General features: G+C 40.2%; 2 protein-coding genes, 1 non-coding gene and 1 pseudogene across 3 annotated transcripts; 2 read left to right on the top strand and 2 right to left on the bottom strand.

The window, feature by feature from the left end:
• Positions 1 to 14,777: 14,777 nt before the first annotated feature.
• LGALS3 (galectin 3) lies at positions 14,778 to 24,195 on the top strand. The gene is made up of 5 exons (XM_065871911.1): positions 14,778 to 14,800; positions 16,232 to 16,573; positions 18,048 to 18,136; positions 21,972 to 22,137; positions 23,896 to 24,195. Exons 1-5 carry the CDS (start codon positions 14,783 to 14,785, stop codon positions 24,049 to 24,051), a joined length of 771 nt encoding a protein of 256 aa, XP_065727983.1. The 5' UTR covers positions 14,778 to 14,782; the 3' UTR covers positions 24,052 to 24,195.
• LOC136119750 (U6 spliceosomal RNA) lies at positions 20,696 to 20,802 on the bottom strand. Its single transcript, XR_010655709.1, has one exon. It is a non-coding gene; the product is annotated as a U6 spliceosomal RNA (small nuclear RNA).
• Positions 24,196 to 27,495: 3,300 nt separating the features above from the next.
• DLGAP5 (DLG associated protein 5) lies at positions 27,496 to 66,474 on the bottom strand. The gene is made up of 19 exons (XM_065871441.1): positions 66,346 to 66,474; positions 63,480 to 63,718; positions 60,935 to 61,128; positions 57,293 to 57,355; positions 55,765 to 55,849; positions 55,572 to 55,691; positions 54,138 to 54,208; positions 52,012 to 52,286; positions 51,140 to 51,264; positions 50,619 to 50,748; positions 48,059 to 48,144; positions 47,131 to 47,291; positions 41,186 to 41,278; positions 37,652 to 37,871; positions 34,422 to 34,605; positions 32,609 to 32,669; positions 31,540 to 31,783; positions 30,654 to 30,703; positions 27,496 to 28,013 (listed from the first exon to the last, which is right to left on the bottom strand). Exons 2-19 carry the CDS (start codon positions 63,715 to 63,717, stop codon positions 27,873 to 27,875), a joined length of 2,541 nt encoding a protein of 846 aa, XP_065727513.1. The 5' UTR covers position 63,718; positions 66,346 to 66,474; the 3' UTR covers positions 27,496 to 27,872.
• On the top strand, positions 63,870 to 64,130 carry LOC136119088 (large ribosomal subunit protein eL43-like; annotated as a pseudogene).
• Positions 66,475 to 72,089: the final 5,615 nt, after the last annotated feature.

Raw genomic sequence — 72,089 nt, 5'->3', positions numbered from 1 at the left:
TTTCCATCTGCTTTGGTGCCAGGGAGACCTTTTTACTGGTGCTACTGTCTTCCCCATCAAAGAAGGGGCAGGGGGAGGGAGCGTCTCCCTGCTAAGCAGGCTATGGCCTCCGCTGTACTCCTGAGGGGCTCTAGTTAGAGTATGGCAGGGGCCTTACAAACCAGCACTGAGCTTGTCACTGCCACTGACCCCATTTCACTTGTTGACCAGGCTTTGATGAACCCATCATCCGGTGACCTAGTGGGGGTAGATTTTGCAAAATGGTTGAGGCACATATTAGGCCCCCATTAAATACCTCAAAAATGAAGGGAGTACGTGCAAACAACCAGGAATAGAAATGGCACACAGGCACAATCACTTTGTCCTGGATTTGGAAATTTCTCTGCTTCACAGGATATATTGTGTCCTCATAACACCCTGTATCTCCTTCAGTCATGCCAGCCACATGTCCCACATGTTTCCAAGCTCAGAATCCAGTTGTTGGCATCAGATAGACCAAACGTCCCAGTGCCTGACACAACTTCTCACTTGTCACCTGGATGTGTTGATACTCTGTGGACACAGACAGAATTGCCAAACTTGCCAGGGGTTCTCCAGGGTCCAAGATCTGTTTGTTTTCCCTTATCTGGCTGTTCCTGTATTCTGTTTTCTATAAGACTTACTATCAACATATATTTGTTTATATTTCACACCGTATATCTCATAAGGGCTTCATCTTTCGTCAGACATTCTTTCCTTATTTGGCCCAGTGTCACGCTAGTTTCTGGGTAGTTTTTCATCATCTCTTTTCTGGCTTGTTCCAGCTCACTCAGACTTTTTATATGTCCATAATTCTCCTATTGTCCTCTCTATATTCTTCCTCTCCAATTCTATTTTCCTATTAAAAATTTGGCTGTGCTTTCTCCCCCACTTTATTTTTTCTCTCTTTTCTTTCTTTTCTTTTTTTTTTATAAGAAAGCATAGTTACTCTACCTACTCTTTTCTTTTTCTTTTTTTAAAATAAATTTATTTATTTATTTTTGGCTGTGTTGGGTCTTCGTTTCTGTGCGAGGGCTTTCTCTAGTTGCGGCGAGCGGGGGGCCACTCTTCATCGCTGTGCGCGGGCCTCTCGCTGTCGCGGCCTCTCTTGTTGCAGAGCACAGGCTCCAGACGCGCAGGCTCAGTTGCTGTGGCGCACGGGCTTAGTTGCTCCGCGGCATGTGGGATCTTCCCAGACCAGGGCTCGAACCCGTGTCCCCTAGCATTGGCAGGCAGATTCTCAACCACTGTGCCACAGGGAAGCCCTCTCTCTTTTCTTTACTCACCCTCTTTGCTCCCCTCTTTGTCTACTCTCCCCTGGCTCTCTCTAACAAAAGTTCCCCTCATCCAGGCACCCTCAGGATCTTCTGGCATGCCACCAGCTTCCTCAAAGTTCCTCCTCCCCATCCTGGTGAGAGGCTTCTCCCAGGGTCCTTGCTTTCATGGCAGGGTCCTAAAAATCTCTTTATCAGTAGACATCAGCTATTGCTCGAGGGCTAATACCGGCCTTGTCCCTTATTTCAAATAGCATAGTGATTTGTATACAGTAGTCACTCAATGATATTTTTATTGATGTTATTAGATTGCTTTTTACACTTATCTTGGAAGAGTTTTATAGGCTTTGGGTAGGGTACTGTTGACTCATTTACTGCATGTATACAAATTGTAAATTCCCAGGCACACCCGATCGTAGCAAAACCCTTTTGTTAGCTCTAAGGGGCATGGATTTGACACCAAAAAGCGGTGCTTGGGGATGTGCAATTAAGGAAGTGAAGCGAAAAAGATGTTTGAGCACATGACGAGCCACTAAGAAGCAAGGGCATGAGCTTTATCTATCCCTGAAATGACCGAGGATTACTGGAAAGAAAGGCAAGAGGGTGACTCATCTCTTGTCTCCATAACAACTGCTTTGGCCATCCCTTTTTCTTATTACCAGAGGCTAGCCCTCTAAGGACAGCGATGCCACTCCTCGCCCTGTGGCCTCATGACTCAAAGTCTTAAGATTTACAGCATTTTCTGAAGAGGCAAAGGCCCTTCCTGTCAGTAACTCCTTTTTAACACTCATAGGTTAGTCACTTACTATGGATGATTCTTTCAAGTCAATTGGTTGCCAGGCACCCTCTTCAGAGAAGGGGTTATATTTTCATAAACAATCCCCATCATACAGTGACTTCTATGTATAAGCCTAGAGGGGACAGCAATGAAAAAACAGTACCAGCCACTAAGGCACTTTCAAATGCATCCTAAAGGATGCAAGACACCTTCCCAATTCCATCAAGTGAGTCCTTCATGTGCACACTTCCCTCCTATGGTAGAAAACTGGAGGAAAGAATTCATCTTTACACAATGAATTATTTGGTTATTTTAGAGGACAGGAAATTATTTAGGAACCAGATCATACCTGGTTTCCTCCCTAGTTTACATAAGCCAGTCCCTGCAAGGATTCACTGCTCCGTGTTTGTCTAGATAAGTTGTAAAAGTCAGGACTTCTGTTCTGTTCCTAGACATGGATGAGCTTGGATAACTGTCACTTTCCCTGACAGTAAAAATGAGATGATAATACTTATGTATGTCTTCCAACAAAAGGATAAGACAAAGTTAAAAGGAGAGTATACATAATTTGACTTTCCTGTGCAAAATGTACTAAGGAGGGGCTTCCCTGGTGGCGCAGTGGTTGAGAGTCCGCCTGCCGACGCAGAGGACATGGGTTCGTGCCCCGGTCCGGGAAGATCCCACGTGCTGCGGAGCGGCTGGGCCCGTGAGCCATGGCCGCTGAGCCTGCGTGTCTGGAGCCTGTGCTCCGCAACGGGAGAAGCCACAGCAATGAGAAGCCTGCATACCGCAAAAAAATTTAAAAAGTTTTTTTTTGCTTTTTATTGTTTTGTTTGTATTTTACAAACATAGCAACCTATTAATTGAATTCTTCATTATTAAAATTTTAATCATTTTAAGAGGCATTAAATAGTTAACTAAGAGGGAAAAGCACTGAAAGTGATAAAATCAAACAGCCACAGGGTTTTTCTCCAGTGCTCACACTATGAATTTATTTACTTAGCAAATGTTGAGTGCCTACTATGTGCCTCTTTGATTCATCAGTGAATAATACAGCAAAGAACTCCGCGGTCAGGGAGGGGAGTAGAAGAAAGTCAGGGGGAATCAACAATAGACAGTAGATATAAGAAATAAATCAATTCTGTAGCATGCTGGAAATTGATAAATACCATGAAGAAAAGAAAAATTAGAGCAGGGTAAAGGGGGACCAGCAGCACGAGGAACTGGGGAACTTTTGAGCTGCAATTTTGAATAAGGTGCTAAAATATTGAATAGTAGACTCCTGAGGGCCATCCGAGCAAAGACTTGAAGGAGGTGACAGAGTCGGTAATGGGAGGAGAGAGTTTCACATATGGGGACAGCCGGGCAAGGATGCTAAGCTCAGAGTGTGCAGGGATGGAACAGGTGGGGCCCTTGTGGCACCAGTGGGTAAGCAAGGGGAGGAGAATAGGAGGGAAGTCAGAGTTAAACTCCAAATAGAAATGTTTGCTTCCTTCAACTTTCTTAGGGGCAATACAGCTTTATACATTACATATCCTTCATTCTCTGACATCATAAGGCCCACGCAAGCAACATTGTCAGGCTACCTGGGTCACCTTAATGTAATGTCGGAGTTCATAGGGACATTGCAGTCCATCATGAATCATACATTTAAAAAACATTAATGTATCTTAGTTTTCAGAGTTATTTACGGATACATGGAGTGATAAATATTTATATATCTAAATATATTTTGCGGGCATAAAATGTAATTTGGACTTTTCATAAATTTCTACCCTTCGATCCTATTGTATCAGAGATTACACCACGAGGCCACATTTCCATTTTCCACTTTGGTTTACTGAGTGAACTCATTGCCCAAAACACAGAACACATGTAACTATCACCAAGTTACATCACAACTCCCAGTTGGCCTGTTCTAGCGAGGCCTCCTTTGTCCCACTGTGGGACTATGCCTCCCATAGTCTGTTCTGGCATAGAGCAGAGCCCTCCGCAGCCCCTCCCCTGCTCAGTGCACCTCAAAGAAGTAACCTGTGTGGACCCTACTCATGCTAACAAACCAGTGCGCCGGCCACCTCACCTCACTCCCCTACCCCCCACCCCAGCCCCTGGCAGATGCAGCCTCTGCCCGCCCCTTGGGAAATGTCCATTACCTACATGAGGGAACTCCCAGCGCCAGTGGTTCTTCCTGGTGAGAACGCCGTCGGTCCCGGGAGTCTGCTCTGGAAATCTGCAAAGAGCCAGCAAGTCCTGGGGTATGTGCAGAAGGGGAAAGGATAGATGCCGTATACCCCAGAGCTGTATTTTGTCACTTGGGCCTTGATGCCACTTCTCAAAAAGCTTTCACAAAGACAGCCCCATCAGCTTCTGGCCCCATTCCTCTCTCCCTGGGGCTCCAGCCCAGCAAAAGAGGCTGGACTGGAATTGGTTTCGACATCCCCTCCCTAGTTCTCTGTCCTTACTCCATTGTCTAGCACCAAGTCCCTTCCTCCTCTAGCCAAAAACCCAAAAGCTCCCAGACACAGGTCAAGCAAATACAGAGGCTTTCTCACATATGCTATCAGCCAGACACAGAATCCCACTATAAGATAGAAAACTGTCCCTCAGAATTGAAACACTGGAATCAAAAGAGCAAGTCTGCTCCTCTGTTCTTTCAGAGATCATTTCACGGTGAGGTCAATTCTTCTTTCCCTTTCTGAATGATCCCCTCCAACTTCTAAATCTACCAATTTTTGGTGGTCTGCTGGCAGTGGCGTTTTCCCTCCCTCCCTCCCTTCCTTCCATCGTTCATTGGTGTATTCTTTGCTTCAGTCTGTGGAATAGCAAATCCCATTTCCAAAGGCTTATTTCTTAGACCCTGACATACTTTCAACTTGATCTGTGTTGTGATCTTGGTCATATCTAATTCTCTATGCCTCAGTTTTTTCATCTTTAAAATAGGGATAAAAATACCTACCTCCCCCCCATATATGCATGTAAAGCACTAGGTATAATACAAAACACATAAGAAGTGCTTGATGAATAGTAGCCGTTAATATTATCTAAACTTCATTTACATATACATATAAAATGAGATATATTTATATATAATGGATATATATACATATATATATATGAAATGATTACCACAATAGTTACCACATCCATCACTTCACATAGTTACCTTTCTGTGTGTGTGTGATGAGAATATTTAAGATCTACTCTCTTAGCAACTTTCAAGTATTGTTAACTATAGTCACCTTGCTGTACATGAGATCCCAGAACGTATTCATCCTGTAACTGGAAGTTTGTGCCCTTTGACCAATATCTCCCCATTTCTCTCATCCCCCAGCCTCTGGCAACCACCAAACTATGTTTCTGTTTCTATGAGTTCGACTTTTTTAGATTCCACATGTGAGTGAGATCATTTCGGTATTTGTCTTTCTCTGACTTACTTCACTGAGCATAATGCCCTCAAGTTTCATCCATGTTGTCACAAATGGCAGGATTTCCTTCCTGCCATTTTTTATGACTGAATAATGTTTCACTGTGTGTGTGTGTGTGTGTGTATGAATGTGTATAGATATAGATACAGTATATAGCTATAGATATATATCTCACATTTTCTTTCTCCCATTCATTCATCCACGGACACTTAGGTTGTTTTCAGGTCTTGGCTATTATAAATAATTTTGCAATGAACATGGGGGAGCAGATATCTCTTCAAGATAGTGATCTGATTTCCTTTGGATATGTACCTAGAAGTGGAATTGCTGGATCATATGGTAGTTCTAGTTTTAAGTTTTTGAGGAACTTCCATACTGTTTCAATTTACATTCCCACTAAAAGTACACAAAGGTTCTCTTTTCTCCATCCACATCGTCTCCAACATTTATCTCTTGTCTTTTTGGTTAATAGCCATTCTAACAGGCATGAGGTGATACTTCATTGTGGGTTTGATTGGCATTTCCCTGATGATTAGTGACGCTGAGCACCTTTTCATGTACCTGTTGGCCATTTGTATATCTTCCCTGGAAAAGTGTCTGTTTGGTTCCTCTGCCCATTTTTTAATCAGATTTTTTTTTTTGTAATTGAGTTGTATGAATGAATTCCTTACATATTTTGGATATTAACCTCTTCTTTGGATATATGATTTGCAAATATTTTCTCCAATTCTGTAGGTTGCCTTTTCACTTTGTTGATAGTTTCCTTTGCTGTGCAGAAGCTTTTTATTTATATATTGGCTGCATTTGGTCTTTGTTTCTGCACGCGGACTTTCTCTAGTTGTGGAGAGCAGGAGCTACCCTTAGTCGCGGTGCACGGGTTTCTCATTGTGGTGGCTTCTCTTGTTGCGGAACACGGGCCCTAGAGTGCATGGGCTTCTGTAGTTGTGGCTCGCTGGCTTAGTTGCTCCACGGCAGGTGGGATCTTCCCAGACCAGGGATCGAAACTGTGTCCCCTGCATTGGCAGGCAGATGTTTAACCACTGCGCCACCAGTGAAGTCCCTGTGCAGAAGCTTTTTAGTTTGATGTCCTCCCACTTGTTTACTCTGAGCTTTTATTGCTTGTGCTTTTGGTGTCATATCCAAAAGAATCATGGCTAAAATCAATGTCAAGGAGTTTTCCCCTGTTTTCCTCTAGGAGCTTTATAGTTTCAGGTCTTACATTTAGGTCTTTAATCCATTTTGAGTTAATCTTTTTTTTTTTTGAAGTATAGTTGATTTACAATGTTTCAGTGTACAGCAAAGTGATTCAGTCATATATATATTATTTTTCAGATTCTTTTCCATTATAGGTATTACAAGATATTGAATATAGTTCCCTGTGCTATACAGTAGTTCCTTGTTTTTTATTTTATATATAGTAGTATGTATCTGTTAATCCCAAATTCCTATTTATCCCCCCCTCACTTTCCCCATTGGTAACCATAAATTTGTTTTCGATGTCTGTGAGTCGAGTTAATTTTTGTGAGTCTAAACTTAAAAAGAAATTCATCTTTGACATCCTTAGCCATTTCACTCAGCTATTACCCAGCTAAATGCTACCAAACAAATACCATTTCCCTTGGAAGCATCACTACTTGTTGTAACAACCTTTTTGGAGCCATAGCTTTATTTTATTTAATTCTTCCCTCCTTTATCAGGACTCTTCCCAATAGGAAGTGATTCACCATTTCAATCATTCATTCATTAAACAAATATTTACCAAACACAGGGTAGATGCTAAGGATGCAGTGGGGAGCAAACAGCAAAACAATTTAGGGCTCCTAGTCTGAGGTGTGGACCCACGTCACAGTTCATAAAGGGACTGAAAGCAAGGCCAAGAACACGGAGCATCTCACCTAGCATCTCAGAAAACTGTGACCCAAGTCACTGTGCGAAGGCTTTGATGCTGAGAAGGGATTTAGGTAAAGTAAATGCAGAAGGGCTGAGAGTGCCTGAGATTCAGGCAGAAAAAGAGTAAACACGGTTAAAGCAAGTAAGCAAGCAAAACTCCCCAAAGAAGCACACACAAAAAGCTTCGCAGACTCTCCCTATCTTGGCCTGAGGAGTTAGCAGGTGAATCTGGTGAGAGGGCGGTGAACCCCGATCTCCAGCGGCTGCGGAGGGGACCGACTGGACGCTGCGGGGATGGAGGCCTCGGGTCAGGGTCCCACCCGCCGCTGTTCCGAGTCAGGCGTCTCCTCTGCGCCCTGGAACCGCGGCGCCTGGCCGCCCGGGTGTCCAGCGAGGCCGGGGACTCGCCCCGCCTGGTCCGCAGAGCGAGGCCGTGGGTGGCAGGGGTGGCAGCCCCGCCCCGGGAAAGGCGGGCCTGGTCCGGCGTATTTGAGGCGCAGAGCCGGCCGCCGCCCAGCCAGGACGACAGCACCTCTGCCGAAGCCACCCCCGCAGCGCGCGAGCTAGTGCCGAGGCGTCGGGTGAGTGGCGCGGGGTGCCGGGACTGGGGCGCGCACGGGCTTGCTGGCGGCTGAGCCTGTCAGGGTGAGGGCGCCCGGGCGCTGCTCGGTGCGCGGCCGGGGCTTGACTTCCCGGAGGCCCGCGGGAGGGGGTCGCCGAGAAGGGAGAGTGAAGTCTGAGACTCGGGGAAAGTTAGCAACGCCTTACAAGGACTCACCTGCATTCACTCGAGGCGGACGGGTGTGTTACCCTCTGAGGCGAGGCGACTGGGAGGCTCAGCCCCGGCGTCGCGCCTTCCAGTCGTCGGCCGCCCAGGGCCGCCGGCGGTGAGCGGCGGGCGCGCGCGCATCACCCCAGCCCCGCGCTCCAGCTGGGCGGGAGGAAGCAGGCCTTCCTGCCCCCAGTCCACAGAGGGTACTGCTCCCGGACTCTGTCGGGCGGCTCCACGACCCCTGACTTGGCTGTCGACCACTTGATCTTGCTGTGGGATGGGAATGCGCCCTGCTACCTGGCCAACAGGGTCAAGGGCTGCAGCCTCTCTCAGGATGCTGATCCCGTAGAAAATGGTGCTGCCCCAAGGCTGAGTGGACATGTGCCCGGCTTGACAAAGATCGTACACCCTCAGTTTTTGCAAACCAGTGACTCATCCCTGTCCAGATTTGGGCATTAACGATCTCACATCTGTGCCAGGGATATGTGGGGTGTGGCAGAATGTTGGTCCCAGGGCGCAGAGGCCTAGCCGAGGCGGGGGTGGGGAGGCTTTTCAAACATGTTTGAGCATTTATTCTGGATTGTGAGTTGCTCAAATCAAAGCACGAAAATGCATGCGCTTTGAGGAGTAAGAGCTCAGGGACACAGGACTTGAGGCCGCGCCTTAGGCTTCATGCCCTCCCCTTAGCGATTCCTATTCCAGATACCGTGGAATATTTGTAAAGTGACTCCTGGGAGTTGGGTTGCTGGACAATGAGGACAGTTGGACCTCAGTGACCCAGTCTGTTTCTAGGATTCAGGAAAGGGAATGGAAGAAAGGCTCATTTAGTTCTGAAGAAAATGATAGCAATGAAAATTGACCTCTTGGCACAGAGCATGAGAGAAAATTTTCACCAGCTTCCAAAATTCTGACTCATTTGCCCCAAGTTAATCTTTCATACTAGGAAATTGTTTCCATAAAAGTTAAAGTTTAATAATAAAAATTTATTGTTCCACAATAGTCTCCTTTTCAGACATTGACTTTGAATCCCTAGAGGAGAGTCTTTCATTCCTTTGATGGCTATGCCTCATCCTTGATCTATGGGAGATTGGAGCTCTTTCCTAAGTTAATAATGTGTGGGTGTTATACTTAGAATCAGCATTTACTTCATATTCTTGGGAGAAGTTTGATGATGGGTCTTGAATGTTTTGAGCTTAGAAATATTACGTGGTGCCTCACCCGGTTACATAAGAAGCAGAAAAGAAGGAGCATTCCTTGATAGATTGACCCCAAAAGCTAGTTTTTTGGGTTTTTTTAAGACATGCTTTTCTTTTGTAAGTCACCAATGCCTTTTTAATTTTTATTTATTTATTTAAATTTATTTATTTTATTTATTTATTTTTGGCTGTGTTGGGTCTTCATTGCTGTGCACGGGCTTTCTCTAGTTGCAGCGAGCGGGGGCTACTCTTTGTTGCGGTGCGCGGGCTTCTCATTGCGGTGGCTTCTTTTGTTGTGGAGCACGGGCTCTAGAGCGCAGGCTCAGTAGTTGTGGCGCATGGGCTTAGTTGCTTCGCGGCATGTGTGATCTTCCCGGACCAGGGCTCGAACCCGTGCCCCCTGCATTGACAGGCGGACTCTTAACCACTGCGCCACCAGGGAAGTCCAAAAGCTAGTTTTAAAAAAAATGGAATAGCAAATCTCACTCTGTTGAGGGGTCCTTAATCAATGACATTTTGCTATGCCACAAATATGCAGAAGTGCTTTATAAAGACTTTTTACTTACTGCTAGTGAGATCAAAAGCCAATATTGGTCTCACCTGTGATTTAGATACTGTTTGCCTAGAACCTTCATCAGTCAGACTCTAAATTTTAACTGTAATAGAGATATTTATTCATATAGTAAAATTTGAGACTCTTATGTTACCTTAAATACCATTTGGCTTGTAAACTTCATATACCTGAGACTCATAGTAACTGATCTAAAACTTAGCCTCTCTTTCCTGTGATAGTTTGGGACACAGGCTTCTCTGAGGACAGCTAGTTAACATTTTGTGTCTGGTGCCTGAACGGGTTCTTCTCATTAAATTCTGAGTGGTAAGCCTGCCAGGGAAGTAATTCCAATTTGCTGCTGACTAAGTATCATGTGTTCTCTCTTGACTGATGTTCAGCTTTTCCATAAGGGAAAAAAAAAATCAGTAACTGAGAGGCACAAAGTAACTTTACCTTCCTTGATGCTGAGGAACAATGATGAAAAAGAAATCCTAGTAAAGGACCAGTTTCCTTTATTCTAACCAGCATCATTGAATTTGGCTTTGGTAAGTGGGCGTTCCTCAAGGCCTGTTCTGTGTTTCAGTAAGGCCAGGACGTAGACTGCCTGTCCTGTGTTCTTTGGGGAGGAGTGTGGGCGGTGCTTGGGGTTCTGAAGAAATACGTTTGTGATCTACTTCCCTTACAGCTCGTATAAAAGTTGGGGCCCTTTGTGGGCAGAAATTTCAGAAGTGCTCCTGGGAACCCTGGCACCTGAATTAATTGCTGCATGGGCCTAGAATAGCTTAGTACAGTGGATAGCTACTCTTTATTGAAGGGCAGAGCTGCAATTAACAACCGATTAAAGTGGCCTGCGTTCTGACTCATGTTTAAATTCCTTATTCCAAAGCAATACTGAACTACTTTCTGTAGGTTTTTCCAAATGTGAAGACTCAGGTAGTAGTTTTTAAATGTTTTTGTCTTTGATGTAGTTTTTAAATGTTTTTGTCTTTGACATAGTGTTTCTATCCTGGCTTTCAAAATTCTCTGATTCTGGGAATGCCAGAGTTCGCAAACCTATAGTACCTGTGGAGTGGGAAGATTTTTTTAATTTTACATTTGATTGTCTCTATAAGCTACTCCTCTTAAAAAAAAAAAGAAAGAAAGAAAGAAAGAAAGAAAGAAAGAAAAAAAAAATTTCCACGCAAGTAAGGAAGATATTTACCCAAATAGATGTGTGTGTGTGTTTTTTTTTAATTCTTTTTTTTGGTTCCTTTTTTTGTTTTTAAGTTCTAAGGTTGCTAACCTTGATTTCAAAAGAACATTGGTTAGAACCTGTTTCATCAGAGATCTGATGGTTGGGAGTTGACATAATCAAAACAATGCATACCCAATTTTTGGAAAAGTAAGCTTTATCGGTTTAAATGTGGTTATAATTAGCAAAGTGACTGTGCAAAATGCCATCCTTGTATTCAGTATCACTGCACACTGAGTCACCCAGCTAGTTTTCTGACAAAAACATGATTTCTTTTAACTTATTCATTTTATTTACTTATTTTTGTCTGCATTGGGTCTTCGTTGCTATGGGCGGGGCTTCTCATTGTGGTAGCGCACAGGCTCAGCTGCTCCACGGCATGTGGGATCTTCCTGGACCAGGGCTCGAACCCATGTCCCCTGCATTGGCAGGAGGATTACTCAACCACTGTGCCACCAGGGAAGTCCCCATGATCTCTTTTTAATTTGTTTACAATTTCAGCATGTTTATGCAGTTCTGAATGTTTAAGCCAGAGAATGAATTTCTAAATGAAGTAACTAGCACTTTCGAAGGACTCTACTTTAAAATTTCAAAGTGTGAGGTTTTATACTAGTGTAAAATCAGCCTGAATTAGGAGTCAGGATGCTTGGACCCTGGTCCTTGGCCTGCCAATGACAGAATGACTTTGGGTCACCACATTACCTCTCTGAGACTCAGTTTCCTCACCTTTAAAGTGAGGATATTAATTTTTCCCTGTCAATCTCATAAGATTATTATCAGAATCAAAATAGGTAAGGTATGTGAAAGTGCTTTGTAAACTGAAAAGCACCACATAAATGCAGGGTGTCTTTATTCTAATGGGCTTGTCTAATGTGTCACAACACAATCCAAACTGTCATCCTTGGTGTCATGTGAAACACAGTAGAAATAAAGTGGAATCTGCTTTGTTTCTTAAATTGTTTGGGGCTAGTTGGATAATAAACTGAATATGCTTGAACAGAAACTTTGAAAAGAATAAATGTTACATTTTGGAAATGTAAATGTAAATGTCCTTGTGTGAGTTTCTGGTTATGATCAGCCTTTAAACACATCTAAATTTAATTGGATTTATGTTAATAAGACACTTTATGAGGCCAATGGAACAGAGTTAGCTAGTTTTAACAATTGAAACTACCTTTCTGTTTTTTATTGACCTGCATAGGTACATTTATGTGAGGATACATATGCTAATTAGCCTACACCAGTGGTTCTCAAACCAGGCACAATTTTGCCCTCTTCCCACTTCCCCCAGAGTTATTTGGCAATGTCTTAAGACATTCTGCATTATCACAATGGGGGGGGAGGGGTGCTACTGGCATCTTGTGTGTTGAAGCCAGGGATCCTGCTGTACATACTGCAATGCACGGGGCAGCCCTTCCCTACTAAGTATCCCACCTGAAATGTCAGTGATGTGAGGTTGGGAATAAGCCCGAACACAATGGGGGTATTTAAAAGAAGTCAAAACACTTACCATGTTATTGCTGAGGCTTTGATACATTGCCCAGGAGTGGAAGAAGTTGTGTAATCAAAGGAACTATGTAAGCTTTCTGCCCACTATGAAGTTCAAGATTGTTTCCTACTGGCATCCAAAATGAGAAGCTTTATTTTCTTGACTTAAGAAATGTCCTTTCTTTGTCTTTAACAACTCTTAAGTTCTTTCTGGGGTAGCAGCACAGTTTTCAAGGTAGTGGTAGCCTTTTGGGGAAGGAAGCACAGAAGAGCACCTGACTTTTGCTTTAAAAGGTCAAATACTATATACTAAAGACAGTGAATATAACCCCTGGGAGAGTCACCGTGACTTCCTAATCAAATTGCTAGCAGTTTCCACGTTGGAAGATGGGCACAGTGATAACAGTGATAACCTGAGTGTTTCCAAATATATTTGGGAATGCCCAGATTAAAAGAGATGTGCAAAAAGAAAGACAGAGTATTTTATCCTACAGCAGAGTAGGATAAAATATCTGGTGTATAAATAAAGCACACATTAAGTTCTAGGAGGAGGTCTGCCTGTTTGGTTTTTTTAACAATAAAATCTAATATTTTACATTTTTAGGACCTATCAAGGAGCCACCATTTACTCCATTATTTTAAGACTAATAATTGAGTAACTATCACAAATAGGCGACTTAAGGAAAAAGAGATTCTGATCGTTCAAGTCCAGGTAATTTTGGCCACAGCACCAGTGATCCTGAGCTGAGAAAACTCACCCAGGCCTGAGGAGTCCAAAGCTACTCTCCTCCCCTCACCGCTAGAGAGCGCCAGCAGCGGGAGCAGGTGTAAAACATCCTGTTTGGATGGGGCCTTGGCACAGGGGGAGGAGCCGGAGAAGCAAGAATGATGTCTCGGGGCTACCCTTTGAGGCAGCTGTGGGCAAGGCCAACCCTTTCTGGTAGCATCCTACCCAAAAATATTTTCCTCCACATTGTCTAACTTTTTTTTTTTTTTTGCGGTACGTGGGCCTCTCACTGTTGTGGCCTCTCCCGTTTTGGAGCACAGGCTCCGGACGCGCAGGCTCAGCGGCCATGGCTCACAGGCCCAGCCACTCCGCGGCACGTGGGATCTTCCCGGACTGGGTCACGAACCCGAGTCCCCTGCATTGTCAGGCGGACTCTCAACCACTGCGCCACCAGGGAAACCCTGACTTTTTTTTTTAACCTTAGTTGTTTGTTATACTGCCAGACATTTCATTTGGAATAACAAGTATCTTTAAAAAAAAAAAAAAAAAGGAAATCATCTTGTGCCCGCCTTTCTTCATTATTGCTTCACATCACAAGTCTCACATTTCCTTCAAGGCTTAGCTCAAGCAACACTGTCTCTTCCCCTGTTAGAAGTCATCTTTCGAGTTGTGACTTCCCACAGCATGCAGTCTGGCTCACAGAGTCCATCACTTGTGACCCCCTTCTGGCCTCTGGACCCTTTGGCCATACATCTTGGTCGATTTCATCTTCAAACCCAGACAGGAGCCTCCCGGTGCCTGGCCCAGAGTAGGCATAAATGTGTACAAATGAAGGAATAAATCAACAGCAGCAACTAGGTCTTGGAGGGTGGGGTGGGGAAGGCAAGGATTGTCTTTCAAATCTCAGTAGGAAGAACCAACTGCTTCCTCCCAAAACCCAGAGGAGGGTGTGAGGCTGTTAGAGGGAACCGGAGGGGAGGTGGGTGAGATTAATTCACTGAACACTTTTTATGAGGTGGTAGAAAAAGAACACAGGAAGGAAGGTGAAGGAGGACCAAAAACCCAGGACTGTTTACATTTGTTACCTAGGAAAGGGGCAGAGCATTTTATTCCCCCCTCTCCCACCTGCGTTGGATCGCCTGGTACTCCCAGGATTCAGGCCACAGGCTAGTGTGATTAGAGTTTAAAGGTATGAGTTAAATAGGGCGTGGTGATCCAGGTGGAGTGCATCTCCGCCCTTTGATGAGACATTTTTGTGGTTCCCAGCTAATGATTTCAGCATATTTGAGGAATAGACTGGCTTGTGTTAGAATGCCTGTACACTGCCTAGACCTGCACAATGAGCTGTTTGTGATGTTAAATTCATACGGAAACCAGTGAAATCTTTCCGGATCAATAACCTGTGTGTGTTTGTTTCTCCTTTCAGGAAAATGGCAGACAGTTTTTCGGTAAGTGTTTTATGTCTGTTTTCCTACCCTAATATGTATGCAGTCATGCAGGTTGAAGGTGGTTTTTTTTTTAACCACTCAAGTTTTCCTAACTCTCCCACCACTTGGCTTCCTCTGGCCTCACCCGTCCAATGAGGGCTTGTCAGCTGGAGTCTTGTTTTTCCAGCAACAGATTTGGGAAGAAAGCCAGGAAGAGAGAGGCCTGGGCCTCACTAACAGTAACCCCTTTACCCAAGGCCTAGGACAGAAGTGGGTGGATTCCACTGGCAGGAGCTGAGAAACCAGCTGAACAAAGGGCAGTGTGGTACAGTCTGAGCATCCTGATTTTTTTTTTTTTAATCCTGCAGTGCCCTCTACTCCTCCTTTCCCAAATGCTGGAGTAAAAGGCAGCCAAAATAAATTCCTATTAGCATGCTTATGTATTCTCAAATCCCTTAACAGAATGACTCACACCACCTACAGCCCTGAGCTTGAGTTGTTTTCTAAATCCGGTTTACTTTCCGTCATCATCCAGCCCTCTGTTTATCTCTCCCCCTCCCCCAGACCCCATGGGCTCCCTTCACAGCCTCACTCTGCTGCCCCATACCAGGTCTGGGGTTGGGTTCCTGATGCACCAAAGGGTCAGACAATCCTGGCAGATCATATTCAATCAACATAGAAGTTTTTACTGAGTATCTTCCATGTACCACCTAGCACTCTGCTAAATACTGTAGATGTCAGAGAGGGAGAAGGCAGAGTCTCCTCCTGGAGAGAAAGGACACAAACCAATGCTGGCACAGCATCTTGCGGTCTATAAAGAGCCGTCCCAAATGCTGCCTCATCTGTGCCTCACAACAGTCACATGAGATAAGATCATTATCCCTGTTACACAGACAAAGACACTAAGTCCTGTACAAGTGACATGATGGCTCCAAGAGTTTGGGGCTCTTGAAGGATGGCACTGGATTTCAAACCAAATCTTGTGATTCCACATCCCTGTGTACAGGGCAGCTTCTCTGATACTAGCCTGGATGCCACTAAGTGGTGACTAACCTGGTGCACCTGAAGTGCAGTAGACATCCAGCAAAGGGAAGGCCAAGGCAACCAGCGCCAGCTTGGTGGAGGTTTTCCAGCCCAAATGCATCTTGATTTTCGTGATTGTTTTTCTCATGTCAGAAAGTATGTGCTTTTACACAGAGGATGGCTAGCTCCTGACTTTAGCAAATTACGAAAAGGCAACCCTTAATGATCTGAGAATAGAGTGATAAAGCATGTATAATCCTAAAGTCTAATTTTAGTCTTAGGAACTGAAAACCAATAGGTGGGGAAATTTTTATTGATATGAATTTCATATCTTCACCATATCGCTCTAATTCTTAGGTCACATATTCCTGAAAATTCTGTTGTTGTGAATGTCTTTCATCCTGTAACTGTTCATGTCTTTCTTTCCAGCTTAATGATGCCGTATCTGGGTCTGGAAACCCAAACCCTCAAGGATGGCCTGGTCCATGGGGAAACCAGCCTGCTGGGGCAGGAGGCTACCCGGGAGCATCCTATCCTGGGGCCTACCCTGGCCAGGTACCACCCGGCCCCTACCCTGGCCAGGGACCTCCTGGGGGTTACCCAGGCCAGGCACCTCCAGGGGCCTACCCTGGCCCAACTGCATCTGGTTATCCTGGACCAACTGCACCAGGTGCCTACCCTGGGCCTGGGGTCTACCCACCTCCTGGACAGCCAAGTGCTCCTGGAGCCTACCCTGCTGCTGGCCCTTATGGCATCCCCTCTGGACCCCTGGTAAGATGGTGTTAGTCATTTCATATGCTTGACTGTGATCAGGACAAAGCTAATGAAGCACTAGCAATTGTCTGGAGCGGTGGTGCCATCACTTTGTAGTGCTGTGGCTGGGAGCTGGCTCTGGCTACTGACCTGCAGAGGGCTTCTGGGAGAACTGAAGCTTTAAACTCACTGCTTAGAGCTGCTTTGCAAGGACCAGCCACAGTGTATGTTGGTCCAATAGAAAAAATAGTTGCTCATGTTGAGTTCGGTATGTGTACTGTTAAAGAGAAGCTAATGCATCTTTTGAAGGCATCTGTAAAGCAGCTTTAATATAAATCAAGTTAAGATCATAGCAATGGGGGAAGTTTTGGTTATTATTATTAATAAACACTGAGTATATAACATGTGCCAGCTGTGTGCTTCTACATGGATGATCTCATTCAACCCCATAAGCACCCTCTAAGATACTGTTATTATCCCCACTTCACAAATGAGGAAATGGGGCAATAAAGAGTTATACAACCTTCCCGTGGTCATAGAGGGAACCTTTTGGGGAACCACGGTAATCGGGTTTTTAAAAACCTTCTAAAGATAATTTTGTCATCTAAGGATTAAATTTTCACTTACATTAAAACCCATTTCAATAAATGAATTCTAAGCATAAAACTCTGTGGGGCTCCAGCCACATCTCAGACACAGACCCTTCCCTTCCAAATAGTGTAGTTGGGAGAAAAGATACAGATATGAGGAAAGAGTTCAATAGCACAGGACTATTGAGTTCCGGGAGGAAGCACAGGACTAGTACAGATCAGACAGATCAGTGCTAGAGAGAAAAGACTTGGGTGATGGTCGAACCCAGGGGGAAACAGTTTTACAGGAAAAAGGGAAGAGGCCAAGGACAGAGCATTGGGAATATTTACAGTGCCTTGAACATAGAAGGTCAAGAAATATTTGTAAAATGAACTGGGGAAGGTATTAATTGGAAAGTGTCCATTCTACAAATATCAAGTACCTGCCACATTCGAAGCACTCCTCAGGGCCTTGTGTGGGTGGAACATAGGGTGCCTCAGAAGCCCAGAAGGTACCACAGTGCCTGCCCACAGGGAGCAGAACAACCTGACAGAGAATGTTATATGACAAGGGTCTTTCCAAAAAATAGGTCAAGTGGATGAGTTATAGATTGGGATAGGCCTTGTCCTGAGAGATGCAGTGCTCCGAAAGGGAACATGTTCTACCTTGGCACCAATTAACTGATGGCCTTATTCTCGATTATTAGCTGCAGTTGTGTAGGGAGCCGTCTCTCTTCAGGCCCTGGGCAAGGTGGCCTGAGAGTCTGAAAAGATGGCTAAAGTAGGGTTATGTGTTATTCACACATATTAAAAGTGGTTGAACTTTAGCGATATCTTTTTCTTTCTTGCCAAGAAAACATGACTCTTTATTGATATATATATATATATATATTTTTTTTTTTTTTTTTTTTTTTAATTCCCAGAATGTGCCTTATGACCTGCCTTTTTCCGGAGGAGTCATGCCTCGCATGCTGATAACAATCCTGGGCACAGTAAAGCCCGACGCAAACAGGTAAAGAGCAAAGTCAGCAAGTCTAACATATTTACTGATTGCTTTTGGAATAAAGGGTGATCTGTTTTGAATTTTGATAGAGTTTTTAAAATTGCACATTTAGAATCTTGGCTATACCATAGTTTGGGATTTCCCCATAAATCAATACGCATTCCCACCAAGAAGACAAGGTTTCCCTCACTAAATCTTGTGTTTCTCCCAGAACCAGAATAAAACAGAGTTTTACTTTGTGAGGACAAAGAGGAAGAGCAGGAAAACCCATTCTGTTGGTTCTTCTAGGCAGTGAAAGCCTTAGAATTAAAGGAAAGTAGAGCCTTTGTAATGTAATGTTTGGCCATCCCTCCACCTCTGAGCCATAGATTGTCTAAAACACAAAGCCCATCAAAAATTAGGGTCAGGGACTTCCATGGTGGTTCAGGGGCTAAGACTCCATGCTCCCAATGCAGGGGGCTGGGGTTTGATCCCTGGTCAGGGAACTAGATCCCACATGTGCCTCAACTAAGAGTTCTCAGGTTACAACTAAAAAAGATCCTACATGCCACAGCTGAAAGATCCTGCATGTCGCAACGAAGATCATGCGTGCTGCAACTAAGACCCGATGCAGCTAAATAAATAACTATAAAAAAAAAAAAACTAGGGTCAAAGACAAAAAGATGCCTAGTTGATCTGAGAGCTTAAATATTATACCTCTCGGGGCTTCCCTGGTGGCGCAGTGGTTGAGAGTCTGCCTGCTAATGCAGGGACACGGGTTCGAGCCCTGGCCCCGGAGGATCCCACAGGCCGTGGAGCGGCTGGGCCCGTGAGCCATGGCCGCTGAGCCTGCGCGTCCAGAGCCTGTGCTCCGCAACGGGATAGGCCCGCGTACCGCAAAAAAAAAAAACCAATTATACCTCTCTGTCCTCATAGTGGTACAAATCTCCCTGCAGTTGTGCAGGTCTTGGTGCACTCTCAGATTTGTGAGCTTGGCCGCCATTTCCGTCTTCATACCGGGTGAAACAGCAGAGTCACAGATTCCCACGTGTCGGCCTGGTCTACAGATGATAAGTGACAAGGTGGGGAACCCCAGTCTTCTGAGTAGACACTGTTTACTTAAGAAGTTTGAAAAGACTCTGCAAGTTAAAGACTTTAAAAGTAAATCAGCCTCTGCCATTGGTACTGGTGGGGTGAGCTCGGGGCGGATAAGACTTTGAGCTCACTTGGAAAATCCATGCTGATTTACGGGCTGCCCTGGGATGCTTGGCTCTGGTTATCACCACTGGTTATATTTATATATAATACAAGCAGGCTAGGGCTATCCTGAAGCTGTTCAGTATGTCTGTCCTTGAGGTTAGTAGTACTATTAAAGCTCCTAGATTAATTAATGTTTCTGGGTCTTATAGAGAGGACACAAAAGGTACAAATTCCAGCTGTGTACACAGGTTTATTTAAGAATCTATAAACAGCCCCTGTGAGTGCCTGTCATCTTGATCCTCGTGAATCGGCAGGAGCAACCTCTGTTACCAGGAGGTGGACTCCGATTCTGATCTGATCGTTTTACATTCAGCTAACCAGTTCACTCCACCTCCAGCCAGCCTCCTCTGGTTCTACGTGGTAGTCACTACCCTAAGCCAGCTCTTCCTTCCACACAGCCTATACAGCTTCTCTCAGCACAATACTTCCCTACATAATAAAGCTTGTCTCACAGCAAGTTACACAACATACATATCCTCTGCCTGTGTCCTTATCCATCTTGCCTCCCAAAATAACATAGGACCCAGCGCCCTGGTCCTCTGCAGACAGCACTCACGATTCGGTAATATCTGCTCTCCTCCAGCTGCAGCTGCTGTCACGCAGGACCACACTGGTATCTTTGCCTTATTTATGACTGTTGCACTAAAAATGTTAGTTCCAATAACAATAGAGATGTCGACTGAGACTGGGGCAGGTCAAAACCAATTTTGGTTGAAATGATTAAGGTGGTAGTAAACTGAGAAATGTACTGCTTTGATCTGCAAAATCTATGTGAGCAGTTACATGAAAGAAAAAAATCCTTACGGCGGTAGAGTTGACAATTATCTTCCTTTTCACTACTGAGAAAATACAGGCATTGCACATTTAGTCAAATACAAATTCTATTGCCATTTGACCATATTGGTCCTTTCCCTGTGAATTTAATCATTGGTGGTTGTATGTGTCTGTTACTGGGTGAATTAAATACCCAAGGAATCATTGTTAGTAGGTCTAGAAAGCAGACCTTGCTTTTTTTTTAAAATTTTACTCAATTGAATTTTCTTTTTTAAAAAATTTATTTTTATTTTTGGCTGCGTTGGGTCTTTGTTGCTGCGCACAGGCTTTCTCTAGTTGTGGTGCACGAGCTTCTCATTGCGGTGGCTTCTCTTGTTGTGGAGCACGGGCTCTAGGCACCCATAGTTGTGGCACGTGGGCTCTAGAGCACAGGCTCAGTAGCTGTGGCGCACGGGCTTAGTTGCTCCACGGCACGTAGGATCTTCCCGGACCAGGGCTCGAACCCGTGTCCCCTGCATTGGCAGGCGGATTCTTAACCACTGCACCACCAGGGAAAAAAAAATAGAACGCTTCATGAATTTGCGTGTCATCCTTGCCCAGGGGCCATGCTAATCTTCTCTGTATCGTTCCAATTTTAGTATATGTGCTGCCGAAGCGAGCACACCTTGACTGTTTTATGTGTAGAGAGTAAAAAGAGAATTACAGCTGAATAGAAGGATATGACCAAAGACAACGAGGCCAAAAAACTCAACACATATTGTTTTGTTTACTTTGAGATACTGTGGTAGTACATCGAATACAGTAGTCCCCCCTTATCTGAGGTTTCGCTTTCCACGATTTCAGTTACCCAGGGTCAATCGTGGTCTGAAAATATTAAATGGAAATTCCCAGAAATAAGCAATTCATAAGTTTTAAGTTGCCACCGTTGTGAGCAGCATGGTGAAATCGCACGCTGTCCAGCCCCATCCTGCCCAGTACGTGAAATCATCCCTTTGTGCAGCAATATCTGGCCTGTTAGTCACGTAGTAGCTCTCGGTTATCAGATCCACTGTCATGGTACCCTGGCGCTTGTGTCCAAGTAACCCTTTTTTTACTTAATAATGACCCCAAAAGCAAGAGTAGTGATGCTGGCAATTCATATATGCCAAAGAGAAGCTATAAAAGGCTCCTTTTAAGTGAAAAAGGGAAGGTTCTTGATTTAATGGAAAGAAAAAAATTGTATGCTGAGGTTGCTAAGATCTTTAGTAAGTACAAATCTTCTGTCCATGAAATTGTGAGAAAGGAAAGAAACTCATGCTAGTTTTTTATTTTTTCCTGTCATACCTCAAACTGCAAAAGTTACAGCCCCAGTGCATAAGTGCTTAGTTCAGATGGAAAAGGCATTAAATGTGTACAATATTTTGAAAGACAACATTCACATGACTTTTACAACAGTATATTGCTGTAATTGTTCTATTTTATTATTAACCTCTTACTGTACCTAATTTATAAGTTAAACTTTATCATAGGTATACATGTATAGGAAAAAAGTGTGCGTGGATAGCTAGCCAGCTAGCTAGCTAGCTAAATAGATATTTGGTTCGGTACTATCCATGGTTTCAGGCATCCACTGGGGTCTTAGAACATACCCTCTGCACATAAAGTGGAACTACTGTACTTGGCCCAGTATACTTTCCAGTTTGAACCCATTCTCCGGTTTATTTGCTTTCTGTTTAGAAATTTTTCCTGTATTTTATAAATGATTTGCTCTTTAGAAAATTTTATGTTCTTCACTTGATACAAATGTACAATTTGAATAATTTTACTAACTCTGGTCTTTGGTTTAAAACAGACTTGCTTTAGATTTCAAGACAGGAAATGATGTTGCCTTCCACTTTAACCCACGCTTCAATGAGGACAACAGGAAAGTCATCGTTTGCAATTCGAAGCTGAATAATAACTGGGGGAAGGAAGAAAGACAGACGGTTTTCCCATTTGAAAGTGGTAAACCTTTCAAAGTAAGTTATTGCTACTGTTATATATTGATAATGTATATTTCTCATGGGGAATCACTCTTAAACCACAATGCACTGGAAATAAATTTTCATCAGCTGTCCTGGGACACCTAACCAGTACATCTGCCCTCCGTACCAGGGGACAGGTCTCAGAAATAGTGGCACTCTCCCCAACTCCATTCAGACACCTTACCGTCACCCGTTACCACCCCTCTGAGTTTAAGCTTTTCTGGAAGTGAGAATAATAGCTTCTTTAATAAAAAAAAGTAGAGAGTCTTTATGGTACAGTTGGGCTGAGACTTAATTCCTCAAAACAACATAGTTAGCATGGCAGTCAAAACGAAATATTGGATTTCCCTGGTGGTCCAGTGGTTAAGACTCCATGCTTCCAGTGCAGGGGGCGTGAGTTCAATCCCTGGTTGGGGAACTAAGATCCCACATGCCGTGTGGCGTAGTCAAAAAAAATTTAAAAACCTGAAATTTTTAAATTCTAAAAGTAATACATACTTGTTTTATGAAAAGAAAAATTTATAGATTTTTAAAAATTAACTAAAAAGTCCTCCATCCTTTACCGCTTCCCCCATCCTCACAAAGGTTTCAACTTGAGTAACTTCCCAGTGTTTTCTATGACAAGCAACACACTTTTTATTTTTAAGCACTGCTTCAACAAATATTAGGTCCACAGTATCGGGTAAGGGTTGACTATAGAGTGGATTATAAAACAGCTAGACCGTGCAGGGGGGCACGGGTTTGATCCCTGGCCCAGGAAGATCCCACATCCCGCGGAGCAACTAAGCCCGTGCGCCACAACTACTGAGCCTGTGCTCTAGAGCCCATGAGCCACAACTACTGAAGCCCGTGGGCCTAGAGCCCGTGCTCCGCAGCAAGAGAAGACACCACAGTGAGAAGCCCGTGAACTGCAACAAAGAGTAGCCCCCGCTCGCCGCAACTAGAGAAAGCCTGTGCGTAGCAACGAAGACCCAACACAGCCACATATAAAAATAAATAAACAAATTTAAAAAAACAGCTAGACCGCCAGCTCAAGGGCAGGGTCTAACAGGGACCATATTCTACATTTGGTGGACATCTTTCCTTATGAGAACATTGCCACCTAATAGTACTTCATTGTTCAGATGTGTATTAATTCAGCCTGTACCCTACTGATGAAAATTTGGAGTATGGAAATATTCCAAACAAATAAAACCAGGAAAGTTTTATTTATTTTACTAAAATACTGTGATAGCTATCCTTATAAATCTTTGCTTCCTAGAATAACTTTACTCAAAGAATATACATGTTTAAAATTTAGATAAGGATGTTGCCAAAGTGCTGCTTCCAAAAGGATGTAAGGATTAACACATCCTCTAACCACTGGGAGAGTGTGTTTCCCCTACTCTTGCCAAAACTGGTTATTATCAATCTTCATAACATTTGCCACTCTAAGTAGAGGATTCCTATTTTAGCATTTATTTTTAGTTTTAGGTGTTTGAGGCCATCCAAAAACTTTAGGTTTTTATGTAGATAAATTATTAATCTTTTCCTCTGTGGCTTCAACTATACATCCTTCTAAAAATTTTATCATTTGTTTTGTTTAAATCTTGAATAAGTTGGAGTTTATTTTTGCTGTAAAGTTACTTTTTCTGACTTTAATTAGTTCTACAATTGATCATAAAGGTGAAATGCTAGACATCCTGAGCTCAGGCCACACTGGTTTTGTGATGAATGGGCATTCCTAACAGTTTTGTGTATGTGCCATTTCAGATACAAGTCCTGGTTGAAGCTGACCACTTCAAGGTTGCGGTCAATGATGCTCACTTGTTGCAGTACAATCATCGGGTGAAAAATCTCGGGGAAATCAGCAAGCTGGGAATTTCTGGTGACATAAATCTCACCAGTGCTTCACACACCATGATATAAAGGGGCAGATACTTTTTAAAGAAATGAAATCGAACGTAAACCTTACACATTTAAAAGTTTCATGTTCGCTATGAGTGAAAAATTTTACCTTTATTCATCAATGTCCTTCTTGCAAATCATCCATTTAATAAAGAGTTACCTGTCTTTATATGTCGTTTAATTGGGGCAATTTATTCTTGATAATGCACAATGGACTCAATGGAAAAGGACTCAATGGAAAAAGAAAGCTGTAGCAATGTTAATACTGCATCAGAGTCTCCCAAAGTTTTCAATATTTGCTAAACTATTTTTTAAAAAGGAGGGACTTCGCCTTCCAATGCAGGAAGTGCAGGTTCATCCCTGGTCAGGGAGCTAAGATCCCACATGCCTCATGGCCAAAAAACATAAAACAGAAGCAATATTGTAACAAATTCAATAAAGACCAAAAAAAAAAAAAAAAAAGTAAATAGGAGTAAATACTACCCCCAAATTAACCTTTCCAACAGAGGCTACAAAGAAATCGTTCTATTTTCTTACTTCAGGAAACATAATATATTCAGGAAATGAGAAAAGCAGAAAGAAAAATTTTACATATAGACAATTACTGTTAGCATTCTGGTATATTTCTCTGGACTCCTTTTAACTATTTCATCTCTCTAAACTATACTTCACTGCTTTCAAATCAGTAATGGATACCAATATCAGACAATCTTCCCGTGGGTTCTTTTGGTTTTATGAAATATCCAGATTTGTAGAGGGGAAAAAAAGTAGGTTTTTAATTAGAAATGTAATCAGCTTGAAAAAGTTTATAGTTCCCATTGTTAATACTCTCAACCATGCCTTTCTGCCCTTCCTCATTACCAGCAAGGCCAAAGATTAATATAATTTCAAAACCAGGGTGTGCTCACATCACCTCATTTTATAGGAGATCAAGTATTACTTGATCTATTATTGTTTCTACAATACCATCTTCTCAAGTATTTTGTTGCCACAGGTTGGGTCCCCCAGGAGGCAAAGAGATTAGAATGCAAGAGGTTTATGAAGGAGTGCCCTTTCTCTCAACAGGTGTGGAGACGAGAAGGCACACAATTAGGCAGAGTAAGAAGTTGAGCATCCATGCCTCAGCCTACACTATAGGGGTTATGAGCCGGGATGATGTTTTAGAGCTGTCAAGAGGGGGATGCCTTCATATTTTCACTTCAGTCAGTTAATACAGGCCACAGTCTGATCTTGGGTGAAGTGGCTTTCTTCACCTGACACAGTTCTCACACGGGATGATTCCCAAGGACTGTCTGCTAGCAGCAGTTATAAGAACTAAAAAAATGAGTCCCTCAGTCCTAAAGTGGGATGTGAGCAGCACATCACGTCTCATTTCAAAAAGTATGTTAATTCCTTATTCTAACATTCTGATCTTGACTGTTCTACTCCAGTGATTAAACAGAAGAACACAGTAAGCTATGGAGAAAAAAGGGAATTTGGTTTATACAAAATTACTTAAATCCTCTGAGCCTTGGTTCCTTTGTCTGTAAAACTGTATAATACATTTTATAACACATCTTTTGTCTATAAAATGGGTTACTATGACCACTGAATAAAATATTGTTTGCAAAGATGTTGTCATATAGTAGGTCCTCAATAAATGGAAATTCCATTTTTTTTTTTATTTTTGGAAAGGCTCTTGTTCTACCGTTTTCTTTCATTTTGTCTTTAAAGATTTTCTTAATACCTCATAATTCTAGAGTCCAATAGCCCAAGGACACTCTCTCTAGTTGTAGGACACATTGATGGCTGCCTACCCAACGCATTCCCTGCTTCCTAACAGTCCTGGTTTTACCCAGGTATAATCCCAGATAAAATAGGGAAACCTGATTAGTTTAAGCACACCACAGCTGATCTGCAGATGGAGATGTGGCATTAGCTGGCCTAACCAGACAAAAGGGAAGGATACAGCTCTGATTACCACTAGCAACCATCATGTGACTCCAAAAGGACCCAGCTTTAGAGACACTGACACCAAGGATGCCAGAATGAACTATGAACAGATGTTGGACTTCGATGGCATCATTGAGCTGTTGATTATAAAGTGCCTGAAATCACCCTGACAACTTGTGAAATAATAAATTTCCTTACTGTTAAGCCAATTCGAGTTCAATTCATTATCACTTAATAGCCAAAAGCTTTCTAAATGATTCAATAGTACATCTTATTAAACCTACCAAAAAAAATCATGTTTACTCACATTGTTTTATTCTTATCTACTTTATCCTTGAGGGCAAATATTATTTTATTGTTATGTTGCATTTTAAAAAAAATTTATTTATTTGGTTGCGCCAGGTCTTAGTTGCGACAGGCAGGCTCCTTAGTTGTGGCTCCAGGGATCCCAAGTTGCGGCTCACCAGCTCCTTAGCTGCGGCACACGGGCTCCTTAGTTGTGGTATGCATGTGGGATCTAGTTCCCTGACCAGGGATCAAACCCGGGCCCCCTGCATTGGGAGCTCGGAGTCTTATCCACTGCACCACCAGGGCAGTCCCATTGTTGCATATTGCTTTATATAGATTCTAAGTCTTGGGTTGCTTTGTACCCATGTCTTTTACACGTTCATGGCCCTGGACCCTTAGAAAACCCTAACTTTTACATAAAATGTTTCTTTGTTCTGAATGTCTTGCTTGAATTATTTATTAATGGGCTGTTAAAGCTGCTTTTATATTTTGTTAAGACTAGGCATTCTGAGAATATGCTTCTAAACCAGCACCTCACAGAGTCTCCTAACTGCTCACGTGGGCTTGATAATAAATACTGTCTTTTCCACAAGCCTAACATACCTTCCTCTGACAACAAAAGTAGATGTGCTTTCCCTTCTTGTTTGAAAACTCTTCATCTTAAAGGACTATCCATAAAGTTGCTGCTTGTTTGGTGAATACCTCGAACACTCACCTCATTTGCAAACAGAAATAACTGGATCCAGGTCTGGTGACAAGCTTTAGCTACAATGAGTCATCTTGGTGCTCTGTTATTCTGATCACCCTCTCTTCTACAAATCCTGTAGTTAAGAGTTTTATAAAAGAGAAAATATTTCGAATGCATTAAGTGATTGATATAATTCTCTTTAAGGGAAGGCAGCATTTCCTTCAAAGGCTGTCAGTCACGTCAAGCGGAAAATGAAAAAAAAAATACAAGAATTTAATGGGAACCGCTTATAATTTAACCATTTGAAACTGCAGCATGTAAACTGACTTCAGAATCCAGAAAGCTCATCTAAAGAAACTCAACATACCCTGGAAAATGCACTATGCAAAGCTGTTCAACATCAACAAATTTAAGAGTTCAAATTAAGAGTAAAGTATAAAGGAATGCAAATATTTCTGTCAGAGTTTAACACTGTATTTTGATTAAATGAAAGAATGTTCATAAGCTCTGAGTAGGTATACTTAACATTTAAGCTTATACATTTTAAACAAGAGAGGCAAGGCACAGTACATTTTTATTCTGCATGGTTAATATACAAAATATCCCCACTTCCCTTGAGAAACAGTATCATATCTAAAACATACTTTGATGAACACTGAATATTGAAATAGTATACAGTTGTTCCTCAGAATCCTGGGGTGGGGGGTATTGGTTCCAGGACACCCCCCCCCATACACATGCACAGATATCAAAATTCAAGGATGCTCAAGTCCCCAACAGTAGGCCCTCAGTATACGGAGGGCTGCTGTATGACACTATATAAATGGATTGAATAGAAGTGAACACAAATACATATTCTTCAACTTTTCAATATTCTAAGAATATACCACAGCACTGATAACATGAAGAAAAATGTCTGGATTTATTTTTAAATTCAAAATTCTTCTGGTTGATCTCCACTGAGGGGCTTTAGAGGTGAAAACGTAATCAGGTTACCACCAAAGGGAATGTGTCTGGTACGTTCTTGATGTCTTCTTTCCACCTGAGTGAATGTATTACTGCAGTTTAGGCCTGGCTAGAGAATAAATTTAGAGAAGTCACTATAGTAACCATCAAGAGTTTCACCAATTAAGTTTTCAACATTGCAAATTAGTAATGGATTAATTAATAATATAAATGACGTTTCTTATACACAATAAAAAGTTATTAATGATTATGCTACTTTCCATGGATCTAATTTCAAACATATAGTTTTTTTTAACTGAAAAGCATATTAGGAATATACGCCTTAAAAGGTGATTAGTAATATGTAAATGGACTTCAGCAACATATGCAGGATGAATAAAACTGAGGCCACTTATGCAGATTCCACAAATCCTAGTCCATATAATTGTACTTAATAGGTCTTTTACTAGTGTGATCCTGCTGGGATCCTTTTCTTTGTTCCCTCTCAAACCCTACTTCAAGTTCAAATGATGCACAGAGCTAGTAATAATGTGAGTCTAAAATAGACAGGTGGACCTATTAAAAAAAAAATCCAAAAATATAACTTCTAAAATTTATGGAAGTGGAAAATAATTCACAGGGAGACTAAGTTTTAAGATACTAAGATTTATCAACAAGATAATATATGATAACTGTGAAGCAATCTTAATCATATTACTAATGTATCAAAAATAGAATATTATGATTAACATCCAGATTTACTTATAATACCACATATTATCAGAACCAATCATTCAGAATTCAGCTCTGAGAACAAGATTAAATCAGGTTTATATAAATTGGCCTTATGCTGAAATCCATCTCTCTAGGTCTCAGCCTAGGATTAAAGAAACCCAAGACTGGGACTTCCCTGGTGGCGCAGTGGTTAAGAATCCGCCTGCCAATGCAGGGGACACGGGTTCAAGCCCTGGTCCGGAAAGATCGCACATGCCGCGGCAACTAAAGCCCGTGAGCCACATAAACTGAGCCTGTGCTCTAGAGGCTGTGAGCCACAACTACTGAGCCCGCGCGCCTAGAGCCTGTGCTCTGCAACTTACAATGAAGAGTAGCCCCTGCTCGCCACAACTAGAGAAAGCCTGCATGCAGCAATGAAGACCCAATGCAGCCAAAATTAATTAATTAATTAATTAATTAAAAAAAAAAAAAAAGAAGGCTTGGACTGGGACTTCCCTAGTGGTGCAGTGGTTAAGAACCTGCCTGCCAATGCAGGGCACACGGGTTCCAGCCCTGGTCCAGGAAGATCCCACACGCTGTGGAGCAACTAAGCCCGTGTGCCACAACTACTGAGCCTGCACACCTAGAACCCATGGTCCGCAACAAGAGAAGCCACCACAATGAGAAGCCCGCGCACCGTAACGAAGAGTAGCCCCCGCTCACCACAACTAGAGAAAGCCCATGTGAAGCAACGAAGACCCAAATAAAGCCAAAAATAAAATAAATAAATTTATTTTTTAAATAAATAAATAAAGAAGGCCAAGACTAAGAAGGAACAGTGTGGTCGCAGTAACACACTCCGTTCAGCTCCTGAGATGTAGCCACCCCAGAAGGCTGAATACAAAGAAGGCATCTTCGAAAGATAATAAAAGTCAACATATTCAGAGGTCCTTAAGGAATTAGTGGCTTAAGGAAGCCAAGCATTTGCCAGGCTTCATGAGGTTAACAAAAATTGTTTCTGTTTGATCCTACATTTGCCTTAATGACTTTTTTATATTCTGAGATGGAAGATTAGCAAACCAAAGCCACTCCCTGATTTATTTTAGCAATTGGTCCTGGAAAATTTCAAGGTAAGGTTATAAACCAGAGTTGTTGACCATGGCCACATGTTAGAATCGCCTGACAAACGTCCTAATACAGATCATTGAAATAAAAATATCTGGCAGTAGGGGTGAAAGCCAATGCTGTAAACAGTTAGTAGGCAAGAGAGCACCATTCCATTCATGCCCTACTATTCAGTGCCAGCAGCCATGAATGCGAATCAGACAGCTCTGCCTAAAGAGGAATTTATAGTTAATAAGGGAAATAGATTCCTGAAAGTACAGTATGTTTTAGGAATACAGTATCATTTATTCATATTATACTCTTAATAAGAGATTCAATGTGTGCCTGTATGCATTGTGCACCTGTGCCTATACAGAAATTAACATGCGAGAGATGAGAGCTTTTACAGGAAGGCTTCACAGATGGGCAAATGTTTGAACTAGATTTAAAGGCAAGAGGTCACTAAAAGTAAAGGCTGGGGAGCTTCCAAATAAAATAGCAGGACATAAATATAGTAATCTAAAAGAACTAGAATGAAAATAAGCAATGACTGAAGGTAGGACAGACATTATCTCCCCAACTGTAAGCTTCAAAAGTATAGAAATCTTGCATTATATTTTTCATACATCACTGAGAACTACCCAGCATAATCCAAGCTACATATTAGATGTTCAAGTATTCAACCACTTTGTCACAACAAATTTGATACATAAACCATGTAGAGAATTAAATCTTCAGAGTTTAATACTAAAGCACACTATATTTTAAAGTATTAATATAACTTAATACAATTTTTCCCATTTTGAGAAAAAATGAATAAAAGTGAATTTCAGAGTAAATAAAACAATTACAAGATGTAAACTTTGCACATAAATTGAGAAGTGAGTAATATTCATTTTATAAAACAAATCTGGAATATAAAGAACTTTTCAAATCAAGTTGGAAAACTTACTGAATCAAGAAGATGGCATTCAGTAGTGAGACTTTTATTATCAAATAGTACTGAAAAACAAAAAGGAATAATTTTTAACTTTTAAAGTAATATTCTCGCAGTTAAGTGTTGTTAGAAAGGAACAAAGCCTTGAAAGATATGAAAAATTCCATACATCATATGCTAAGAAAAATATGGATCATCTTATGCTATAATTTATTTTTAAATGTAGTTAAATTTCTTTGTAAAATTCTCATCCTTAATTTCAGTATAAAAAAAGGCTTCTATAAATAAATCTCATGCTTGTAATTTAAAGGTACCCAAAAGATGCTAGAACATAGCTGGAGTGCCTTAAATGTCTGACCAAGGTTATAATGTTTATTTTGCCTTAGACCCCAGCCAGAAGAGCACCATGCAGTAGCAGATGAAAATAGTAGGTAAAACCATCACACATTATATTATAACAAAAATACAAGAGCCATTTCCTACTGAACAATCACAACACAGTAGGTAGGAAAAGGCACTAGGGCAGAAAAAGAGGGTGTTTTGAAGAAAGGCTTGAGGAGTTTGATGGAAAAGAAGAGAACTAAAAAAACTTCAGGGAATTTTTCTGAGTCTTCGCAAACAACAAAGGATGCCACATAGTTAGGTCTAATGTAAAGTGCTGCTGACATCCAATATGGATTAGTATCTGTTGTTGATTTTTAATGGGTCTACTTCAAAAGGTTTGGGTGGATAGTAGGGTACCACAACACAAACTAATTCTCACAAGATATTTATTGCAAGTGTCCAATTTCTCAGCCTTCATTCTTGGCAACTGTATCCCGAAGTGTTTATAATAATCTATACTTTAGTCCAAGTTCATTTATTTAACAAAGCCTCATTTAAATACATTAAAAGACTTTACCTGACTGAGAAATTTTAGTTTCTTCTTCCTGTGAGATGTTATTTTGTGATGGTACATTTTTTTCAGGGCTAATCATCAAAACATCCTGTGCTGTAATTGAATTTAGTTCCATTCCATACACAACATCTGAAATTTCTTCCTTTTTGTTAGTATTAACATCATCTGCCACTTTGCCAGCAAGGAGAGCCAAATTCATTCTTTCACTAGGCAAACAATTTATTTCAAAGTTTATCTTATTTACATCCTGCAAGTAAAAAAGTTTTTACATTTAATTACCCCAAATTGAAATAAACAGAAAAAGTCTCATTGCTATTAAAAATGAGAAATAATAGAAGGATGACATTCTGAGCACAAGCTAAAGAACACTGTAAATCCTACCATCTTGCTTCTTGAACAATTAGATCAGATAATATTACAGCAATAGTACAAATGAAGGAAAGTTTCTCAGCAAGTACCAACAGTACAGCTCAGAGATTGGCAAACATTCCATGTGATAGGCCAGGTAGTACAGTTGACCCTTGAACAACATGGGTTTGAACTGCGAGGGCCCACTTATACGCAGAATCTTTACAATTGTAAATACTACAGGATCTGTGGTTGGTTGAATCCACGGATGCGGACCCACAAATATGGAAGAACCAAGTATAAGGGGTGCACCGACTGTAAGTTATACGTGGATTTTTGACTGTGCAGAGGGATGGCAACCCCTCATGCTGTTCTTCAAGAGCCAACTATAAATATTTTAGGCTTTGTGATCCAAAGAGTCTCTGCACAAACATGAACACTCTACCATTATATTTTGAAAGCGGCCAGATACAATACATAAACAAATGACTGTGGCTGTGATACCATAAAACTTTATTTACAAAAATAATCTTGATGTGAGCTGAAAACCAAATTGGCACTATGATCTCAAACAAGCCAAAGGTCTTTGAAGTAAGAACTGTAATTCTATATGACTGCTTTAGATTTCCAATGGAAATTCCGGAGGTTGTTTATGGAGTTACTATATATAATGATATAAATAGATAACATACTGGGCTATCTAATGCATTGGGATAGGACTTACATGGTTTACTTCAATTAAATCTTGTAATCCAGGACACTTAGCATCTTCTACTATGCTGTTCCTGAAAAAGGAAAAAGGCAGCATTGTACTCAGATAATTAAAACATTTTGCTATGTTTTGAGACTATCCTTTATGGGTCAAAGATGGAGCCTCATCCAAGATCAGGCCTGTTCCAAATAGATTAGTTGTGGATGACAGCTACTTCAGGATGGCCTTACAAACCAAACGCATTTTCCTCAGAAAGCTCACAAGCTGTGACCGTGCTGGTCAGTCTGCTGGCAATCTTTTGAACCTCAGCCAAATCCAGAGCCACATACTAGAAAAAGTCAGGATAAAGCTTACTTCTGGGGGATTAAAGCATCAACTCAATTATTGTATGGCTGGAGTTGCCTACCTTTACTTGTTAGCTAGTTATAGCACAATATATTCTAATCCTGAAGTTCTTAACTTGCATTTTACTAGAAACATTTGTCTCAACCTCTTGGAGTCATTTAAAAATATGTATATATACTCATTTTTCTGGTTTTCAGCTTCACTTTGCCTTCATTGTACGAAGTTGTTTATTTGTAAGATGCTCTTTCAGGACTATTATCAGAAATAAAGTAAAAAATTTTTTTAAAGAGTACTTGTAATATCACTTAAATCCAATTTTGGATCTTCTTAGTACAAGATAATGAACTACAGGGTATACAAAGTAAAGTAACTTGCATTTAAGAAATGACAATAAATTGGTATTTTATAATCTACAGATTTCTAAAACAATTTAATCCCTACAAAGGCTAAATATACTTTAGTTTATACTGAAAACTAGAAATTTGATAACTTGTTCCATGAAATATTTAAAAAGAAAAACTTTCATTTGTTTCCCCATTGAAATAGTCAATGCATAGGGTGTTCTTTATTTTTTGACAACCTTGTTTGGTGTGACGGCAGGATATTCAATGCTGTCCCATCTCCAGATTAATAATAAATCCAACAGTCCTATCTTGGCTCCAGACTACAATTTTATTTCCTACTTAAAGTATCTTTTTCCTATCATATTTCTGGTACATTTATGTTCCACGAACAAGGACTATATAGGTAATTTTGATGCATCTTTGCAGAGGCAGTACTATGTAGCATAAAGAATGTAGGTAACATCCACTTTCACCAACTGTAAGCTGAATTTGGGTAAGTTACTAACTTTTCAAGTTTCCTCATTTTTTAAAAATGGAGATCTAGTACCTCACATGGTTGTTTTGAGGATTAAATGAGATGATATATGATAGGAACCTTGAACAATGTCCAGCCCATAATAATTGTTCAGTATATATTAGCTCCCCCTTCTCTCAGTCTGCCATCTGTCAAGTCAGCAACCTCAAGGTACTTTCTATAATGGCCGGTACAAAAGTGCCTACCTCTCAACGACACTGCAGGGAGGTTATCAGCACTGTTTTGTGGATGATGAATCTGAAGCTTAGTGAGTTAATTAAACTTGTCCTGAAGTTTCATAGCTAGTATGTCACAGAGCTGGTTTTGAGCTCAGATCTGTCAAGCACCAAAACTTCAGGCCGTTTATCAACAAAGAACACTATATTACTTCTTTTCTTCTTGGTTCTGCAGCATTTACTTTGCCCATCTAGATATGACCATTTACCAATCTGAAATGTGAAGCCCTGATTTCCTCATTTATAAAATAGAAGGATTGCCTATACGTTACAGGGTCATTGTGAAATTTAATAAACAATACATATCTTGCATACTTAACCAGGTTAACAATCTGAAATGGTATTTAATGTCTGCATCTGTTAAACTCTTAATATTAAAGAAATACCTGTTTCCAGGAATATTTGAAATCAAAGTCTTATCAACATGTTCACTTTTGGTGCCCTGAGGATCAGGATTCTCTGGTGATGTGGTTTGTCTTAGAACGCCCATCTCAGCCCTGCTCTCAGACGCAGGTTTGCTGGCAGACTTAGGTATTCTAAGTCGTTGAGAAAGACATTCAGAAGAAAGTCCTAGAAGATGAGAGAAATCATCTTAATACCAAAAAGCTCTTTCATTCATTTTTCACTATAACTAGGAAGACAGTGCAAATTCTTCCTATTCCCCTACCTTTCTCCTATAAAATAATGTTTGTTAAAGTCAATGCCTGGGACTTTCAGTTAAAGATAGTACTGAATACACACACTAAACTGCTTCCTCTTGACATCCCACTACTATAAACAGTAACAGATAATCTTGAAAGGTTGAATGCTACGAGGACAAAGCATCCTTTTTTTTAAGGTCAGTGGCTTTTAAAATTCGAAATATAATTTTCAAGGACAAAGGAAACTAAACCAGAAACAACAAAACTCAGAAAAATTTGGAAGCGTAATATAGATAGATGAGTGGGATATTACTTAGTAGACTCAAGAAAATAAATCCTAAGCCACTAGTCAGGAAAGATGTGAATCAACCCAGTTTATACCGCAGCACCTCTCAAAAGTATTGGTGGCCTCAAGAATCTCTGCAAGCAGAGGTAAAAACAGGAAGATTGGTTCAAAGTCAGTTTAAAGAACAATTAGAGTCCAGATTCCTTTCCTCATTATGCACAGCTGGGAAACTGTCAACAACCCCCTCCCACCACCAAGATAAAAAAAACTAGAGGCTTATCTCCCCAAAAAGGTGAAACAGGGCGTCTCTGGTTTAGGGGATAAAGTTGAGAGACTGGTACTATATGGAAAAAGGAGGATTAAATGAGTATTATTTAAATTGTTGATACACTCAGTTTCCCTCCCCCCATGTGGCTCCTGAAAGACTGGAAGCCAGAATTATACCCTCCAGGCAACAGATCAGAAGGATCTTCTCTGGGGAATCTAACTAGCCCATGAGAAAAGACTTAAATACAGTGATGATGTGCAGGTTCCCAGCATAATGGTGCAGCTAAACCACCCCACAGTAAAGACCTTATTACCCACACGCTGCCGTGCAGAGTCCCGCTCTTAACCATGAGCAGGCAGTGAATGATCATCAGACACCCGATGGAAGACTCTGAGAGACAGAAACCAAAACCAAACAGATGAGAGTATCTTGGAACAAATTATCCAAGGGAAGAATATGTAAAAGCTATCGTTAACGTCTGTAGAAAAATAAGACAGTGCACTTACGAAACAAGTACAGAATGTTATAAAATGGAACATTCAAAGACTAAGAAAGAGTTCTTGGGAATTAAAAACATGATAGCCAACAGGAAAGTTGAAGAAATTCAGGAAGTAGAAGAAAATGACAAGTACAGGAAAGAATGATAAAAACAGTCTATTTACCAGGAGAAAGATAAGAGTTTCTGAAAGAAAGATCAGAGAAAACCAAGGAAAGTACATCAAAGGAATAATTCAAGAAAAAAATCTACACCTTGTTCAGAGAGGGCTGTAAACAATACCCCAAGACTCCTTTAAGCATTGGAAGTGGTTGCCTTTAGGAAGTGACAAACGGGATGAGTGGGGCTTTCTGGGGACTTCTGTTTTGTAACAAACCTCATATAAACTATGAGTTCTACAATTAAAACTCTATTGAGTTCTATAATTAAAAATCAATTTCAGAAAGATCAATTTTGATCAAAAACCTTGATCTCTCTAGTCATAAGTACCAAGACAGCTCCCTGAAAGAATAGACAGTGGTGGGCCCATAGTCATGGAAACCACTAGGATCCTTGGGAAGTAAGTAACAAGGACCCATGCCATTAGCAGTGAGGCAATTCCTGGAGTCCAGGGAGTGCAGCTGCTTGGTGTAAAGGAAACACACCAAAACCACACACTAGGTGTGATACCTAAATTGACAGGGAGGTAATAATATACTTGAGGTGATAAATTTACATTTTAATGTAAATATTAAGTAGCAACTCAAGTTTATTGTCAGAAATCTTCTAAGTGGACACACCTAAATAATAGGAAAAAAAATCCCTTCTCCTGATTAGTACTTAAAGAGGACTTAGCCCCTTTCTCCTTGAAAATAAACACCTAGCACTTAAAGCATTAATAGAAGTGTCGGGCTTCCCTGGTGGCGCAGTGGTTGAGAGTCCGCTTGCCGATGCAGGGGACACGGGTTCATGCCCCGGTCCGGGAGGATCCCACATGCCGCGGAGCAGCTGGGCCCGTGAGCCATGGCCGCTGAGCCTGCGCGTCCGGAGCCTGTGCTCCGCAACGGGAGAGGCCACAATGGTGAGAGGCCTGAACACCGCAAAAAAAAAAAAAGTGTCTACCAAGATTGAAGGAACAGATTACCTCAACTATGACCTCTCATTATATGGCTTATATATAATTTCAATCTAGGTAAATAAATTCAATCTAATAAAGATAGCCTATGAAAAATGGCTATTGAAAAATACAACCAGAGTTAGAAAATCATGAGAAAGAATGGTTTCCTGAAGTAGTAAAAGCTGGTTACACTGCAATATTTTAAAATTAGGAAAATGGGGGACTTCCCTGGTGGTTCAGTGGCTAAGACTTCGCGCTCCCAATGCAGGGGGCCCAGGTTCGATCCCTGATCAGGGAACTAGATCCCACATGCCACAACTAAGAGTTCGCATGCCACAACTAAGACCCGGTGCAGCCAAATAAATTAAAAAAAAATTTTTTTAAATAAAATAAGGAAATTGGTACATTTACTGTATTTCAAAAAGATAAGAGGAGGGGTTTCCCTGGTGGCGCAGTGGTTGAGAGTCCGCCTGCCGATGCAGGGGACACGGGTTCATGCCCCGGTCCGGGAAGATCCCACATGCCGCGGAGCGGCTGGGCCCGTGAGCCATGGCCGCTGAGCCTGCGCGTCCGGAGCCTGTGCTCCACAACGGGAGAGGCCACAACAGTGAGAGGCCCGTGTACCGCAAAAAAAAAAAAAAAAAAAAAAAAGATAGGAGGAAAATTTTTACTCCAAATGAAAATTAAACCAAATCCACCTTCCATAAGCTATTTCTCAGAAATCACAGAAAACACATAAATCTTCATGTGAAAACTATTTTTCACCTCTTACACAAGCTCCCATCCAACCCAGATATTTCCGTTTAGTAGTCTCAGCAGAAAAACTAACCTGAGAATGATTTAACAGGACTTTCAATTCTGAAAAATCCAGCATCAAACACTATTTTATCCACTTCCTTTGGCATTGCAGAGGCTGCTGCCTCAGCATGTTCTTTCTGCTTAATTCTCTCTCTCACTGCATTTTTTATGGCAGCTAGGCGATTTCTAGCTGCAATTCTTCCACCATCATCCTGTTTGGGTTTACTCACTATACCTGAGACAACTTTTTTCTGTGAAGAGAAATTATGACTTATTAAAGGGATTCATTACCATCTTATAAGAAAAACAAATAAGGCATACATGAAATACTCAACACATTCATCATATACTTACCAACCTCCTAATACGTGCTAAAATGCTTGGGGGGGGGTGTTGGACTTCCTTGGTGGCGCAGTGGTTAAGAATCCGCTTGCCAATACTCGGGACACAGGTTCAAGCCCTGGTCCAGGAAGATCTCTCATGCCACGGAGCAACTAAGCTCGTGCACCACAGCTACTGAGTCTGCTCCCAAGCCCATGGGCCACAACTACTGAGTCCGAGTGCTGCAACTACTGAAGCCCTCGTGCCTAGAGCCCGTGCTCCACAATAAGAGAAGCCACCGCAATGAGAAGCCTGCGCGCCACAACGAAGAGGGGCCCCGCTTGCTGCAACTAGAGAAACTCCACATGCAGCAACGAAGACCCAAAGCAGGCAAAAATTTAAAAATAATAAATTTTTAATAAATAAATAAATAAAATGCTGGGGGTCAAAAGGTAAAGGACAAAGTTCCTGCCCTCAAGGAGTTCTCAGCTTCACAGTGGAAGAGCTAGATAAGGACACTGAGAAGAATAAATGTCGTGTTAGAAATAAATTCAGAGGGCTGAATTTATCAATTAATCAACCTTCAGAGGCACCAAGAAAGGCTTATAGGAAGTAGCACCTGAGCTGAAATCACAGCTAGGTGGGCTACAAGATGGGATGAGGAAAGGGCTAGGTAGAGAGAATAGCATGTTTGCAAAACCAGAAATGAAAGAAAGCACAGAGGAGTTGGCAAGAGGTAAGTAACAGCTAATTATGATCCCTCACATGTAACCATTTTGAGGAGCTACATTTACACAGAGGACAAAGTAATAGAGGTTACTGATGATTTTTAATCAGGAGGTTAACATTATCAAATCTGCATTCTGGAAAAGTCACTCTGTGTCCAGCCTGGAGAATGGATTGGAGGGTTACAAGCCAGTTTGGAAGGCGATTACTTCAGGGATACTGGAAAAAGATGCTAGTAGTTAGATTACGGAGGGAAAAATGGAAAAAAGTAAACAGATTCAGGAGATATGAGGAAGAATTGAGAGGACTTAGCAATCTTTTAGATAGGTGGAATGAAGATGGTGAAATACAGAAAGGAAAGGACCACAGAAGATAGCCAGGTTTCTATCTTGGATGCCTGGAGGGATGATAATACCATTCTCTGAGACAGGGAAACATCGATGTGTGTGAAGATGATTTCAGTTTGGGATACACAGATTTTAAAGTATTACTGTGTCAGCAGTAAGAGTGGTTTGAAATACAGATTCGGGAATCATTGCCGAGTGGGTAGGATTGCGCATGAAGAATATGGAAGGAGAGAAGAGAGTTGAGGTAGGAACTGGAGTATCACAAACAAGGGATAAATGGAAAGAAACTTGCAAACATGACTGATAAAAAGGGACAGAGGTAGGAGGAAAATCAGTATAAAATAATTTCAAGAAAGAGGGAGTAGACTGTATTTAATGCTGCAGAGGGACTAGACTTTATAATTAAGTACCTAATAACTGCAGCAATTAGTGGATCAATAACCTTGGTCATAACTGTTCTGGAAGCATAGAGGGGGTGAAGCTGAATTGCAGTGAGTTGGAAAGGTAAGTGGGAATCAAAATAGTAAAGACAGAGTATAGACAACTTTTTCAGGAAGTTTGTCTGTGACTGGGAAGAAAGAAATGGGAATGGGGGAAGGGGAGGTACAGATAACTGTAAGAGATGTGGACCTCACAGGTTTAGCTGTTGTTGTTTTGCTTTTTCCTAATGTAAACAGAGATAAGACCCTTAAACATATCTAAAAACTGATGGAAAAAAGAGGGAAAGATGAAAACAGGATAAGTGATGGAATGAGAGGCAATGAATAGGAGGTAGAAAGGAATGGTAACAAAGTATAGGTAAAAGACAAAATTTATTTTATTTGTCCAATATCTTAACAGTAGCCTATAAATAAAGTAGGAGGAGAGAGACACCTGGTGATAAGGGGCAGAATTACAAGGCTCTGATATACTACTGTACTGATACAGCCATTATCTGCATCACTGATGATATTAATGTTTCCAGGACTAAGTACTCAATAAGAAATATCCACAGTAGCTTCAAAATGTTCAAGCATCCTTTATTGTTTAGTAGATTTAAAACTCATTCAATCAATTTTGTCAATATCCTTTGAGTCTGTCATAACAATTAGTAAAATAATTTTATTAAAATGTTTCTTTAATACTCTAACAGCATAAACTCCTAAGGATTCAAAACAGTTTTGCTATGGATTACATAGCATGATAAAGTACCAATCTAGAGACCTGATTTTATAACCACAGGCATTTTTCTAAAATCTAAAAGGAAAACTGGCAATGCTCTACTGTGGTTTGAGAAGCATTCATCTGAATCAAAAACTCTGAGTTTAAAACATTACTAGAAAAAATTCTACAAATAGATAAGAATGGAAGCTATCATGATAAAGTAATAGGAAATTTTACAAGATAAAGTATAGGAAGAAGACAGACATTCTAAAGAGCCATTGTTTCTCTTTCTTTTCTATTTAAAAAATTCTTTCAGGACTTCTGTGGTAGTCCAGTGGTTAGGACTCCGCGTTTACATTGCAGGGCGCCCAGGTTCGATCCCTGGTCGGGGAGCTAAGATCCCGCAAGCCACACGGCATGGCCAAAAAAACCCCAAAAAATCTTTCGTTTTGAAATATTTCATACAAAAGCACAGCCTACTGGATAAGAATAGGAATTCTGGAATGAGAAAGTCTGGCCTGAAACCCAGTTCCACCTTGGGCAAGTAACTTAATCTTTCTGGGCCTCATATTCCTCAACTGTAAAATGGGGATAACAGTACCCACCTCAGGAGGATTGTTGAGGATTAAATGGGTTAAAACATGTAAAGTATTTGGAACAACATTTGGCACATACTAAGCATATATAAATTATCTACTTCTACCATTATTATTACCAAAAAATGTATAAACATAATTTAAAGAATAAAACAAACACACACATACCCACTATGTAGCAACTCAGAAGCTCTCAATCAATCACAGCCCCAAATCAATCATAGCCCCTATCCTTCCTCCCTCCGGAAATAACCATTCTGAATTTTGCATTGCTCATTTCCTTTCTTTCTTCAAAGACAATCAGCACATTGTAAGCAATATATGAAACTTATTTTAAAAAATGATAAAAAATCTGAAGCTAAATGTTTATAAAGCTTGAAAATAAAAATTATTTAGAGTAGAAGAGTCTATATTAGAAACCCACAAACTTACCCGAAAAACTTTTTTGCTTGTATTGTTATTGTTTTGCCACCCAGATTCCTCAAGTTTGGTCAGATTGTTGAATTTTTGATTTACGTCTTCTATCTATTAACAAATAAAGCACAAGTTTATCAGATTAATGCTAACCACATTAAAATTACAAACTAATAAACTGAAGCTTCAAAAAAACTGAGAATGGCAACATAAAATTAGACTAAATCCCCCTGAATTTAGTATTCAAGTGAAAAACTCTTACAGTAAAATTGTTCATTGTTATTTTTGGTGTTACAGACCTTCAAAATCTACATAAAGAATGTCATATATGGGGGCCTCCCTGGTGCCGCAGTGGTTGAGAGTCTGCCTGCCGATGCAGGGGACACGGGTTCGTGCCCCGGTCCGGGAAGATCCCACATGCCGCAGAGCGGCTAGGCCCGTTAGCCATGGCCGCTGAGCCTGCGCATCCAGAGCCTGTGCCCCGCAACTGGAGAGGCCACAGCAGGGAGAGGGCTGCGTACCGCAAAAAAAAAAAAAAAAAAGAATGCCATATATGGATAACTCTCCTAAATTATTTTTGATCACTAAAATGGTAGGAGAGATATCCTAAATTACACAATATGAATACAATCTCTCTCTCTTTTTTTACAGGACATCTTGGTTGCTTCCAAGTTTTGGCAATTATAAATAAAGATGCTATAAACACCTGTGTACACATATTTGTGTAGACATATGTTTTCAACCATTTGGGAAAATACCAAGGACTGTGATTGCTGGATTGTATCATAAGAGCATGTTTAGTTTTGTAAAAAACTGTCAAACTGTCTTCCAAAGTGGCTGTACCATTTTGCAATGTACCACCAGCAATGAATCAGAGTTCCTGCTGCTCTCCATATTCACCAGCATTTGGTGTTGTCAGTGGTTTGGATTTTTGCCATTCTAATAGGCATCCAGTGGTAGCTTATTATAGTTTTAACTGGCAATTCCTTAATGATCTACGATGTTGAGGCTTATCTTGTCATATGCTTACTTGCCATCTGTATAACTTCTTTGGTGAAGGGTCTGATCAGGTCTTTTCTCCATTAAAAAATCAGGTTGTTTAAAGGGTTCTTTGTATATTTTGATACAGATGTTTGTATCAAATATCAGATACATCTTTTATAAATATTCGTTTCCCAGTCTGTGGCATGCCTTCTCATTCTCTTCACACAATCTCATTTTAAAAGATTCAAATAATATCCCCATCCTTCCGGTATTTCCAATCTCCTCCAACGAGGTAACCACTGTCAACAGTTTGGTAAACTTGCTTCAAGACCCCTTACTATGCATTTATATTCATATGTACTCTCAATCTCTCTCTCTCTCAGAAAAAAAATGTAAATGTCAAAACGACTCAGGATTACATTTATGATCACTGATTTTCAACAAGTTGCCACTGTAATTCAATGAGGAAAAGACAATCTTTCCAAGAAACAGTACTGGGAAAATTGGATATCCTCAAGAAAAAAGTTGAATTTAGACTCTTATCTATACCATACAGAAAAACGAACTACAAATGGATCACAGACCTAACAGTAAGAGCTGAAACTATAACACTTTTAGAAGAAAACATAAGAGAAAATCTTTGTGACCTGTGGTTAGGCAAAACGAGTTCTTAGACATGTACACAACATAAAAGAAAAAAAGTTGATAAATTGAACTTCATCAAAATCAAAAACATTTGGGACTTCCCCGGCGGTCCAGTGGTTAAGACTCTGAGCTCCCAATTTAGGGGCACGGGTTCAGTCCCTAGTCAGGGAACCAAGATCCTGCATGCCGCGCAGTGTGGCCAAAAAATACAAAAATCAGAAACATTTATACTGCAAAAGACATCATTAAGAAATTATAACAGAAGCCACAAATTGGGAGAAAATATTTGCAAATATTTCTGATAAAGGACTTGTATCCAGGATACATGAAAAACACCACTCAGTAATAAAGGCAAACCAATTTAAAAATGGGCAAAAGATTTTACTAGACATTTTGCCAAAAAAGACATATGAATCGCTAATAAGCACATGAAAAGATGCTTAACATCATTATCAAAACTACAGAGACACTTCTCACCCACTAGGATGGCTGTATTAAAAAAGACAGACAATAACAAGTATGGATGTGGTGAAACAGGAGCACACATTGTTGGTGGAGACGTAAAATGGAGTAATCACTTTGGAAAACAGTTTGGTACTTTCTTAAAAAGTTAAACATAAATTTACTACATGATCCAGCACAATCTAGGTATTTACCCGAGAGAAATGACAATATATATCCACACTCATATCTGTATATGAATATTCATAGAAGACTATTCATAATCACCAAAGAGTAGAAACAATATAAATGTCCATCAATTGATAAATATAGATACAAGCTACAACATGGATGAACCTCAAAAACATCATGCTAAGTGAAAGAAGTCACATACAAAAGACCACATACTGTATTATTCTACGTAATGTGAAATGCCCAGAAAAGGCAAATCTACAAAGACAGCAAGAAGATCAGTGATGCCAGGGCTAGGAGTGAGAATGGGGATTGACTTGCAAATAGGCAGGACGGATCCTTTTGTGGTGCTAAAAATGTTCTAAATTTGGATTACGGTCAGGGTGTGCAACTCTGTAAATTTACCGACAGTCATTGAATTGTACACTTAAAACAGGCAAATTTTTTTTAACATCTTTATTGGAGTATAATTGCTTTACAATGTTGTGTTAGTTTCTGCTGTGTAACAACGTGAATCAGCTATATGTATACATATATCCCCATATCCCCTCCCTCTTGCATCTCCCTCCCTCCCACCCTCCCTATCCCACCCTTCTAGGTGGTCACAAAGCACCTAGCTGATCTCCCTGTGCTATGTAGCTGCTTCCCACTAGCTATCTATTTGACATTTAATAGTGTATATATGTCCTTGCCACTCTCTCACTTCGTCCCAGCCTACCCTTCCCCCTCCCCGTGTCCTCAAATCCATTCTCAATGTCTGCGTCTTTATTCCTGTCCTGCCTCTGGGTTCTTCAGAACCATTTTCTTTTTTTTTAGATTCCATATATATGTGTTAGCATACGGTATTTAAAACAGGCTAGTTTTATGATACACAGATTGTACTTCAATACAACTCTTAAAAAAAAAAAAAAGGCCCCAGCAGCCAGTTTGAAGAGGCTGTCATTGGCCAAAGCTGAGAAATGAGCATCAATAAAGACAGTAACTGTAAATAATGAAAACACATCAAATATCTTTAAATCCATAAATTAACAATGATAGTAAGAAACACAGAATTAATTGATCACCATCAAAGGATACTAGTTAACCAACTCATCAATATGAAAACTGGTAAATGTATATAAAAACTGCTCACAAAGTAATGCTTATATTATGAATAAACACTATTCACATCTGGGCCATAAAGTTATTGAGACTATCATGTTCCCTTACTCACTTTTCTCTAGACGTAATAAATTGTTTTGCTTTTTGTTTGCTTAGTTGTTCATGTGTCTATCATCGATTCAGTCTAAACTCTGCACAGTAAGTATAAATCTCCTCTTAAGGACTTCCCTGGTGGTGCACTGGTTAAGAATCGGCCTGCCAATGCAGGGGACACGGGTTCGATCCCTGGTCCGGGAAGATCCCACATGCCGCGGAGCAACTAAGCCCGTGCGCCACAGCTACTGAGCCTGTGCTCTAGAGTCCTAGAGCCACAACTACTGAACCCACGTGCCACAACTACTGAAGCCCATGTGCCTAGAGCCCGTGCCCCGCAACGAGAAGCCACCGCAGTGAGAAGCCCACACACTGCAACAGAGTAGCCCCTGCTCGCCACAATTAGAGAAAGCCCACGCGTAGCAACAAAGACCCAACGCAGTCAAAAATAAATAAATAAAATAAATTTTAAAAATAGAAAAGAAAAAAAAAAGAATGCATTAAATCTCCTCTTAATAAAAAACAAATCAGGTATTTTACTCAGTTCAGCTTTCCAGAGACAGGTCTGGTAGAGCCCCCGGTCCCCTTGTGCTGGTCAGGAAGTGCTGCTTCCTAAGCATGCTTCACACATTCTTGTCTCCCCTCGGCCTCAATTCTCTTGGCCCCTTGTTGGGGATCCAACCCACCTCCTCCTCCATTCTTGGCTTACTCCCTCATTTTTGTGAGGTACTTTCTCACTTAGCTTGCTAAGAAAGAGTGCTTGGGAGGTAAAATCTGAGACTGTGTGTGTTTGGAAAATGCCCTTCCACCCTCACACTTGATTGGTTGGCTACAGAACTCCAGGTTGGAAGTTATTTCCCTCAGAAGTTTGAGGGCATTGTTCTCCCAGCTTTAAATGTTGCAGTTGAGAAATCCAAGGCTACTGTGATCCTTGACCCTTTGTATGAAACTTGTTTTCTCTCTGGAAGCTTCTACAGTTTTCTCTTCATCCCAAGAGTTGTACAGTTATACTTAATGGCATACGTTGGTGTGGGTCTACACTTGATTCACAGTGCTAGGCACTCAGTGGGCTCCTTCAATCTGGAACTCATGTCCTGCAGTACTGGGGAAAATTTTTAAACCATTTCATTGATGATTTTCTATTCTTTCAGTACTCCTTTTCTGGAATACCTATTATTTGGATACTATACTTCCTAGATTGGTCCACTTCCTCCATCCAAATACCTTTCTTCTTATTTTTGCTTTGGCTTCTTTCTTTCAGGTTTGAGGCTTTCTTGAAATGTCTAATAGTTGTTGACTATAGGTTCCTGAAATAGTAATTTATATGCTTATTTCTAAAATATGCTCAAAAAGCTACAAAGTATCATCTCCTCCCATGCCTCTACTGATCTTCCTAGTGATTCCCTCTCTCACAGCACTTTTTTACATTAGATTGGAATTATATATTTTGTCTAACTCACTAATCAAACTACAAACTCCTTTGGGGCCGAGAATGTGCCTTATTTTATCAACTCCTAGTACAATGTTTGGCACACGGTAGGAACTCAGTAACTGCTGGATGAACGCAACTACTAAAGACTAGGTTTACTCATCTTCTCACATGTAGAATCATTACAGATTATTCAACAGTTGAATATAATCTCAGTTTCCAACCCAAATAGAAATCATACTGACAATATAGGGGAGGAGAAGAAATCAGTCATCAAATTTAGACAGCACTTGGGACTTCCCTGGTGGTCCAGTGGCTAAGACTCTGCACTCCCAATGCAGGGGGCCTGGGTTCGATCCCTGGTCAGGAAACTAGATCCCACATGCCACAACTAAGAGTTCACATGCTGCAACTAAAGATCCTGCATGTCACAACTAAAAGATTCCCGAATGCCGCAACTAAAAGACCCCGCATGCCACAACAGAGATCCCATGTGCTGCAACTAAGACCCGACGTAGTCAAATAAACAAATAAAATAAAAATTTAGACAGCACATTACAGTTTATAAAGGTGCTAATATCTCATTTAATATTACAGGCACAGGGACTTCCCTGTTGGAGCAGTGGTTAAGAATCCGCCTGCCCATGCAGGGGACACGGGTTCGAGCCCTGGTCCGGGAAGATACCACATGCCGCGGAGCAACTAAGCCTGTGCGCCACAACTACTGAGCCTGTGCTCTAGAGCCCACGAGAAACAACTTCTGAAGCCCGTGAGCCACAACTACTGAAGCCCACGTGCCACAACTACTGAAGCCCACGTGCCACAACTACTGAAGCCCACACACCTAGAGCCCATGCTCCACAACAAGAGAAGCCCCCGCTCGCCACAACTAGAGAAAGCCCATGCTCAGCAACGAAGACCCAATGCAGCCACAAATAAAGAAAGAAATACATAAATAATATTACAAGCACATAAGTAGCTAATACTAACCCTTTTATACTACTGTTACCTCATTTTCAAAAAAACCAAAAAAACAAAAAAAACAGACTCAAAGTATTCAAAATACTTGACCACATACCTGAAAATTAAGCATATCCCAAAATCCATCCAAATCTGTACAGGTAGTTTCCTTTTCACCTCGTTTATATTCACAATTGTCCACCAGTCCTTCAAACTGTTTGAACCTTTCTTTCATAAGGAGTCTTGTTTGACCAACTGCTGTGCGAATAAGATCTTTAGCTAAAAGAAATATGAGGTTTTTAAAAGTTAAAGGACAAGACAGGACCTTTACTGCAAGCCAACCAGCTGATAAGACGACCTCATTCCAAATATCCTACAGTTACAGAATCAAATTCTTACTTTAAAGCAAAACAAAAAATATCTACTACAAAACTTTGCCATACAAATATTGAGCATTTACTATCTGCTTCAATTCCTGCTAAAAATTATCAATATACATTCTCATACATATTGCTACACGGTAAAAAGCATTCTACCTCTCCTTGTATTTTATAAGAATTCAACGTCAAACAACTCACTGCACATCAGTATCTAAGGACTGATGTGGCAGTACACAAATGACTTTTTTCTAAATAGCTTTCCTGAATAGGTAAGGTTGGAACTTTTCAGAAAACTTGATTGATTTTGCTTTGATTTCATATTGATTTAGGTAATTTTTGTTCAGAAAATATTTTTGTATAATTAAGCAATACCAGCTATAGCTGTCATTCATAAAGTCACAGTAAAAAAATCTAATAATAAAATAGGCAAATGTCTAACTCTCAGGAATCATAGTCAATATTCTAACTACTTATATCTTTTAAGTCAGGTACCATTTTAGCACAGAGATATTAGTGAACATATGTGAGATATGAAAAATTCTTGCTATTTTGAATAACAATGAAATTATAAAGTTGGACAACACTGGATTTTTGTGTTTCAAATAAATGTAACCATGTTAAAAAAAAATAAAGGTAAGACATAAAAACATATAAATGTGCCCTCACCATCATCTGGAATGTCCAATTCAAGCTTTCTGTCCCACTCAAGGCAGTGTGAAGTTAACTTCTCAGTTTCTGACTGGAGAATATTTCTAAAATGATGACATACATTAGCACTATGACAATTATACAACATTAACTTCCCAGAGCTGATGCTTAATTATTTTATGAAATGTGATATGTTAAAATCCATAAATACAATTTGATATTCTATGTATGTCCATCCTTCCACACCTAAAACTTAAGTGGATGGTTAATGCCAAGAGCCCATTTTTCAAGCTAATATTTCTAGTCTTTTCTGTTCTTATTTTTCAGTGGCTAAGCAGAAAGAATCAGACATTCCTTAGTTCTGTTATTTTCCATGAAACTAAGGCGAATTCAATTGCCAAGTGTAAGATGAAGCTAAAAACTGCTAAGTCTCAAATTACTGTAAGTCTCAAATTACAGTGATAGGGCCTTACAGATTCTATTAGGCTTTGCTTGTCCAAAGGCAGTGGTTCTCAACTGGGTCAATTTTTCCTACCAGGGAATATTTGGCAATATCTAGAAGCATTTTTGATTGTCACGAACTGGAGGAGTGCTACTGGCCAGGGATGCTACAAAACATCCTGCAATGCAGGGGACAGACCCCACAACAAGAATTATCCAGTCTAAAATGTCAGTAGTGCCAAGGTTAAGAAACCCAGGCTCGGGCTTCCCTGGTGGCACAGTGGTTAAGAATCTGCCTGCCAATGCAGGGCACACAGGTTTGAGCCCTGGTCCGGGAAGATCCCACATGGCACAGAGCAACTAATCCCATGCCCCAGAACTACTGAGCCTGCGCTCTAGAGCCCGTGAGCCACAACTACTGAGCCTGCGAGCCACAACTACTGAAGCCCACACACCTAGAGCCTGTGCTCCGCAACAGGAGAAGCTACCGCAATGAGGAGCCCATGCACCGCAACGAAGAGTAGCTCCCGCTCGCCACAGCTAGAGAAAGCCCACGCACAGTAACGAAGACCCAACGCAGCCAAAAATAAATTTAAAAAATAAAATAAATTTATAAAAAAAAAAAGAAACCCTGGCTTAAAAATTTAAACTGTTTCTTTACAAAAACATCCAAGCAGGAAACCTGAGGATAGTTTTTCTTAGAAGAATAATTTAGCTGCCTATGTCCAGTGGCAACAGAGAACAGCTTAATTAATAAGAAAGAGACCTGGCTTGGATCTGACATTATTTAGTTGGATAAATTGTTTATCATCTCAATGTCTCAGTTGAACAACACAGTGGATTAGCTAATCTCTGAAAGATCTTATAATTCTAAAACATTATGCTCTAAAAACAATTGAAGTGGTTCCCCAAAATATAAAAAGATACTCATTCATAATAGAAAGAATGGATATTAGAACTAGAGTAAGGGGAATTCCCTGGCGGTCCAGTGGTTAGGACTCCAAGCGTTCACTGCAGGGGGCACAGGTTCGATCCCCGGTCGGAGAAATAAGATCTCATATACCACACAGAGCAGCCAAAATAAATAAATAAATAAATAAAATAAACTAGAGAAAGCTAGTATTTTTTATCTGTTTGATTGGTAAAGCTCAAAAATTGTTAACATTGTATTGGAAAAGGTATGGGAATTTTCTTGCTATATTCACTCAAAGATAACAGAATGTAATCATTTTCTGTGTGATGTGGAATGTTAAGGCCTTTCTCGAAATGCACGCCTCTGATATGCTTCCAAGGCATTTAGGTGACATGTTGAAGTTCCCCAAACAGGATGTTAATTTTCAATTCAGTTAGAGAAACATAATCCTATCTCATAATTTGGTGGGCCAAAGAGCCTCCTACCATCTCCCATTATCCTTCTTTTATAAAATAAACTTTAATTTAGTTCTTTGTGGAGGAAAAAAAAAAGGTATGAGAAAATAGGAACTCCCATACCTTGCTGGGGGGAATGTAAATTGAGGTCCTTATATACTTGTACATGAGAAAATTGAAACATATACAAGTTTGTTGTTGGCAGCCTTGATTGTAATAGTAAGAGACTGAACCCAATGTAAATAACCACCAACAGGGACCTATTAAGTAAATTATGGTATATCCATATTATTGGATACTATGTGTCCATTAAAGAACACACACACACACAGACACACACAAAAAACAACATGAGAAAGCTCTTTAAGTACTAAAATGGAATGTCTACTACATTTAACATTAAATGAAACAATATTAAAAAAAATATATATATATGTTTATGTTAGTTTACATATGCATTATCTACCTCTGGAAATATTCACAAGAAATGAGTAACATTTGCCTCCGTGGAAGGTTCAAACTATCCCTGGGAGGCAGAGTTGGGAAAAAGACTTCTCACTTGTACCTTTTTCTACCTTTTGAATTAGGAACCACATGAATGTACTAGTTACTGAAAAAAATCATTAAAATTTAAAAGATAAATGAAAATCACCCAAAATTCAATTTCCCCCAACTCATCTATTATATTCAGGTTAAAAATAGTATAATTTTGGTTTTAAATGTCTAGACATTGATACAAAATTCTTACACTAGGAACAAATGGACAAACCTGAAATATGGCACATCATGTTGTGGCTGAGATATCTGATCTTGATTTACTTCAAGTGATGGGACTTCTTCTTTTATTGAAAGGCCATCTGAATTTTTATTAGTAGTTTCCTTTTTATTTAAAACATGTTCTATAGATTAAAGAAAATATTACATATAAATTTCAAAGCAGCAACTCATAAAATGACATCCCCCACAAGACAAATTTTTTTAAAGCCTTTAATTTTTTTCAATGTTGAATTTTAAAATTTTATTTCTGACTCAATGATTTCATTCACCACATATCCTCTGAAGTGTCTCCTTATATTCATCTCCTCAAATTTACATTTATTTCCCCCCATCTTCTCAGTCTGTACTCCTTATTCCAACTCTTTCTCTCTCCAGACATCTTTCCCCATATTTTCCCATCTCTCCTGACCCTGAGATCACATCCCTGAACTATATGTTGAAAAGGGCTCTAAACAAATGTCTGATAAATCACAATCCAGAAAAGCAAGTAAAAAATTAATTAAAATACAATACCTTTATTCCAAACTGTGAGAGAACCCAAAGGACATTGCAGTTTACTTGAATCTTGATGTACTGTCTTGGCAGAGAAAGTTTTACATTTTTGTGCCAAGATTTCTTTTGTTGCTACAGTCTTATCACTAAAAACAATAGCAAAAAAATACTTTATGAAACATGAGTCTCCTATATCTAACTGAAGGATTTCAAAATGATGTTACTTTTTAAAAACCTGGGATTTAATAGAAATATGTTTCTATTTTTTTTTAATGTGTCTTTCTGGAGGGGAAAAATTTAAACACCTATAGTGGAATGTCCATCTTTACTAATTATAATGAGATCCAAAGACTGTGAAGATCTCTTCACGGAACATAAGCACTCATAGTCTTGGATGCTGCTGAGCAGTTTCTAGTAGATTTGCCGCAAATTTGCAGTCTTTGCAAAACAACCTTGCTGTTTCTCTTAATGATTCCAACTGATTTTCCCCCCACTTTGCAAGTTAATTATCTTTGGCTTTAGAAGTAGTTTTTCTAAAGTAATACTCGGCAAAAAAACAAACAAAAAAACCCCCAAACCATGTCTGAACTACAGTACTATAGAAATTTCTTCCTTCTAAACATTTATTTCTAAGTATTATAATAAAGACACTTATAAAAAGCAAAAGAACACAAAGTGTACCATGAAAATAATGATAAAAACAATGTATAGGAAATACCAAAACTGTCAAATACATTACTGTAGCCTTCTGAAGAATTTTTTTAAAAGACCAAATTTTCATGATTTATAATTAACTAACTAAATATTAACTTTTAAAAAGCACAGGACAAATCTAAGAAAGGCATTTGTTAACCATCTTAGCAAGGAATTCATTATTAACATTAAATTCTTACACTTCTGTGTTTAAAGGGGTCCAGGTATAACTGGGTGTCAAGAAAGCACTGGCACTTCTGGGAGTCATAGGTGTTACTTGATAGGTCTTCAGACCATCTAGTGGCTGAAACATAAAATCTTTAGGTGCAAAGGAATTCTTCCCCTTCATTTTTGCACTATTTGTCTTAGATAAATTTTCCATTTTTGATAAGACACCATCTGGATCCATTCCAATTGTTGTACTGGTTTGTGAATCCAAAGTACTTTCTTCACTATCAACTTTAAAAGAAATGGCCTAGATGGGAGGAAACAGAATGGAGTAAGAATTTCTCTTCTGGGGATATATTCAAACCAATTTTTACAGGCCTGAAAATATGAAAGTTGAGATATGTGTCCCTTGTGCATAATTTAAGAGAAAAAAATAAATACAATTAAATGTAAATATGGAATCAGTAGCCAGCTAACTAAACCACTGTCATGATCCAGAGAGAGACAGAACCAATCCTCATTAAAAGGACTAAATAATAGGTTTTAAGTATTAAAATTAAATATATGAAAACTAAGGTGGAAAAATTACCCACCTAACAAATATCTACCTTTTTATTTAAATTATGTTGATAATTACAATGGTTGAGAATCAGAAATCCAATGTTTATTGGATGACTACTATTGTCAAGGACCAAATCCTCTTTTAAAATCACCTTGATTATAAATAAATTTATCATGAGAAAAATATTTTTCAGTGTGACGACACAGTGAGATTAACCATATAAAATGTGAAGCTTATTTTCTCTGTCAATTTAATTATTTGGTTTTTTTAAAACTGAGATATAACTGACATATAACATTATATTAGTATCAGCTGTGCAACATAATGATTTGATATTTGTATATACTGCAAAATGATCTAGACGATGAGTCTAATGAACAACGGTCACTACACAAAGTTACAATTTTTTTTTCTTGTGATGAGAACTTTAATGACCTACCCTCTTTGCAACTTTCAAATATACAACACAGTATTATTAACCATAGTCACTATGTTTTATAGTGAATCCCCAGGACTCACTTTGTAACTGGAAGTTTGTAACTTTCGACCACCTTCACCGATTTCACCCACCCATATAAACATAATTTTTAGAGGTTTTTACATTTCTGATTTTTAATTTTTAGTTAAGAATCTAGCCACATTTCTTATACTTTGGCATAACTTTTTTTTTCTTTTAAAATAAATTTATTTATTTATTTTTGGCTGCGTTGGGTGTTCATTGCTGCACACAGTCTTTCTCTAGTTGCAGTGAGTGGGGACTACTCTTCATTGCAGTGCATGGGCTTCTCATTGCAGTGGCTTCTCTTATTGTGAAGCATGGGCTCTAGGCACATGGGTTTCAGTAGTTGTGGCATGCAGGCTCAGTAGTTGTGGCTCGCGGGCTCTAGAGCTCAGGCTCAGTAGTTGTGGTGCACGGGCTTAGTTGCTCCACAGCATGTGGGATCTTCCCGGACCAGGGCTCGAATCCATGTCCCCTGCAGTGGCAGGTGGATTCTTAACCACTGCGCCACCAGGGAAGTCCCTAACTTTTTTTAAGGTTAAGGAACTGTGTAGCATGGATTATAAAACAAGGCATTGGGGCCTCAAAATTGTGGCTCTTTTTTGAAGACTCTACCACGTACTATGGTAGACGCTATCAGAAATGTTAGGTTATTTAATTCTTAAAACTACTCCATGTAGGTATTACGGGTTGGAGATGGGAAAACAAATTCCTAAGTTGTCCAAGGTTATATAGCTAATTGGAAGCAGAGACAATATTCAAACTCAGGCCTAACTGAATCCAAAGTCAATGCATTTCACCCTACTCCATCCTATCTCTTAGCTAGTTCCCACATGAAGGTTTCGGTCAGCTGTGTTTTTATCACTTTTCTCTATTTCCTGTTAATCAAATTATGCTTTCTCCACCTATAAAACTCTGAGGATAAGACACGTGAAAAACAACAGTAAATCCTCCTGATGCTTCTTTATGGTTCAAGAGATTTTAACACATGTGTAAGTTATCTTCTTGAAGCAGTGCTATATGCTTAATTTCAATTTTATGAAAGTAGCAGTGAGATTTTCAAAGTACCTAGAAATAAACAGATGTTTATACTCTACCTTGTCAGGTTTTGTTTCTAGCTTTTTGGCAGGTCTTACTTGATTTGGTGCCTCTGTTTCTGCTTCATTATCTAAAATAAAAGTGAAATAAGCCATCCATTTAGACTAGATAAAAAAATGCTGCATTAAAAGTACTAGGTAATTTGGGAAAGGAAAACAGGCAATAGGAATGTATGTCAAAGAATTTTATGATTAAAAGTCACATTATAAAATAGGAAAAAAATAGATGAAATTTCCTGCCAAGTTTAGGCCATCTGTTTTCAAAACAAAAGTGTTAAGGTATTTTACCTTTTGCCTCTGAATATCAAATATGTATTTATTATAGAAAATTAGAAAAAATTTTAAAAAGCACAAAAACAACAACAATCAAAAATTTTACCCAAGCTTACACTACTCAGTGGTAATCACTATTGACACTTCGGAGTACGTTTTCGCAGTTTTTTCCTATGTTCACATTCACATACATATTTTAGAATTTCAATCATACTGTTCAGAGTTTGAGCTGATTTTCTTTGCCCACTTAATACGATTAACCATGTCATTAAGTGTTCTTTCATACATTGTTCTTAAATGGTTACATTGTATTCCACCAAATGGATGGACTGTAACTTATTGGGGCCATTAGTTTTTCACTTTGAAGCACTGCTTACACCAATTCAGTACTTCAACATTTGAGCACCCACTGTGTGCTAACGGGATATCGGGGCACAAAACCTATCTTTGGGAATTAGAATCTCCATTTCCTCCTCTCCTACTCAAAGAAGTACATGGGGCTTCCCTGGTGGCGCAGTGGTTGAGAGTCCGCCTGCTGATGCAGGGGACACGGGTTCGTGCCCCGGTCCGGGAAGATCCCACATGCCACGGAGCGGCTGGGCCCGTGAGCCATGACCACTGAGCCTGTGCGTCCGGGGCCTGTGCTCCACAACGGGAGAGGCCACAACAGTGAGAGGCCCGCGTACCGCAAAAAAAAAAAAAAAAAAAAGAAGTACATGATGATTTTAAAAAATTGAACACAGGGGCTTGCCTGGTGGTGCAGTAGTCAAGAATCCACCTGCCAATGAAAGGGACACGGGTTCGACCCCTGGCCCGGGAAGATCCCACATGCCGCGGAGCAACTAAGTCCGTGTGCCACAACTACTGAGCCTGTGCTCTAGAGCCCAAGAGCCACAACTACTGAGCCCACGTGTCACAACTACTGAAGCCAGTGCGCCTAGAGTCCATGCTCCGCAACAAGAGAAGTCAATGCAATGAGAAGACTGTGCACCGCAATGAAGAGTAGCCCCCGCTGGCTGCAACTAGACAAAGCCCGCACGCAGCAACAAAGACCCAATGCAGCCAAAAATTAATTAATTAATTAATTTAAAAAAATTGCACACAAGGAATTTCAAGTACCAAAACATCCTAGCTCAGTCACTGATCAAGAAATGTTCTTACCATTAGTAGCCCTTGTCACTGGCTTTCTTGCTGTAGTAGGCGGGACTGTTCTGGCAATCTGCTTTGCTGCTTGAGTAGCCGATCGAGTCATTCTCACTGGCGGCATTACAGGCTGTATAGCTGTGGGAACAAATAATAAAATCAAATGTTTGTGGTAATTTTAAATTATTGTTGTGGCAACATCAGAACTTACCTTTTTTCTCCTTGTCCAACACTTTCTTTTCAGAAGCCTGTCTTTGACCAGGTCGGATTGCTCGAACATCACTCCCATTATCAATCTATTCAAAATATTAGGTACTATGTGATTTAATTGCATAATGAACCAAACCACCACATTTTTAATGTGTAAATTGACCCCTCATTTGAAACCTGATATTGTAAATGACTCAGCAAAAAACCCACTACCCCAAATAAAATGAGATGAAGAAACAAGTTTTCCATTATATACATTTCCTTACAAGCTTTTTCAGAAACCTAGAATTTAGAAAATGCTAACAAGCTAAGCTATTAAAAAAATAACTGACTATAATCTTCTGAGACTCCTTAAACATACCAGGCATGTTTTCAATTCAAGACCTTTGAATTTTGTCTAGAAAATTCTTCTCCTGGAAGAAAGCTCTTTCCCACAGTTCACTCTTTTACTTCCTTAAAGACTTCATTTAAAATGCCACCATCTGGGAACTTCCCTGGTGGCGCAGTGGTTAAGAATCTGCCTGCCAATGCAGGGGACACAGGTTTGAGCCTTGGTCTGGGAAGATCCCACATGCCACGGAGCAACTAAGCCTGTGCACCACAACTACTGAGCCCACACACTGCAACTACTGAAGCCCGCATGCCTAGAGCCCGTGCTCTGCAACAAGAGAAGCCACCACAATAAGAAGCCTGCGCACCGCAACAAACAGCAGCCCCTGCTCGCAGCAACTAGAGAAAAGCCTGCGCACAGCAATGAAGACCCAACACAGTCCAAAATAAATAAATAAATAAATAAATTTATTAAAAATAAAATAAAATGCCATCTCAGTGAGGCCTGATCAAAATTCCACCCTACACCTACTTCAAAACTCCCCACCTCCCTTCTTCTTCTTTTTTTTTAATCTCCCCCATAATACTTAATACTTTTGACCATCTGACACACTTTTTTAGTGCTATCTCTCATGTAAGCTCCTTGAAAACAGGGAATTTTGTTTGTTTTGCTCAGTTATATTCTAGAGCCTAAAGGAACATGGTAGTGACTCAAATTCATTGAATACATGAAACTTAGCTTCCTCACCTGACAAAGAGGCATACTATTTCCCTCTTTGCCCACTTGATTTTATTTTAGTAATCCTCCTAATAAGTTTATCCATAACCGTGTTTTGAAGACCCATAAGTTTATAACACTCACCCTGTATGCTTTATATTCCTATCTGCACTTCATGGTGACATGGGATGCATAATAGAAGCCCGGTAAACAAACAAAGGAAAAAGAGTGTGGCACAGAGTTTAGTATAGATCTCATAAGGGATGTCTGGGCAAAGAATATTTTAAGTGACTATTTCCTTAGCATCTAGCCAAATCTGTTCTGCCACCATACCAAAACAGTGATTTTGGTAGTACTATTGACTCTAGTAAAATAATTACTATGCTTGAAGATGGTATTAGATTAAAAATAAATGTACTTACTCTGAGGAAAAAAAGTACAATTTGTCATTTTAGTAACAATGACCTACTATCAACTTTACCTTTGTCAGCTCCATTTGGTCTTTGGCCTTTGACCTTGTAATCCGTACAGAAGATGGAACAGCCTTAAAACAGTCAAAAGAAGATAAAGTTAAAAAAATAAATAAATAAACTGGCAAAATTTACTTTCATTATGAAATAAAGTTTCCATTTTAAATTTAAATTTTATCCTTAATAATTTATGGCAAAAAGATACTTGCTAACTTAATTTTTTTTTTAATTTAAATTTTAATTTTTTTGGCCGTGCCGTGCAGCTTGCGGGTCTTAGTTCCCCAACCAGGGATTGAACCCAGGCCTCTGGCAGTGAAAGCACTGAGTCCTAACCCCTGGACTGCCAGGGAATTCCCTAAGTTATTGTTTTTTCTGGTTCTGGCTTGATTTAAATTATGTTTAAGTTAATAACTTCAAAACTTACCCATATTTCTCAATGAGGAGAGAGAAGAAATTTCAAAGCATATTTTCCAAGTATTAGGATCCTCATTAATGTGATTAGCTAGACATATTTAAAAGGGGGTAGATGAACAAACTAGAGTATTAGGATCTTTTGTTTTCTGTTCATGAAAAGATACTGTACAGCTTACTTCCCTAGCTTTGACAATTTGCCTTCAAATCTCATGATTATACACCTGTCCATTGTCAGTAAGAAAATGGAGACCTAATCCCAAAATGTGAAAAAAATTTAGCATGAGAAAGACCAATTAAAAAATTATAAGGTATTTATCAACTCTGTAAAATTTCTTAAGAAACGTAATCAGGGACTTCCCCAGTGGTCCAGTGGTTAAGAATCCACCTTCCAATGCAGGGGACATGGGTCTGATCCTTGGTTGGGGAACTAAGATCCCACACGCCACGGCGCAACTACGCCCGTGCGCCACATCTAGAGAAGCCCACATGCAGCAACGAAAACCCAACGCAGCCAAAATTAAAAAAAAAAACCAAAAAACCCACAACCATGTGTCTCTTGTTCCTCCTACGTATATTTTTAAGATATTTTAAAATAGTTGTTTACAGTGTAGACCAATGATTGGTATCTACATATTCCTAAAGACAGCTTAAATCTAATCCCTTCTAAGAGGTCTTCTTTGATGTTCCTCCGAATATAAACAATCTATCCTTCCTCTAATATAAAGAACATATTTATCTGTATCTTTCCACCGTGAACTACAGTTTATTAATTTTGGTCTCTTCTACAGTGTCCTAAGATCATACAGAGTAAATAAATCAAAGATCTGTCAAATGAATCATTGAGATTCATGAAACCTAGAAAAACAAGTAATATCTTCGGCCTTTATATTATTCAGTTCTTATTTAAATCAGGAATGAGTATACAGTCAATGAGATCTTTTATACATATCTTTAAATAGCAAATCAGGGATTTCCCTGGTGGTGCAGTGGTTAAGAATCCGCCTGCCAATGCAGGGGACACGGGTTTGAGCCCTGGTCCGGGAAGATCCCACATGCCGCAGAGCAACCAAGCCTGTGCGACACAACAACTGAGCCTGTGCTCTAGGGCCCGCGAGCCACAACAACTGAGCCTGCATGCCACAACTACTGAAGCCCGCGCGCCTAGAGCCCGTGCTCTGCAAAGAGAAGCCACCTCAGTGAGAAGCCTGCGCACCACAATGAAGAGTAGCCCCGGCTTGTTGCAACTAGAGAAAGCCTGCACAGAGCAACGAAGACCCAACGCAGCCAAAAATAAATAAATAAATAATAATAAAATAAATAAATAAATAGCAAATCACCAGTGACTAGCAAGTTTACAAATCCAACTGATCTGTTCAAACTTCATCCTTCCTGATTCACTAACCATTCTCTTTAGATCACCCCTCCTTTAGCTTCTATCCTCCATTTTAGCTCTGCTGCCACTCTGACCAGTCCTTTTCAGCCTATCACTGCCCACCTAAAGGTATTCTCTAGACCTCACTCTTTCATAATTTTATGTACCCTAATTGGAATGGTCTCATTTAGTCCTACAGCTTAAGTGTCCATTCATACTCCCAATATCATATCCAAAATCCACATCTTAGCATGGATCCCCATCCTGATTTCCAAATTTTTATTCCCAACTGCCTGATGTCTAGATGGCCCAAATAGGATTTTTTTTTAAAAAGGGTATTAATATTCACCCACTTAAGCTTTTCTTGCCTTCCTCATCTCTTCTAGCAGCAGCAAAATTTGTATTATTGACCAAACTATTATCTTCAGAATCATCATCTTATCTCTAACTTTTCAACTTCCTCCACCCCTCACATCTACTTGGTCACCAGTCCTATCAAATTTATCTCTTAAGATGTCTTACATGGCACCTGTTAGAATGGCTATTATCAAAAAGACAAGAAATAATAAGTGTTGGTGAGGATATGGAGAAACAGGAACCCCTGAGCACTGTTGGTAGGAATGTAAACTGGTGCAGCCACTATGAAACACAGTATGGAAGATCCTCAAAAAATTAAAATTAGAACTACCATATGATCCAGCATTTCCAATTCTGAGTATTTATCCAAAGGAAATGAAAACACTAACTCAAAAATATATATGTATCCCCATGTACGCTGCAGCATTATTTACAATAGCCAAGACTTGTAAACAACTCAGGTGTCCATCACTTGAGTGAGGTACAGGGTAGGTGAAATGGGTGAAGGTGGTCAAAAAGTACAAACTTCCAGGTTTAAAATAAGTAAGTCCCGGGAATGTAATATACAGTATGGTGACTACAGTTAATAATACTGTATTGTATATTTGAAAGTTGCTAAGAGAGTATATCTGAAATGTTCTCATCACAAGAAAAAAAGTTTTGTAACTATGTGTGGTGATGGATGGTAACTAGACTAACTGTGGTGATCACCTTGTAATGTATACAAATAATGAATCATTATGGTGTACACCTGAAACTAATATGTCAATTATATCTCCAGAAAAATGATGTCTTAAACCTGTTTCTTTTTTTGTTTTTTTTTTTTTGTTTTTTTGCGGTATGCAGGCCTCTCACTGTTGTGGTCTCTCCTGCTGTGGAGCACGGCTCCGGACGCACAGGCTCAGCGGCCATGGCTCACGGGCCCAGCCGCTCCACAGCATGTGGGATCCTCCCAGACCAGGGCACGAACCCGCGTTCCCTGCATCGGCAGGCGGACTCTCAACCACTGCACCTCCAGGGAAGCCCCTATTTCTTCTTTTTAAACAAATGTCTCAGTCCACTTATCTCATCTCACCTATTCTATAAAGAATATTCACAATATAGACTCACAACTGGTCTTCCTATCTATAAATGCTTCCCTTTCTAGACTATAATCCTCAAGTCCAGCCTAATCTTCCCTGAGTATTACTCTGATAATGGTACAACCTCGTTTATAAACCTCCCTTGACTCTCCATATCCTAGAGGATAAATGCCCAATACTTTGGTATAGCATTCACTCTTCAGCCTGGCTCTACCAGCTGTCCTAGTTTTATCCAATCTCAACCTAAATATAGCTACATCAAGAGACCCTGTTTTCATCTTGTGAGTTACTGTTATGTCATTCTCACCTCCTACCAGCTAATTAAATGAATAAAGGGACTCAGGGGAAGTGGTTATTTTAGTCATCTAATCTCCTAAAGAAAATTCCAGTTAAAAGGAATATATATCAAGTTAGGATACTAAACTTACCTTTTTTGGCTCAGCTTTCACAGTACTCTGGTTTGAGAAAAGAAAACAAGGAATATCAGGTCTATAAAGACCCACTTTAAATACTCCTCGTTTAGCTTTCTCTCTCTGCTCTTTCAATTTTTGAAGCTGCTTTTCTTCTTTGTATTTTTGGAGCATTTGTTTTCGTTGATCACCTAGAATAGTTTTCACTGACTCTAAGTAGGAAAAAGAAAAAAAGAAAAATACAATATATAAAACATTTCAGATAAAAAGTTAGGCAAACAACTTCTAACTTCAACTGTTGCTAAGAAATGCTTTTAGTAACGTCTTGTTAATTCCTTAGCACTTCAAGTTATTTCCACCCCTATTTTAAAATTCCTATTTCTTTCACCTTCATTTGTTCAAATATATAACTGTTTACTATGTACTAGGCATGTATTACTTCACGTTTAAATTAACTAGCTTCTATGATGGTCAGCCTCCAAGCTGACCTCCAGCGATTCTCACCTCCTGGTAGACATGCCTTGTGTCATCCCCTCCCATACTGAATAGGGCTGACCTGTGTAACCAAGAAAGTACTGTGGAAATGATAGAGAACGACTCCCACAACTGGGTCATTAAAGACATCGCAGCTTTTGTCCTGTTCTCTCTTGGATCCCTTGCTCTGGGGGGAAGCCAGTGGCCACGTGGAACCTTAAGGAACTCAAGCAGCCCCATGGAGATGTCCACATGGCAAAGAACTAAGGCCTCCTGCCAAAAGCCAGCATCATCTTGCTGGTAATGTGAATAAGTCACCTCAGAAGCAGATCCTTTACAATAATCAAAACAGGGACTTCTCTGGTGGTCCAGTGGTTAAGACTCCCAATGCAGGGGGCCCGGGTTCAATCCCTGGTTGGGGAACTAAGATCCACATACCACAACTAAGCCTGTGCACCGCAACTACTGAGCCCAGGCACGACAACTAGAGAAGCCCATGTGCCGCAACTGAGAAGCCCATGTGCCGCAGCTAAGAAGCCTGCGTGCCGCAACTAAGACCCGGCGCAGCCAAAATAAAAAGACAATGTCCTTATAATGATGGCCCTCAGGGCTCTATGGGAGCTAAGCTGTTTGCCTTCTCTAGTCATGCTTACCTACTTGCTTTCTCTGGAACATACCAGACCCCCTCCCACCTCCAGGCCTTCGCAAATGAGGAATAAAAGATATTCTAATAGCATATTGACAAGGTTAAATTTTGTTTGAAAGATTTTGGTCGAGGAAAGAAGCATTTGAGAGGGTATGAGTAGAGGCAAGGAGACAACTCAGAAGGTAATGTCACCTCTTCTCAGACAGAAAATGTCTAGTTCTTCCTTCAAAGGCCATCCTATATAATCCTACGACCCAGTGTTCATTTTCTCTGAACTCCTAAGAGATGTTATTCTTTACTCTATCCCCCTCAACCACCAACCCACTTCCTTTGACCTTCAAACATAAACTGATCACTTCATCTCAAAAACAAAAAAGTACCCTACGACACTCTAATCCACTTCCTTTCTCTCACTTTCCTTTAGAATCACAAAAATGACAAATCTGGAAGAAATAGTTTAGCTCAACCTCCCCTTTTACAGAAGCAATTAAGCTGAATATGTTGAGTGTCTTGTACATGTCACACATTACACTGGTTCTGGAAAATGATAAAACTGAAGTAGTGAACACGTAAAACAACTTGACATCTCATTTCTTTCTCTATAAAACTTTTAAGACTTCATCTTTCTGCCATTTCTTCACAATTTATCCTTGCTTTATTTCACTGCAATCTAGCTCCTAGTGCCTGCTATATAAACACAACTAAATAGGAGTCCAATAAGTCCTTCCGATTAAATGCATGTTATTTCCCAGTTCTCTTCCTTCTTTTCTATAGCATCCCTTGCCTTCTAAGACAGCCATTTTTATTATTTTTATCTCTTGCTGAGATCATTCTCTTTTCTGGTTGGTTCTTTCCCTACTAATTACCCCAAATCCTTTTGGGCAAACTACAGGGATGAATCCTTTGCTCTTCCCTCTAAGAAGTGCTCCCATTGGCAAAGTACCCTTACTTCATGGATACTTCAATCAGTTCTATTTCTATGTCCCTTATCAATTTATCGTGTCAATATTTATCTTATCCAAGCTCCAGAAGTAAGAACTTTAGGATTCCTGTAAGGCCATATAGGTAAAAACTGTTATAATACTCCATAGGTGAATGGCTTTAGCCTAGCTAGGACGTCCACAGCCTTTACTTGAGTGCTTTTATTTGTGGGGGAGGGGGGCACACCAGGCAGCCTGCAGGATCTTAGTTCCCCCACCAAGGATCAAACCTGGGCCCCTGGCAGTGGAAGTGTGGAGTCCTAACTACTGGACCATCTGGGAATTCCTAACACAGCCTTTACTTGAAATAGACAGTATTTAGTTGTAGAAAACACCAAGTTATTTATTTAGAATGGCATTTCAAAACTCCATTCTTCTGGTCAGGGTTGTTTTTAACCTCAGGTATTAAACCAACTTTTATTCACTTTTCAAACACTTGAAATTACAATAGACTTTTACTTACTTGGCTTGACATCGGCCTTTTCTGGAACAAGCTCATGAGATATCTCATCTAATTCAAGAAGAATTCTACCTTCCAAGGTTGGAACGTTGACATCTTTCAAACCAAAGTGTCTATTGCGTTCATATTCCTTATGTCTGTTTTCTTTCTGAGACAGTGATTTCCTATGAGCAATTTTAGTTCTAATCATGTCGGTACTTAATTGCTTTCTGTGTCGACTGGCAAAATGTGATGAAGCCATCCTGTCAGGAAAAAGAGAGAAAGACCAACTTACATGAAATTTCATTTGATTATTTAAAAAGTTAGGATTCCAGTTCACCTCCCACCCCAGAGTCTTCTGAAAAAAAAAAATTAAAATACAGCTCTCTGGGCTCAGACCTAGGTTGTGGCAACATGGCTAAATGCACCAAGGTCAGAATCGTGGGTAAATACGGGACCCATGTTGCCTCCCTCAGGAAAATGGTGAAGAAAACTGAAATCAGCCAGCACTCCTAGCACACTTGTTCCTGTGGCAAAACCAAGATGAAGAGACAAGCTGTGGGCATTTGGCATTTCCTGCATGAAAACGGTGGTTGATGGTGCCTGGACCTACAACACCATTTCTGCCATCACAGTAAAGTCACCAGAAGACTGAAGGAACTGAAGGACCAGTAGAAGGCCACCATTTGAAACATTGCTAGCCTATAATAAATGGGTTAATTTACATAATAAAAAATACAAAATGGAATAAATATGTGACTGAAGAGTGGGAAGGAGGTTATCAAGAGATAAAACACTACAACCTATTTTGAGGTTCTGAACAGGAACTTGCTTGACAGATGAAGTGAAGCCCAGAAAGCTAAAGTCCAGAATATAAATAAGAGGGTCTAGGCTTACCATGGAGAGCACTGCAAAATAGAGTAGGAAGTAAAGGTGAAAATAGAGATATAGTATACAGAATAGTTTCCTTAACTTTCCCCTGGTGATGAATGCAGGCAGGCTGGCATTTTTTCTCAAGGCAAAAACAAAACAAACAAAACACACAAGATGCCTATTAGGTAGGTAGGAATGATAAATAGGCAGTTAGATATACGAGATTGAGAAAAAGAAGGTTTTTTTTTTTTTTTTTTTGCGGTACGTGGGCCTCTCACTACTGTGGCCTCTCCCGCTGCGGAGCAGAGGCTCCGGACGCGCAGGCCCAGCCGCCATGGCTCACGGGCCCAGCCGCCCCACGGCACGCGGGATCTTCCCGGACCAGGGCACGAACCCACGTCCCCTGCATCAGCAGGCGGACTCCCAACCACTGCGCCACCAGGGAAGCCCAAGAAGGTTTTCAGAAATACCATGGTGATGCAGAAGGATAACCATATCAGTTTGCCCTGGTGAGGGCAAAATAAAATTCTTTTCGGCCATGTAAGAAATCATATAGTTTACTTGGCATATGCTCTTTTCTTAGAAAAATTCTTGGGAGTCCAAGAAAGACAATGTCATGGGTTCCAAGAAATCGCGGATCCAACTGAGGAAAAGAATAAAGGAAAGTGGAAAGTCTAAAGGCATCTCCTATACAGCTGGTATGGAGAACAACCAAGCCAAACTGGAGAAAGAGGATTGATTCTCCAGGAAAAAGTCTTACCAGCTTAAAATAGAAGGAGAAAAAAAAAAAGGACGGAGGTCTGCCATTAGAAAGTTAGGGCAGGAATAAAGAAGTAGACATAGAGAATGGACTTGAAGACATGGGGTGGGAGGGGAAGCTGGGGCGAAGTGAGAGTAGCATCGACATATATACACTACCAGATGTAAAATAGATAGCTAGTAGGAAGCAGCAGCATAGCACAGGGAGATCGGCTCGGTGCTTTGTGACCACCTAGAGGGGTGGGATAGGGAGGGTGGGAGGGAGGCTCAAGAGGAAGGGGATATGGGGATATATGCATGCATATGACTGATTCGCTTTGTTGTGCAACAGAAACTAACACAGTATTGTGAAGCAATTATATGCCAATAAATGTCTATTTAAAAAAAAAAGATACAAGCACACTATACCTTCAACAAGAAGAGAGTCCACTAGAAAAATGCAGATAAAAAAACTTCACAAGAAATGCAACAAATTAAAATGTTGTATTATTTTAGGCAATCAACAGAGTATAAAAACATGAGAATTCATCTGACCTGGATGCTAATAACATTCTCCTTTAAGGGCCCAGGGGAAGTGACAAAGGACTATGCTTTTTTAATCAAGAACTCTCCTCTACTATTTGATTTGCCACTTCCCGCAAATATTAAAGAAAATTAAAATTACATACTAGGTATTTAAAAACACAGCATAGAACTATACACGGCAAATAGAGAGAGAGAGAGAACTAACACCGAAGGCATATTTAATTATCACCTAAACCCTAAAAGGTATTTAGTAAAACTGCCGTTATACAGATGAGGTAAATTAATTGCCCACATTTGCACAGCTAAAAGGTAGTGGAGCTGGAATCTTAAGCCAGGCAGCCTGGCTCTTCACACACATCTAAGTTCTCTTCTTTGGCTGACTGGAGTTTCTTCCAGCTTGAAAGTCTAGAATGCCTTAGTTTTGCTTGCCAAGGTTGTCAACCCAGGCGTTTTTAGTTGTCATAGAACCTGGAAAGAGCCACTGGAATAATGTTGGGGCCCAACGCCAATAACGCCCCGGTGGTGAAATGATGCTGCTACACAGATCATGGCAACAAATATTTACTCTTCCGAAGGACTGCGTCATCAGCTTCGGGAAGGACAGGTAACACGGTCCTAAGAGGAGCCTCCCCTGAGCGGCGTCCAGCTCGCAGCCGCCGGTCCTCCGACACTTCTAGACCTTCTAGAAGGAAGCGGACCAGCGCCCTCCCCCAGCTCCCCAGCATCCACCTACCTGAGGCAGCTTCTAGCGTGAAACCTCAACCAAACTAAAAGTAAAGGAACCCTCTGGGCCTGGAAGACCACCGCCGCCTCCTTAGAAGGAACGCCTACAAGACTCGGCAAAATTCAAACTTCCTGCACCGAACTTCTGATTGGAGGTATTTTAAGCAACACTTCCTGTAAAAGTACCCGCCTCTTCCCTTCGCCGAGGCTTGCGATTGGTTAGCTCCTTGCTATGTTTGAATTGATTGAAAGGTGAACGGACCGTTCAAAGGGTGGCTGTGAGCTGAATCAATAGGCGGGTCCGCGATGCGATATTGATGAGGCGGGGAGCGGTGGGAGCACTGGGGCTGGCGGGGAGCTACAATGACCGGCGGTTGACAGGGCGCTACGCCTGAAACCGCGGGGCCTCGCGGGTATCCGAGAAAAGACCGAGGAACTCGGACGGAGGAGAGGGGACTCAGAGTCTGAGTCCTTATTTGATTACATAAATCCAGCAGAGCTTATTGGAATATTTTCTTCACTTAACGTTTTAAAGAAAGGGCTTATTACCACATCAAATTTCTTCTTACATCTTTTACTGTTACCTTTCAGCGTTACCAGTCTTTTTTTTTTTTCTCGTCCTTTTTTTTTCTTTTTAAATAGAGGTAAAATTATCAAATACAGTGAAAAGCATAGTTTTTTTAGTATATGATTTGATGAGTTTTGCTAAATGTAAACAGCCGTGTAACCACCACCCAATCAGGATATAGAGCATTTCCATCACCCGGTTCTCTCAAGCCCCCTTCCAAATCTCCCACAGCTTAGACAATCACTCTTCTGATTTCTATCACCTTAAAAATAGGAGTGGTAGGTACTCTTGTCTGCTTTCTTTCTCCCAGTGTAATGTTTTCGAGATCCATCCCTACTGTTACATGAATCAGCCGTTGTTTTTATTGCTGAAAAGTATTCCATTGAATAATTTGCTTATCCATTCTCCTGTTGATGGATATTGGATTGTTCCAATTTTTAGCTATTATGAATAAAGTTGCTATAAACATTCTTGTACAAGTCTTTTTGTGGTCATGTTTTATTTCTCTTGGGGAAATGTAGGTGTGGAATTTTTTTTTAACTGAGCTCTAATTAACATACAGTATTAGTTTCAGGTGTGCAACATAGTGATTCAATATTTTTATACATTATGAAATGGTCACCACAATAATTCCAGTTACCATCAGTCACCATACAAAGTTGTTACAATATTATTTACCATATTCTGTGACATTTGTTTTATAGCTGAAAATGTTTACTTCTTAATCCCCTTCACCTATCTGGTCCTTTCCCTGACACTCCCTCCCTGGGCAACGAACAGTTTGTTTTCTGTATCTATGAGTCTGTTTCTTGCCGCGGACCAGCCGCAGGAAGAGGATTTCACCGCCCAGGGTCAGAAGGGAAGGGGTAAGGAACTGAAGCAGTACCGACGAATGGGGTCAGAAGGACCAAGACAACTGATGGTTGCAAGGCAAATTTTATTATGCTACAGTTGCAGATTATATAGACTAGAAAAAGGGAGGTTGGTTGCCAGATGGTGGTTTACATCATCTACAGACTGTCTCGGCTTCAAGGTTAACTTCCCTGGGAGAAAACCCATAAACCCGGAATCATCCAAAATGCAGGGGGGAGACAGCTTTGCTTGTCTTATTTTACATTCTTTCTGATTTCTGGGCCCTGGTGATTTATCTCCCATGGAATGAAACAAGGAGGCGAACAAGTAGGCACAGTCCCTTGGAGCAGCGGCGGCATGCCTGGCATGTCCGCAGCTTGCTCTCAAGGCTGACCGTTTCCCACAGTTTCTGTTTTGTTTTGTTTGTTTGCTTGTTTTGGTTTTTATATATAAATGAAATCATATAGTATTTGTTTTTCTCTGTCTGACTTATTTCATTTAGCATATTACCCTCCAGTTCCATCTATGTTGCCACAAATGGTGAGATTTCATTCTTTTTTAATGGTTGAGTAACATTCCTGTGTGTGTGTGTGAGTCTGTGTGTCTGTGTATACTACATCTTATTATACCACCGACGCATCCATTGATAGACATTTAGGTTGCTTCCATATTTTGGCTATTGTAAATAGTGCTGCAATGAACATAGGGGTATATATCTTTTGAATTATGTTTTCACTTTCTACAGATAAATATCCAGAAGTGGAATCGCTGGATCATATGGTAGTTCTATTTTTATTTTTTTATGGAACCTCCATACTGTTCTCCACAGTGCCTGCACCAATTTACATTTCCACTAACAGTGCAAAAGTGTTCCCTTTTCTCTACATCCTTGCCAATACTTGTTGTTTCTTGTCTTTTTGATAATAGCCATTCTGACAGGTGTGGGGTGGTAGCTCATTGTGGTTTTGATTTGTATCAATATTTCCCTGATGATAAGGGAGGCTGAGCACATTTTCATGTGTCTATTGGCCATCTATATGTCTTCTTTGGAAAAATGTCTATTCAGGTCCTCTTTTTTAATCGGGTTGTTTGTCTTTTTGATATTGAGTTGTATGAGTTCTTTATATATGTGGATATCAACCTCTTTTTGGATATATCTTTTGCAAATATCTTCTCCCATTCAATAGGTTTCCTTTCCATTTTGTTGGTGGTTTCCTTCACTGTGCAAAAACTTTTTAGTTTGCTTTTGTTGCCCTTGCCTGAGGAGACATATCCAAAAAAAAAATTGCTAAGACCAATGTCAAGGAGGATACTGCCTATGTTTTCTTCTAGGAGTTTTGTAGTTTCAGGTCTTACATTGAAGTCTTTAAATCTGTTCTGAGTTTATTTTTGTATATGGTGTAAAAAAGTGGCCCAATTTTATCCTTTTGTATGTAGTTGTCCAATTTTCCCAGCACCATTTCTTGAGGAGACTATCTTTTCCCCTTTGTTGTTCCCCATTCCCCATTCTTGCCTCTTTTGTCATAGATTAATTGACCATATAAGCATGGGTTTATTTCTGACCTCTCTATTCTGTTCCAGTGATCTATGTGTCTCTTTTTGTGCCAGTACCACACTATTTTGATTATTGTAATTTTGCAGTATAGTTTCAAGCCAGGGAGTGTGATACCTCCAATGAATAAAGTTGCTATAAACATTCTTGTACAAGCATGTTTGTGGGCATGTTTTATTTCTCTTGGGGAAATATAGATGTGGAATTTCTAGGTCATTCTGGGTATGCTTAATTTTATAAAAAATTGCCAAGCAGTTTTCCAAAGTGATTGTACCATTTTACATTCTCACTAGTGATGTTTAAGAGCTCACGTTGTTCCACATGCTTGCCAACGTTTGGAGTTCTCTTTAATTTTAACCCCTCTAGTGGTGTAAAATGGCATCTCATTTTAATTTTATAGTTCCTCAATGACTAATGATGATGAGCATCTTTTCATGTGCTTATTAACTATTTTTATATCTTGTTTTGTGAAATTCCTGCTCAAGTCTTTTGCCTATTTTTGTTTTTTTAATAAATTTACTTATTTATTTTTCACTGCTTTGAGTCTTCATTGCTGCGCACGGGTTTTCTCTGGTTGTGGTGAGCGGGGGCTACTCTTTGTTGCCGTGTGCGGACTTCTCATTGTGGTGGCTTCTCGTTGTGGAACACGGGTTCTAGGCACGCGGACTTCAGTAGTTGTGGCACGCAGGCTCAGGAGTTGTGGCTCACGGACTCTAGAGTGCAGGCTCAGTCGTTGTGGCACATGGGCTTAGTTGCTCCATGGCATGTGGGATCTTCCCTGACCAGGTATCGAACCCGAGTCCCCTGCATTGGCAGGTGGATTCTTAACCACTGAGCCACCAGGGAAGTCATGCCTATGTTTTTAAAATTGAGGGTTATCTTTTAAAATTTGGTTGTCTTTTTAGTATTCAGTTGTAGCAGTTCTATCTATTCTGGGTACAAGTCCTTTTTCAGATATATGTATTTTGAGTATATTTTCCCAGTCTGTACATTGACTTTTTAAAATAATAAATCTTTAATTTTAGAATAGCTTTAGATTAACAGAAAAATCACAAAGATAGTAAAGTGAGTTCCGATATGCCCCACATCCATTTCCCCCTGTTACATTAGTATGGTACATTTGTTACAATTAATGAACTGATACAGATACATTATTATTAACTAAAGTCCATACTTTATTTAGATTTCTTTAATTTTTACCCAGTGATCTTTTTCTGTTCCAAGATACCACATTATATTTGGCCATCATGTTGCCTTAGGCTACTTAGACTATGACAGTTTCTTAGACCTTTCCGTATTTTTGGTAACCTTGACAGTTTTGCAGAGTACTAGTCAGGTATTTTGTAGAATGTCCCTCAATAGGAATTTGTCTGATGTTTTCCTATAATTAGACTGGGATTATGGGCTTTGGGGAGAAACACCGTAGAAGTGAAGTGCCATTCTCATATCACATCAAGAGTATATCTTATCAACATGATTTATTACTGTTAATGTTAACCTTGATTATTTGGTTGAGGGAGTGTTTGCCAGATTTCTCCGGTGTAAAATTACTCTCTTTCCCCCTTTCCGTACTGTACTCTTTGGAAGGAAGGAAGTGTGGGCAGAAAACACTTAAGGACTGAGAACATATACTCTATCTTCTTGAGCACAAAATATGAACATAAAAACTACTTGTAATTATTCTGCATGGGAAATTTGTCTCTTCTCCCCCATTATTTGTTTATGCAATCACTTACATTAGAACTTGTGGATATTTATTTTCTACTTTGGGTTATATGCTAATACTACTTTATTTTGTTGCTCACATTGTTCCAATTTCAGCCATTGGTAGCTCTTTCAATTTGTTCCTCCTTCACTTGGACATGTCCCCATTGTTGTGGGTGTTTTGTTTGTTGTTTGCCTCTTTTTGTTTATTTGTTTTAGTATTACTTTACTTTCTGGCTCTACAATATGCTCCAGGTTCATCTTATATTTTCCTTGCCTCAATACTAGAATGAGCCATTTCTCTAAGGAGCACTGGTTCCTCTTATTGGAGAATGGTACTAGAAACCAAGATCTGGACAGTAGGTGTGCTCCTTGCTACTAGGGAGTTTCTCAGCTGATAGGGTGAGAAAGTAGACTAACATATGTATATACAGATCTATAAATATTTCTATATGTAAACATCTGTACCTACATTAAGCTAATCATGAGTTCATGCTGATGTCTCCAACTCTAATCCATTACCACATGGATCATTCTAGCCTCCTCCCCTTGCTTATCTGTAACCTCCCACCCTAACAGTAGAAAACCTGGCTCTGTTGGTTGCCTTTGCATTTTCTTAGCGTCACTGGTGAGCAGAGGGTTTAAGTTTGATGAAGTCTAATTTAAATTTTTTTCTTTTATCTTTCGTGCTTTGTTTCCTCTCTAAGAACTATTTGCCTACCACAAGATCATAACATTATTCTCCTATTTTTTTTTCTAGAAACTGGGTAGTTTTAGCTCTTATGTTTAGGTCTGTGGTCCATCTTGAATTAATTTGTGTGTGGTTATCTTCAATCTTTTCTCACTTTTTTAATACATTGTCCAGCATCACATGTAAATAAAACCCGTGTGTATAGCTGTCTGTGGGAAAAGTTCCCCCTGCAAAGCCTCAGATGATTTTTTGGAGTTAACTATAACTAAAGCACTTTAGTGCATTAAGAAATAATAAAGCAAAGCATAACATATGGAAGGACACAGCATTGCACATTCAATCCGTTTAGCAGCAAGGGTGTGATTGGCAGCTTTGGTGAGAATTATT

This window comes from Phocoena phocoena, chromosome 2, assembly GCF_963924675.1.
Source record: "Phocoena phocoena chromosome 2, mPhoPho1.1, whole genome shotgun sequence".
Lineage (NCBI taxonomy): Eukaryota > Metazoa > Chordata > Mammalia > Artiodactyla > Phocoenidae > Phocoena > Phocoena phocoena.
This window is presented reverse-complemented; position numbering and strand designations above follow the sequence as displayed.

Excerpts from the sequence above, each read along its gene's own strand:
- LGALS3 (XM_065871911.1), top strand. Across the intron at positions 16,574-18,047 it reads GCATCCCCTCTGGACCCCTG|AATGTGCCTTATGACCTGCC; the intron begins GTAAGATGGTGT and ends TTTAATTCCCAG. Across the intron at positions 18,137-21,971 it reads GTAAAGCCCGACGCAAACAG|ACTTGCTTTAGATTTCAAGA; the intron begins GTAAAGAGCAAA and ends GGTTTAAAACAG.
- DLGAP5 (XM_065871441.1), bottom strand. The coding sequence starts at position 63,717 with ATGGCTTCATCACATTTTGCCAGTCGACACAGAAAGCAATTAAGTACC. Across the intron at positions 57,356-60,934 it reads TGAAAGCTGAGCCAAAAAAG|GCTGTTCCATCTTCTGTACG; the intron begins GTAAGTTTAGTA and ends GACTGTTTTAAG. Across the intron at positions 32,670-34,421 it reads TCAAATATTCCTGGAAACAG|GAACAGCATAGTAGAAGATG; the intron begins GTATTTCTTTAA and ends TTCCTTTTTCAG.